At 44.3% G+C, this 69677-nt stretch overlaps 6 protein-coding genes and 1 pseudogene across 23 annotated transcripts in view; 4 read left to right on the top strand and 3 right to left on the bottom strand.

The window, feature by feature from the left end:
- lonrf2 (LON peptidase N-terminal domain and ring finger 2) overlaps positions 1-2826 on the bottom strand; it is a 13594-nt gene extending 10768 nt beyond the window's left edge. Inside the window, exon 1 of the mRNA XM_006793638.3 lies at positions 1125-2826. Coding sequence (XP_006793701.1) covers positions 1125-1869 — 745 coding nt within the window. The 5' untranslated portion in view covers positions 1870-2826. The remainder of the gene's footprint in view (positions 1-1124) is intronic.
- Positions 2827-11971: 9145 nt separating this feature from the next.
- On the bottom strand, positions 11972-14961 carry LOC102778619 (V-set domain-containing T-cell activation inhibitor 1-like). The gene is made up of 4 exons (XM_035909001.2): positions 14620-14961; positions 13741-14037; positions 13083-13157; positions 11972-12208 (listed from the first exon to the last, which is right to left on the bottom strand). The coding sequence occupies exons 1-4, from the start codon at positions 14915-14917 to the stop codon at positions 12180-12182; spliced, it is 699 nt and encodes a 232-aa protein (XP_035764894.2). The 5' UTR covers positions 14918-14961; the 3' UTR covers positions 11972-12179.
- A 6770-nt stretch (positions 14962-21731) lies between these two features.
- On the top strand, positions 21732-25983 carry LOC102779077 (T-lymphocyte activation antigen CD80-like). The gene is made up of 5 exons (XM_006793639.2): positions 21732-22034; positions 22204-22581; positions 23943-24236; positions 25322-25413; positions 25579-25983. The coding sequence occupies exons 1-4, from the start codon at positions 21983-21985 to the stop codon at positions 25405-25407; spliced, it is 810 nt and encodes a 269-aa protein (XP_006793702.1). The 5' UTR covers positions 21732-21982; the 3' UTR covers positions 25408-25413; positions 25579-25983.
- A 7770-nt stretch (positions 25984-33753) lies between these two features.
- On the top strand, positions 33754-35327 carry LOC102778899 (granzyme B(G,H)-like; annotated as a pseudogene). Its single transcript, XR_015716595.1, has 5 exons — positions 33754-33799; positions 33935-34080; positions 34446-34593; positions 34709-34969; positions 35088-35327. The product of XR_015716595.1 is annotated as a granzyme B(G,H)-like (transcript).
- Positions 35007-38598, bottom strand: rabl3 (RAB, member of RAS oncogene family-like 3). Of its 2 annotated transcripts, none has more exons than XM_006793640.3 (8): positions 38522-38598; positions 37798-37889; positions 37243-37372; positions 37042-37156; positions 36797-36947; positions 36343-36414; positions 35578-35616; positions 35007-35485 (listed from the first exon to the last, which is right to left on the bottom strand). In XM_006793640.3, exons 1-8 carry the CDS (start codon positions 38565-38567, stop codon positions 35429-35431), a joined length of 702 nt encoding a protein of 233 aa, XP_006793703.3. In that variant the 5' UTR covers positions 38568-38598; the 3' UTR covers positions 35007-35428. The 2 variants fall into 2 exon arrangements, with proteins under 2 accessions (XP_006793703.3, XP_087685911.1); XM_087829785.1 differs by lacking the exon at positions 38522-38598 and adding an exon at positions 38044-38422 and having other exon boundaries at positions 37798-37911.
- A 76-nt stretch (positions 38599-38674) lies between these two features.
- Positions 38675-49803, top strand: gtf2e1 (general transcription factor IIE, polypeptide 1, alpha). Of its 3 annotated transcripts, none has more exons than XM_087829782.1 (6): positions 38675-38818; positions 39343-39654; positions 39746-39903; positions 43552-43747; positions 43914-44143; positions 48762-49803. In XM_087829782.1, the coding sequence occupies exons 2-6, from the start codon at positions 39365-39367 to the stop codon at positions 49205-49207; spliced, it is 1320 nt and encodes a 439-aa protein (XP_087685908.1). In that variant the 5' UTR covers positions 38675-38818; positions 39343-39364; the 3' UTR covers positions 49208-49803. The 3 variants fall into 3 exon arrangements, with proteins under 3 accessions (XP_087685908.1, XP_087685909.1, XP_087685910.1); XM_087829783.1 differs by having other exon boundaries at positions 38675-38833; XM_087829784.1 differs by having other exon boundaries at positions 38675-38913.
- A 16439-nt stretch (positions 49804-66242) lies between these two features.
- Positions 66243-69677, top strand: part of stxbp5l (syntaxin binding protein 5L) — a 149381-nt gene continuing 145946 nt past the window's right edge. For all 14 annotated transcript variants that reach the window (XM_087829674.1, XM_087829672.1, XM_087829670.1 and 11 more), the window contains exon 1: positions 66243-67214. In XM_087829674.1, the coding sequence (XP_087685800.1) occupies positions 67047-67214 (168 nt within the window). In that variant the 5' untranslated portion in view covers positions 66243-67046. The remainder of the gene's footprint in view (positions 67215-69677) is intronic.

The raw sequence follows: 69677 nt of genomic DNA, 5'->3' as shown, positions 1-69677 counted from the left end.
GGCTGGCAGTGACAAAACTGTGAAAGCACTCTGTCCTCCCATCACCCAGAGTCATTCACAAGACAGAAGGCATGAATCAGTATTGATCTGGGGAGAGAAATGCCCGAAAGGATGCCACAGGGATGGTGCATGGTCCTTTTATCTGAACTATGATTTCGGAATTTTCAGCTAAATCAGGCTGATCAGTTTTACAAAATGACATTAAAGCGAAAACAGCAGAGAAAACCAAAGAGGGGTCTGAAAAAAGAATTACAATTAAAAGCTGCTTTAATAAGTAGGCCAGATGTGGGAGGGGAAGGAGGAGTCAGTTTTAACTTTCTGAAAATTCAAACTGTGCAACATGATCTTGCCATGGCCCATGATTAATGAAACACACTGGCTGCCTTTATGTAATGTGCCAACATAACAGAACACTCCGTTTTATAATGTTTAGGACAATTTGTCCTTAAAGTTACCAGAAAAATAAATAAACATGAAACAAATGAGGGTGTTAAAACAGGTTGTTGTTTTTCTGTTTAAGTACAATTAATGACCAACTACCGTTCACCCAAACGTTACCCAACACTGCTTATCCAACACCATACATAAGGGGAGGAGTTAAGGGTTATGTCAAACCAGAGACAATAGGATGGCCTTCTTCTAGAAGGACACTGACCCAACCCGGCCAGACAAATCTGATGAATGTATTCATACAGTAGCGACTGAGCAAATAAAAATTTCAGTTTACATAACGGAGATCACATAACAGTGGAAAAAACTAAGTGAGGCATCAAGTCCAGAGAACAACATACAGACGTCCCTTCTGCAGCTCTGTAAAAACAGCACAGCCCTGCCAAGTATAAAGAGAAAAGCAGCATTAAACAACCGCTTTGCTGTTTCTTTGCGTGCACGGGTACTGCTTTGGTAAAGAGGGGACGGCACGTCACGTAACACCACACCTCGGTACAATCCAGATAGGAGGGGGTGGCGCCCCTCATCGGTGACACTGAGAAGTTAAGACTTAAAAAGTAGGTCATTGCACAAAAATTGCCATTACACTTTTAATTGCAATCTGTCAAGTTAAACACTGGAATTAGCACAGGGTTATCTCTCGGTGCGCATGTAGTGGCTGTGTGCAGTCTTACCTAGATCCACTGCTCCGTTGTACTTCTCCAGAGCATCTAAAAGATTCTGCTTTTTCCACGAATCCTCTCCTTCGATCCATAATTTCCTAGCTTTACTCTCAGTTGCAAACAGTTTGTCCAAGAGGCCACTGAGTACAACGTTTATTCTCCGGCCGTTCGGCAGTCCTTCTTTCCTGCTCAGATTTTGTTTGCAGTGTACACAGTTTGTGACAGAGTCGTCATCTGTGCAGCGTTTGCAGAAAGTGTGTCCACACTCCACGGTTGTAGGCTCGTGGAGCAAACACTTGCAGAGATGACAGGAAAACAAGTCCAGGGCTTCATCATCCTCACACTCCCCACTATTTTGAAACCCGTCTTCCCCGCTGCTGCTTTTATTGCTCCCGTTTACCGTGGCGTGGATGCCCAGCTCTTTCTCACGCAGAGTTCGGGCGATGGTTTCCACCAGGAGTTGAAGCTCCTCCGGGCGCAGCTTGCCAAGGCTGGCCGCTGTACAGTACGAGTCCAAAGCTTCAGATATCCGCCCGGCACGGGATAGCGAGTCGGCCTTCCTCAAACACAAGCCCCTGTCAGGCTGCTGGAGATCTGCGAGTTGGGAGCTATAGATCTCTACGGCCAAGTTGAAGTCCCCGGCCCGGCTGGCCTCTTCTGCTACCTCCAACATTTCAGGGCAGATCCCCGCAGCTCCTGGATTGGAGAGCGGGTGGACGAATACTTCGCCCTGGTGAGACCTTAGTCCGGTCTCCATCTTCTTCTCCCGACGGGAAAATCAGACGCTTAGAAGACTATGAGAGTCACTGAGAACATAGCACAAGCACACAAACTCCCCACCATAAGAAATCATTTCCCCAGTTATTGCACACTATCTTTAGCGTTTTTAAATGTCAACCCAGACTTCCAGTTGTGTCCAACTCTCAGTGATGGCCATGAGTCCGATCTATAAGACCTCAACCCAGATAAAACAGGACGCCTGTGTAGCATGGCTGGTCCCCGATAAGTCCCAGTATCTGATGTAGATTCACTGCAAACACCTGGAGGTTGAAGGTCGGCGTTATATATTACAAAAACTTTCAGCGTATCGAGAACGTCATCGCTCCCTTTACAACGCGGAGGTAGTTTTATTTATGTCCCGTCTAAAGACAGAAACTTATTTAGAAGAAGAAAAAAAAACGCACACACACACAAAATCAGTCTACGGCATGTTTAGGTACGAACCGGTGGGTAAAATCCAAAGAGCTTAGTAAATAAGCAGCTTAATTTCCATGGATCGTGCCAACTCGTAGTTATGATGGTTAATATCCGCAATAAAGGTCAGGTTTCGAGCCACAGAAGTCCCATATAGAGTGGATAAATGCTAGCCACAGACCCACAAGCTCATCATTTCTCCAAGAAGTCACAGCTGATCGGCCGCGTTTATATAAGAGAGCCCGGGAGCAGTTAAGTCCGGGGAGCCAGCTAACGTTACTACTGGTTAACTGGACAACACACGCTGCCACTTCGCAGTTTGTTAAACTCCGGAACTCTTTCCGAACCGATATCCCCCAAAAATGGGCATTTACACGACCTCGAAAGTCATATCTTCGTCTTTTACGGCGAGGAAACCCAAACAAAAACAAAGCTCTCACCGAAGGAATCCATCTTGGTTGTTAGCCAGCTAGCTTTGAGCTGCTAAAGGTTCTGCTTTGGGATTTCGCATACAATTCGCCTAAGCAGACGCAAGACGACACGTGACACACGTGACAAGCTCCTATTGGCCCTTTATGTGGCTCACTTATATAACTCAATAATATTGTATAACCTTTGCGGATGTCGCTGAATGAGTGTCTGTGTGCTTTACCAAAAAGACACTTCACGTTTTTTAAATTTAAACGAGGTCTCACACATGATATTACAAAAATAGTAAAACAAGAGAAACGCAGCTTTCGGTTCTGGTTGAGTTACTTTATTCGCTTTATAGTTTCATCTGTGGGAGTCGATTCATTGTTTTATGTAATGCTTTATATAAGCAGTGTGTCAAGTCTGGTTTTGGATTTAAAATGCGGACGACATGTTATAGTTAAGAGCTATTGCTTAAGCCAAAGGGGGAAAAAGTCTGGTGTACGACCTTATCTTTTGGATCAAGTAAAGCTTTTGTTGTGCTGTTAAATACTCCATAAAGCTGTGACCCAATTTAGGTAATGGGAATCCACACAAGGGTGAATTCTTTTAAACGAAAGAAAGGTTGCACAGGCCCTGCTGCTAAGTATGCACAAGGACACGGCCGAGAGGGTCCCCAACAGCTCTAGGTGCATTAGGTTTATATAATATATCAAACATATAAAGATAAGCAAAGTTATTTTGTAACCTTTGTTTTGTTTTGTTTTTACCTTCCTCATACACACAGGGAGAAACGAGGTAAACGATTATCAGTGGATGAGACATATACGAAAAATTAGGTCCTAAGCTTGGTTTGCATTCCAAACACAAATCCACCCTGTCTGCTCCACCTACCAAAATTAAACGACCTAGTTGAAAAACGTGTGCCCCAGTTACCTCCTGCATACCAAATGTAGCATCATGTCAACATTTATTTCGTTTTTGGTGTGTTGTTGATGGACAGGACTGAGATACAGGAACAATGAATAAAACTAACACCAAAAAAAATGTACAATTTGTAAGTTATTTAGTGCTAAATCAGCTGTATTCAACATGTGTACACTAACCACCAGAACTCTGCCCATATTATTGTCTATTTACTTTCTAGAGTTAGATATGAAAATGTGTCACAAATAACATGTAAAGTGAAACAGGTGAAAGGGACAAGTTATATACTCTTTAAAAAGATGGACACAGATGGAAATATTTGGAACAAGTTCTACTTCAGCATAGAATGCTGATTTTCAGTTTGGGGACAACATCATATTAACTGGCTAAACATATGAGATTTAAGAGTTTCAGCTCCTTTATTCGTCCTCAGCGTTATGTTATGTAGACAGTGAGTTTATCTAATAAAAATGAAATTAAATGGGATTATGTTTGTTCAGCTCAGAACACTAAAAACATCTTAAAATATTGGTGTCATTTTCTTCCAGAAAACGAGACCCTGGAAAGAGAAAAGAGAAGATGTATTTCTAATGATCACTATTAATGTCTGTGCATTATCCAGAGACAGTGTTGGGGAGTAACGGAATACATGTACTGCTGTTACGTATTTAAAATACAAAATATGAGTAACTGTATTCCGTTACAGTTACCGTTTAAAAAGGTGGTATTTAGAATACAGTTACTTTGTTGAAATAAATGGATTACACGGCGGTACTTCCCTGTTTCATATTGTGGCGGGTCAGGCCTGTTTGGGTTTTGTTTGACAGCTACGTTCTGTTGTTCCAGGCGGCAGCGTTGCGGTTGCCATGGTTACAGGGTGACACTCTCTCTCTGCGTGTTTCCTGGGTGAGAGAGGCCTTTTTGTTGTTATTGTGCTAAGCTAATAGGCAGAATGCTACCGGTATAGCTCTAAAGAATGTAGCGTCATAGGCAGTGTCTGTGAGCGAGGGAGGGAGAAAAAGGAAAACTACCAGCTGTCATGAGCAAAAACGGGAGCTGGAAGCATGTAAATATAATAATAACCACTGCAGCCAAGAAGAGTGCCTGACGAGCCCAGTTGTAAGTAAGCTATTAAGACTCGACTGTACGCTGTGTTCGTGTTTTCCTCCAAAAACAATAAGTTCCGTTGGAGCAGCCTTTCAACGCCTCTCTCTGTCTCTCCCTAGCAAAGTTGACCCAGACAACAAAGTAAAGCTAGTTTTCGGCTACGAGCCCGACACAGAACCAGAGTCAGAGGTCCCTTTACTATGGTTCGGAGCCGCTGACCTTCAGTAACAGTAATAAATCACAGCAATAGTACATTCATGTCGTTGTAAACAGCATGATAATATATTAAGTAATCCAAAGTATTCAGAATACGTTACTCTCATTGAGTAACGTAACAGAATACGTTACAGAATACATTTTGGGGCATGTATTCTGTATTCTGTAATGGAATACATTTTAAAAGTAACCTTCCCAACACTGCTGACGTGGCTGCGCTGGACATGGACGGCGTGGAGGGCGCGGTAGACGTGGAGGTCCCTCTGACTCCCTGACCTCCAGCCTCGGCTGAGCAGGTCCCTCCGGCTTGCTGAGGTCTTCCGCTGGCACCATGGGCTCCTCCCACTGGCCGAGCTCCTCTGCTGGCAACGCCGGTCCCTCCGGGTCGCTGAGAGGTCGCGGGTTTCATCAGATTTGATGGAGCTGCATCTGAGAAGCAGAGGTTCATTGTTTCCACGTCTGTGGCTGACTGATTTCTGTTTTCAGGTGAAAATGTTAAAGAGAAGTAAAGAGCACAAAATTCAAATCATACCTACACACCTGAAAAACATCTTTTTTATAATTATAACACTGCTGATGTGTGTTTAATCCAGAGTTCCCTCTTTCATGTCACACCTGATGAGCCCAAATACAGATGTCACATGATTACCTCAGATACAGCTGATGGTTTGGTTTGTTCTTATAAAAACTCTAATCATGCCTTACTTTCTATAAGTCCTCTCACTTGACCACTAACAGCCGATTGTCTGTTTAATTCAACCTGCTTGGAAATGTTCAATTCCATTGCTCTGCTCACAACCAGGTCTGTAAAACCTAAAACCCAGCCTTGGTTCATACATGATACCAGAGAACTCAGACAGCAGAAAAGCTGAAAATAGAAATAACAGACTTCAGGTATCGTTTGATGTTCTTAGAGAATCTTTGTTAAATTATCAGAAGGTCGTGAGAGCAGCAAAAACAGTATTTCTCTAAGATTGTGTCTAATAACTGTCACAGACTTCATATTTATTATTAACTCAGTTCTTAATCTGCTGCTGCTCTCCATGTAGCATCGAAGGCAACGTGTGAAAACCTACTGATTTTCTTCATTAATAGGATCACAGATATCAGGTCTCATATTATCCTCCCCAGAGATGGGCAGTAACACGTTACTGTAACCCGATTACTTTTTCAAGTAATGAGTAAAGTAAGGAATTACTATTACAAAAAGGTAATTAGATTACTGTTAGTTTCCCGTAAGCACGCTGCGTTACTAAAACCGTGATTTTTTGTGAGAGAGTCTCTTGACAGTGACGTAAGCGAGTACGACGTTCGTGACAACAGCTGTGTGCAGATCAACAATGAATAATATATCGAGTGCGGGAGAGAGTATGAGTGTGCAGCGTTTAAAGCGTGGAAGTACTGACCTTATTTTGAGTTTGCATGAAGACAACCTGAAGTCCCTTAAATTCGTTTTCAGCCACGCAGGAGAAATCAAGGACAAACTCTGCCAAACCATGGTTCCTGTTGCAGGTTGGTATCTGTGTCATTTTACAGCACATCAAACTTGTTATCTTATATATGTCATTAATACATATTTACAATATTTACAACTAATTTTAAGGAGCCAAACATCAAGATCAACCAAAAGAAGATGACAGCAACTTGCACAACACAGGGGGGCTTTCCTGAACCTGAACTGGCACGGATTTCCACCGACCACGAAGGACATGAACGTGCACTGGAACCACCTGATGTTCCGACCCTTCAGATCCACAAGGAGGAAGACGGCACCTACGGCGTCATCAGCACGGCCAACAGCACGGGGTCAAAGACGGTGACCTGCAACGTTTACAACCCAACTTCTAACAAGACTGTGGGAGCAACTGCAGACCTGCCTGCAGGTACACAGAGGATTACATCACCATTAATCAGCATCCAGCCTCCCATCAAAGTGTGTCAGTATCTCAAAACGCTGTGATTTCTGTCGCCTCACAAAAATAAATAAAAACAAATAAACTGAAGCTACTATTTGTGACTTTACATTTATACTACATGGATGATTTCTGTGTTTAATGCAGTTGTTAACATAAACTTCCACTACATTCATGATCCATGCAGTCACAATAACTTTATGTCGCATTTGTGGGTGATGCACAATCTGCTTATTTACAGTTGAAGGTCTGCCTGTGGCTGCAACAGCTGGGATTGGACTATTTATAGTACTCATAGTACTTGTAGTACTCATAGTACTCATAGTACTCGTAGTACTCGTAGTACTCGCAGCCTTTGGCTACAAGAAATGTAAGTAAGCTTCTGAATGTTGTTCTTTTACAGTTTTAGCAGATACAATTATCTGATTTTGTGTCGAACAATAATTATGGACAGCTGATATTAATATGCAAACATCAAAATTTTAATTTATTACAAAAAATGTTGCGCACACGTTAACCAGAGTGCTCTTAGTGTCACAGCAGCATCATTAACACTGAACAAAAGTTGGCGAGCGCCCCCTGCTGTCCTGGTTTGTGACTGACACATTTTTCTTTTGTTCTAGATCACCAACAGAGACAACAGAGGCCAGACAGCCGTCAGCTGCTTATCTTTCCAACGGTGCTGTGCTAGTGCTGTACAGGAAGGTGGCGCTGCACACGGGCTGACCAGTACTGGCAGGACTTTGTCGGGGATACGCGTGTTAAACCAAACACTGCTGCTCTGCTGTATCTCAATGCAGGAACGTTGTCCGTCCATTTCAGGGGCAGACAGCCAAAGAGAAAGCTCAGGAGCTTTCACAGCTCTGAGGTCAGCTCTCCTGCCATCGAGGCAGAATGACCACAAATGAAGCCTGCATTAAGATTCAGAGTGAGACCAAGACTCTAAAGACCAGCTTCCTCTCTGTGGGATTATTTAATTTAGAGCTTCACATGATGGGCTGTACCTTGTTATGCTCAGTATTTGTAATTCTTGCTTGAAACTGAGAGATTTCTGAGCTTTAACATTTCTCCCTCTTTGAAGATAAACTGAAGGATCTTGTTACTGTACTTACGTAGAAGGTATCTGGACTTCAGTATTTATTTTTCTGACAACTTTTTACTGCCTACATGTTAACACTACTTTCTACTCCTTGACTTTTCAAAACAGACTCATTACTTTTGGTTCAACGGTATCATTTATAGTGTTTATACTCTGAGAGATGGAGAAAGATCAGAAAGACGGACAGGAGAGGAAGAGCTTAGACTTAATGTTTATATCCTTAACCATACTATGCAGTTACAACCTATAATTATCTGAGCTTAGTCCACAACAACATCGGCACGTTTAATGTGAAATATTCTTTTACTCTCTTCACCTTAAAAACTATCCTAAAATATGATGACAGCATCCATCTCATTGTAAACGACTAAACAGCCGATTCATGAACAAAATAACTGACAGACATCAAAATGTGAAGATTTGTATTTCCCTTGAAGTCACTTTGTCCTCATGCAAACGCGTTCATGCACATTCAAGTGTTTTCTTCCTACAGGACACCTGACCAACAAACATGTAATAGTATTTGTACAGTAACAGTATCCAGAGTACTTTCAAATCACTGCTGCGGTTGTTTTGGCTCAGCCAAACAGGTGTGGTTCACATTCATGTGTGTCCACTCATGAGAAGGACACACATGTAGTCCTGCATTCACTTCATCAATGAATCCGAGTGAACGTTTGTCCTGCATTAACTCTGTGGGGTCTTCACCTTACAGTAACACGTGTGTTTGTTCACTGATGCTATATGAATAAAAGTGAACTACAGGTGTTCCTGAAACGTGTCTTTGTTAGAACAGAACGGATGGATGAGCACAGCCCTCTCAGCACAGGGCTGACACCACTTTGCCCCGTATAATAAATACATCACAAATATATTAGGACGTGTTACTAAACCAGGCTTAGGACATTTACTGAGCGGATCGTGTCAGCTCTTGCTTTTCAAGGAAAGCGAGCAGCAAAGTACAGTTAGCAGTGTTTGTTCTGATGAAGACTTTAAACTGTAAACAGCAGCGCAGTGAACAAGGATCTGTGTCCACGAATCCTCAGCAACACTTAAACATCATAGTTCAAAATGTACCACTCTTCATGAAGCAGATAAAGTCCTGAATGCAGCCTTCAGTCTGCATCACGTTCCATCTGCGCTTTAAAGACACTCAGCGTTTCCTTGGATTTTCACGGTAGTTCAGTTCATACAGGAAGTCGGGAGTTTTGCTCTTTCATCTCAGCCAATAAGACCAGTCAGAATTTATTCTCGGGAAAAAACAGAGGAACTAAAAGAAATTGTAAGAAGTTTGTTTTTTTTTGTTTGCTGTTTATATTTAAGCTAAAAAAGAAATCGAATTTAAGAAAAAATCATTTATAATTTTCTAATAATACATGTAGAGTTGCATATCCATAACAGCATTCAGTGCAGGTTTAGAGTGTTTCATTTAGTGAAAGCTGTTGATCTTCACTTCTCAAATAATCTCTAAGGATCTGAAGGAAGACATGCAAATATCTCATTATTAGGCTAAAAGCATGATATAGACAATTATATATTTTAGCAGCATCCCCATAAGGCATATCACAGCCCTGCACACCGGCACAGCTCTTATATTATACTTCAATCAAGATATAGTTATGATTTAACCACATTAGCTCAACGAGGTCACAAAAATATCCCACATACCAGAAATGACATGCTCAGCACTATAACCCATATGGAAAAGAAATAGTAAAAACCTATATGATTTACTCATGAAAGTGGCCACTTTCTCATTACTTTCATTTATTGTTTTAGTATCCAAAACATACAAGTTTCATTATATAATTTTTCAAGGGATCTTATATCTGTTTTCACTCTTGTATGCTTTTCATACAAGTTTCACACAAGACAGATACAAACTTTATAAGATTTATATATATCTTTTCCATGTGGGTAAATTTTCAACAAAAGTTGGACTTCAGTCTTTTAACCACCAAATTAGTCTATCCTGGTCAGCAAGCTAAAAGTCTTTACTTTAGCAGCCTAAATCAGAGGCTAACATTAGCATTTGCTAGCACCAGCCAGGATAGTCTGAGGCTAAAACTAGAGTTTGTGTAACTTTGCCTGAAATCCTTTAAAGTGTACAGTAAAGGCAACCGTGGAGCATAAGTATTATTATGGAACTTATTATAGTCCTAAAATTATTTCTTCCTCAGTATACATCAATAGAACCATGAAGTTTTTACTTTTCCCAGTTATCTACATGGCTGACTTTAGCTAGTTAGCTAGCTAGCAGTCAGAGCTGTGCAAAGCCCAGAGAGAAGCAGACAACTAAATATCCGGCAGTGTTGCAGACTCCTCCAAGGGCGAAGATTTGGTTGTGGCATTGGTGGGGACGGATGATTGAACCACCGAACCCTGCCCTGTTTCTTTTGTCCCCCTTTTTGTCTTTGCTTCTTAGTAAAAGGAGAAGTATACTGACCTACATATGCTATTCTACCTGCTTTTAAACCATTTACAATTACAATTCATAGTTTTATATGTAAATTATATAATGTTAAATCACTATTAAACAAATGACTGACTAAGTATGTAAGACTTTAGTTTACTTCAGCCATATTCCATATAAATCAGGTATCATACAAAAATAAAATCAGCTTCAAATAGCGAGCGAGCGCTCTCTGCTTATAATAAAAAAAAAAGCAACAAGAAAACAGCCCGTTCATGTTGGTGCAAAAATGCACCATGTCGACCAATCAAAAAATGATATGGCAACATGACATTTGGTTGTTTAGGAAGAGGGGGAAGTTTTAGGAGTGACAGAGAGAGAGAGAGTTTTGAGATGTGAGAGATTTGTGACGTTTAGCGTGTTTGGAGTGTGTAGTTAATGTGTTATCTTGTGTAGTTAGTGTGTAGTGTTGTGGATAGTTTTGTGTTGTGTGTCAGAACAATGAGGCGACTGCTGTCTCCAGGTAGAAACAGGAGTGACACACCTGCTGCTGTCAGACCTGCAGGTATCAGGCTGTGATGTTCTCCTTTATAGTGGACAGAAATATTTGGAGTGGCACAAATAATCTGTGGCATCTTATTGAAGAACAGCTGATTGTTCTGTAAATAGTTTGAAATGGTTATTAAAAAGGGTTAAAAGGTAAATGGCTGCAAATAACTTTGTTGTTTGCAAAACTTGTGCATATAAATTAAAATTGACAATTTATATTTGCATTTAAAGTTATGAAATATGATTCATTAAACATGTTTGTGGTTGTTACAGTAAAAATATAACTTCTTCTACTCGGATTTTATGTTTTTTTGTCTGATTTTAGATCAATTGTGTTAATACAGTTTGTCAAAATGAAAACATGACTGTAAATTCAGACACGTGAGGTTGTGCTGAAAAGGATGAGACCAAACAAGGCAAAGTAAATAGTTTTTAAAGGTGAAATGTGGAGGAAACATCAAAAGTAGTTAAAAATGGACAATTATACCCTGGACCCCAGAGGGTTAAACTTTTTTTAAAGTAACACAATAGTTACTTTTCAAGTAATTAATTACTTTTAGAATCTGGTAACTCAGTTACTAAGTCTATAATTAACTATAATTAATTACTTTTTCAAAGTAACTTGCCCAACACTGGTAATGACTAATACGAGAAGCAGAGCATTAGACGGGCCGACCTTCTTCTGGCTGTAAGAAGATGTCAGTCATAAACTCTGGGTAAAGGGTGGACTTTAGAAAAGGACGTGTCCTGCAGAAACAGTCATAACATGGATGTTGGTCACTGCGCAGTCCAGTCTTTATTACTCTGCACCATCAGTCAGTCCCAGCAGACCGCTTCCAAAACCCAATCACTTCCTGTTTCAGTCCAAACAAACAGCCGAGCGCACGGTGGACGGTCCTTCCTCCTCCTGATAATGCTTCCTGCTCCACTCTCCCGACGACTCCTGACAGAAAACAAGTCGGCTGCAGTCTGCCACTTTAAAAAATATGTAGCATGAAGTAAAGTGTTGCGTGGCTTCACTTATAATTCCTCTAAAGTTATGGTAAAAAGAGAGTCAGTTGATTCAGAAGGACCCGGCGTCCTGCTCAATGTGGAGCTGGACCTGTCAGTGTTCATTAAGATGTCATACTGTCAATAAGAGACGAGAAATAAAAAAGGCTCCAGCATCCACGTTCACGTTGGTGTTCATGTCCAAAAACGCGAGTTCCTCTAACGTCCACAGTCAAACAGGAAGACCTTCATCCTGTGGAGGTTCTTCTTCCATTTACTTGTTTTTGTTCAAACAGAGAAACAAAAGAAAGTTTTTCATTAACAGGAAAGAAGTGATTTGAACACTGAAGACCAACATTTTCCTAAACATCCAACAAACTGTGTTTATGGGTGAATTTGATTGTGTCTGAAAGCAGAAGGTAGAAAAGTTCTCTCAACCAGTGTCACATTCAGGCTCACAAACACTTCTACTGTTTCCTAACACTTTGTGTGACAGACTGTTGGACCTGAACTTCCACATCTTCTCTCTCCCAGAATCTCTCAGGCACTCCAGCAGGTGCTCTGAGGCAACTGCTTTTGTGATGCAGTACAAATAAAACTGAATTGAACTGATGCACTCTGCCTGTGTCCCTGCTCCCTACTGTCAAATTAGCTTTAGTTGCTGCACTGTGAATAGCTAGTACCAGCTAGTAACCAATCTTAACTGTGCTGACTCAAGCTGTGGACACAGAGCTTTGAAAAAGCGTCTTTTTCTTTTCAGGACCTGCAAACCTGTTGAAATGGCTGCTTGTGTATTAGCATTTAGGTTCTTCATGTATGAACTCTCAGACTCTTTTCTGGACTTGCCCCTCTGCATGTCTAATCCAAACCTGGTGGATGTTAAAGGGTTAAAATACTGCCTCTGATTCCTGGTGCCTTGCTCTTGGGTGACTGTTACACCGTCAGCGCTGCAGACAGGAGCCCAGTGATCTGAGCAGCAGAGCAGTACGTACGGACAGACTGCAAACATTCACCTAAAACACAGAAGCTAAAAGCTTTTTAAAAACGTAGTGAAACCTGCAGATCTGACTCCTGTTTTCTGTCTTTGTACTCGGCTGTAACTCAGACAATACTGACTCAGCACAGAAGCATTTAAATCAATCATCACTCACATTGACAGAACACACAAAGAGCAATGCTGATAATCCCCACGATGACGGTAATGATGATGATGACAGCTATGCCACCTTTAAAAAAACACAATAAAAAGAGTGTGGTGTTAGTTTTACTGATCACATGTCTATCAGTGTGGCAGAGGCTTGTTCTGCTCTGAGGACACAGCAGAAGAAACAAAGATGGCTGAGCCTTCTAGAAACATTTGATCAGATTATCCCGATGCCCCACAGGAGAATATCGGTGTTATTGTTAGTGAGTCTACATCAGAGGTGTCCAACTCCAGGCCTCAAGGGCCGGTGTCCTGCAGGTTTTAGATCTCACCCTGGGTCTGCACACCTGAATCAAATGAGTAGTTCTTCACCAGGCCTCTGGAGAACTTCAGGACATGTTCATTTAGCCATTTGAATAAGGTGTGTTGGACACATCTAAAACCTGCAGGACACCGGCCCTCGAGGCCTGGAGTTGGACACCCCTGGTTTACATCATTACACAAGCTGGTATTAGAACAGATCTAACATGAATGTAAAGTTTATTATATCTAATAAAAATGTACAATAAGAATAAATAAAGTTTGGCAGTTACACTCTGTGATCTGAGCTGGTGTTTCGTGGTCCTTGTGACTTTAACAGTGAGATATTACTGGCTTTTAAGTACCTGTAAACAAAGTCCCGGCAGGTGAGACGTCTTTAGTTGTTGTCTGACATTCGCCCGAGGTGGGATTACAAATTCTGCACGTTACAGTTTTTAATCCGCTGATGTTGGCTTTGCTGAAGACGCTGAATGTTCCATTCCTGGTGTTATTATCAATCTTTACTTCCAGTGGCTCCAGGATGGTTTTGTTCCCCTGGTCGTCTGTGGAGAGCCACGTCACCTCAGGTTCAGGATAGCCCCCCGCCGTGCTGCAGGTTGCTGAGGCCTGGCTTAGCTCGATGTTTGGTTCCTGGAAGACCGCTGGAAACAAGTCACAAGTAGTTTAGCTGGATTTTTTGGACTGTACAAATGTGTTTGAGCATGTGATTAATTTATCAGCCTGTGATGACCCACAGGAGTTAACGGCTTCTGTGGGTCTTCACAGGCTGAGGACCCACAGACGTCTGTAGTTCACAAAAACATCCAAGCATCCAAACCCAGTCTGGTCCTTTCACAGGAAACAGAGTATAAGACACGTCATTCTCTTCATTTCTGGTCAATTTTGTTCCTTTTCGATTATTTGTGGGTCAATTTATGATTTTAACATAATGTAACATGATGCACTGTTCACCCCACCTGCCTCCATCTGGAATTTTACACCTGTGTGAGTCCAAATTGATGGTGAGGAAGAAGGATATCAGTGAGTCTAGAGATCAGATTACACTTTAGTTTTTAGCTCTAAGTTATTATTTTTATGTTGTTATTTTTAGAAACTCACACAGATTTTTCTACAGAGGTCCAAACCTGAACAAGAGTATCTAATATTTTACTTTAGCTGGTTGTGCTGAGGAGGAAAACAGGAATGTTAATCAGCTTTTGTTTTGCAGAGAGAAGTATACAGACCTGCTACATGCAGGGTCTTCTGACAGATATTCTCCTTTGAGTCATCTGAAATAAAAACAACTTCAATGAAGGTCCGATCGTGGTCCAGCATCAGGTTCCTAATCAGGAGAGAGAAATTTCCATCCTCTAATTGAGAAAGGAAGATTGCAGTCCTGTTCTGAAAGGATGAGCTTTGATAAAGAAAGTCTTCTTCTCCCTTCACATAGACGTGGGCCACAGTGGGATTGCTGCTGCCGTCCATCCCCTGCCAGTAGATGTAAGTTTGCTCACGGACAAACCTCTTAGTAAGTTTGTGCATGCACGGCCAAAGGAGCGTCTCTCCAATGCTTCCATTGATGGTTTGGCACCAGGCTGGCAGCAGCAGAGGTGCAAGCAGAACTGTGACGAAAGACAAAAAGATTCATTCATTCCAAACGAGCAAATTCAGCGCATTCATCAAAAACAGGCACAGGTCAAAGTTCACCTGACCCCATGAGGCTAAAGCAGAGTTGAAAAGGCATTTAATGTTCACTGCTAACATGATGGAAACTGACTTTGTACATTTAAGCTTTTCCAATCTTTTCCTGTTTATTGAAATGTCGCCCGGACCACAAGTGACTGAAAGAATGACAGAATAGTCTAAAATGTTCACTGACGTGCAGTCTGCTGCCTTCCTGGCTGAGCAGCAGACTGTCAGTCTGAAGTTTGTTTACTGGTATTGGTTGTTGTTCAATTTTGCACCAACCAGGGAATTGTGGGGCGGGGTGTGAAGTTGACCTCGTAGAGAGCAACTACTCGAGATGTGGAGAGAAACCCAACAGATGTACAGCAAACGAGCAGGGTGAGAACTGTAAGAATACTGAAGAATACGTTCCTGTTGGTGAATTCAGAGTTCGGTTTGAAGGTGATAAATACTTATTATTTAAAATGCATTTGTTTCAAACTGTTTCTGTCAATGTATTATTGTATTACTAATAACAGCATGTTAGAGGCTAGCAGTGTTAGCACAGGTACCACCTGTAGCTGTGTGTTACTATGGTAACGTGTGCTGATGTTGTAAGTCATGAAAAGCTGAAATGAGTTTAAAAGCGTCATTGAGTGAATGGACTGAGTGTGCTCCCTGGAGTTCAGGACCAGGGGAGTTTTTTTCCTGGGTGGAGCACAGACCAGCCCAGATGTTGACTTCCTCTGTGGGAGTTCGGTCGCTGTAGCTTCTCATCCTTTGCTTTGTGGTTGCAGTACAACAGTGTGAGAGTATTCTGCTGTCTGAGATTCTGAGACAGTCTTTCCTTAAGTGATTGTGATTATTCAAAGTGTTTGCAAAGGAACAGACACGGACATTTATTTAATATAGTTATTTTGTTTATTCTGAAACCTCATTTCTCTTTCTTTTAACTAAAGTCCCTTATTTTGGTGTTTGAGTGTTGTTGTGTGTGAGTTTGTATTACACGTCAGGTGTTTGTGAATAGCCTGACTCACTGTTTCAGTGAGGCGTAACCACAAATTCGTATTTCATCAGTACTACAGGTTGGTACAGCAAGCCACCAAATTAAAGGGCCCCGCCCAAAGTACTTCAACACTTTTATGCTATTGTTGCACCTCAATTTTCCTTTTTCTTGCAACTTTATTCTCCTCAGTTCAGGCTTGGAGTTTAGAGGCAGCATAGCGTATCATCAGCAAAACATCGCTTCCTCACGTCTCAGACACTGTTGCTGTGTCCCAATTCAGGGTCTGCACGCTTGAAGTACGCATTTCAAGTGCGATTACGTCACCGCCACGCGACGACGGCTGTCCCAATTCGAAGTGTACTTCAAATGCATACTCCAAATGCGCCGTCGATTTCCCCAAATATCAAGCGTGGTCCGGTGCACGCTTCGTGGTCCCATATATCCCACAATTCATAGCGCGGCGGTGGGTGTGGATAATTTTGCCACAAAATACGGCAGAAGGGAGCGGCCAAGAGTGAACTGTCAAAAGTAAGTACTGAACATGACGTCACTTAATTATGTGCGAATGTTTAATAACGAAGAACATTAAAACATTGCTGTTGGCCACATGTTGGCAAAGTTGTGTGACATTAGTGATGTTTGTACTTACAGCGTTAACTTGGTTTTAAAGCATATATATATATATATATATATATATATATATATATATACACACATACACATATACATATATATATATACATTCTCGCGGTTAGTATCATGGTTGCTAGGCAACCTGAACAGCGCAACGAAGGGCTAGACCGTCCCATTTCACAAGCCTCTCACTTCCGCACTTCTCGTACTTATAGTACGCGCCGTACGTAGTACGCGTAGTGCACGTACTTCAAGCGTGCAGACCTTAAATTGGGACACAGCCTGTTTGTTTTTTCTGCGCTTACTGATGACATCACACATCTGAACTCTGACCTCCTGGAGCCAGTAAACTACAAAAATTAACTAGAAATGTGTCCAAAATCAAAACACAATTAAATAAGAATAGACTTTAAAGATTTTCCCAACAATTCAGAAAAACGTAAGTTTTATAACTACTTTTAGAGCGCAACACTATCTGAATACTAGCTAGCTGGGTCCGGTGCTACAGGAACATGTTGTAGGAATCGCATTGAGCACATACCTGTTACACATCTGCTGTCTGATTTCACTACAGGGTTTCTGATTAAATCTGTTTCTGATTTTTATGCCTGGGTTTACAACCATTACTTAAGCTTATAGTCCGTCAGTTACAGCTACTACACTGAATTACAGATAACAAACTATAACACAAAATGTTAATTTAAAAAAGGCCATTTTAAACAATGATGACTTATATTCTTTCTCTTCCAAGCTCTTTGCAACTGTTATTTGGAAAATAATAATAATAATAATAAATAATAAGGTTTATTAAACTACACTGGCACAAACCAAAATGAGAAAAGCAACGATCACACTTACAGAGAAAGATCAGGAGCAGAAACTCCATCGCGCCCCGCAGGGAGAACAAAAAGCTTTGGTGAGACTCGATCAGTGTCTGCAGGATGTTCAGTCCATCAGTGGATACTCGGGCACCGCATCCTGATAAAGCACCATTTGGCTGTAAGTCACTCCAACTACAAGCTCCAGTAATGTTCTCATAAACAGTGATAGCAGCTCTGATAGTAGATTGCAGACTGTGGTGCCGTTTCCTCTTTCAGACGCCACTCTGACTCTCGCTGTGGCTTCTGGTCACATGTTATCGATGGTTATGTTCACGTTACTGTCCGAGTGCAGTTTACTGCGACTCACAGATTTCTTTTTTCCATCAGGGATCGTCTGCGTGACACTTGGCAGCTACAGGATCCGAATAAATCATTTTATCTTGGATGAAACTCTCTGTGAAACTTTTTTTCCCAGAAAAGTAAAAACCAGAAAGCAGAAGTCTGAGTGCCACATGTTTCGACAGATCGCCGTCAGACCTCCTTCTTTGTTGCCACTATCCGATCAGACAGGAAATGAACCTGAAACTGTGGATATTTCTTCTGCAATGTTTCATGTAACACATAAAAAAGCAAAGAAAACCAGGAATGTGGTTTATGACTGTGTGAAAGGTCAAATGTGAACTGAAACATATCTGACGAATTCTGACGAATTCAAGAAGCCGAACAGCACAAAGACTCGATCTGATGGTACAAATGTGGCAGAGCTGCTTCAACCTCTCAGACTGAATGGTCGGCTTAGTTTCAGTCATAAGTACAAATAATTGTGTTACAAAAATACTCTGGTAAAAATATAGATTTAAAGTAAGGGTACAGGCTATGAAATGTACTCAGAGTAAGAAAGTAACTTGTAGCTCTTTGAAGGATGTTTCTACCAGCTATTTTTTTGCAAAGGTAACTGAACCTTGTGCTATATTAATATAATAAATGTGTGTTATTGTAGGGTCCACCTCAGGGTGAGAGATGGAAGACAGGACAAAGACATGCTGTGGAAGAGAGCCAGTGCAGAGAGGTCTGTTAACACAGAGTGAGTGAAGGTGTGTGGCAGCATCCAGTACCAGTGAGCTTGAATTGTAACAGCAGGTCAGACAAGGAGTTATCACAGCCAGTGCTAATGCTCCCAAGTTTGAAATGAAATAGAAGATGGTGAGAAAGAGAACACCTACAGCTGGCAAAGGAACAACGTCACCTGAGAAAATCATGGAGGAGAGCTGAGTCCAAGGAGAAGGCTGGAGGAGCTGCTGGTGTGATCGATCTGTGCTTCTTGCCAGGGAAAGTTAAGGATTGGTGTTACCAGTTTATCTCATATCATCGCCTCATAGAGCCGCTGAAGCTGTGTGACATCACCATGCCATTAGTCCTGAAGCCACCACGTCAGCAGACCGAGGCATTCGAAATGCCAGCGTACAGGTCCGTACAGGATGGAGGTGGAACGCAGCCCAAGCAATAGACCGCAGAGAGGCTAAGGGTTTCACTCAACCTGGCAGAGCTGGCTAAAGATGGGGGGAAACTATAAATATGGCCCAAAGCCACCAAGAAGGAGATCTCATCATCTTTGAAGTAAATGGAGTTTTTTTCTGCCTGTCCCGTTTGGCTCTTTTGCATCAGAATTATTGTCTAAAGGCGAAGAAAGATGCCCAACGGATTTACGTTACCAAATGGACCATCCCAGCCTTGTCGTAATGGTCTATTTGGTTCACCTTTTATTGTTTATTTTATTTTATTTTCACTTGCTAAATACGGGACAGACATGAGTGGGGGAAAGAAAGAGGGAAAGAAAAACAGCGGAGAAGAGGGACGGGGATAAAGGGCAAAAACCAACAAAACATACAGACACAAAATACATATATCAATCACCCGGATCACCTGTTTGTTTTTTTTTGCCTGTCCCAATTGTTGTCTGAAGACCAACAAGGAGACCCAATGGATTTACTTTATTATCATCATGGCATTGCCGTATCGGTCCATTTGATCGACCTTTGTTTTTATTATTTATTTTATTTTATTTTCAGTTGTTACAGACGGGACAGACATGACTGAGGGACAGGAAAGGGAGAAAGAAAGATGAAGGGAAAAAAAACAGAAGGGAAGAGGGACAGTGAGAAAGGAAACTTAAAAAGAGAGAGAAGAAAAATCTCCTGGATCACCTGTTGAGAGAAAAAGAAGAGAAAACAGAGCAACCTACTAAACAAAACACCATCACGTTAATCTAGCTAAGTGTAAACAGCAGTAAATACTAAATATTGAATGTTGTTGTGTAGCAAGCAGGACAGACAGCGCACAATGTGCTTGGAAATAGCAGCCAATAGAGGTGTAGTTTATGTCTATGAACAGTGAACACCCATGTTGATCAGCGCGCTTGTATTCAAAAGGTTTCCCCATGTAATGATCTGCTAGAGGATGTAGAAAGCCACAGCCCCGCCCCCCAGGGCATGAAGCAGGTATGGAGGAGATCAAAACTCCAGACATCCAGAGGCCCTCAGAACACAAGAGACCATGGAGGACCAACAGAGGGGCAGCCGCGCCACTATCCCAGAAAGAGCTGAGGAGAGTCCCAGATGAGGGGTCACTCAGCAGCCGCGGAGCAGAAGCCAGGGGGGGTTGCAGTGACGTGCCCGTGAGCTCCGCCGGCAGCCAGCTGCGCCAGAGTGACCAAGCCCCAGGCCAAGAGGCCGAGGGCACCCCACCCCCGAAGGGGCCCGAGCGAGCCCCTGGCTCCAGGCCCCGATAAGCAGCCACCAAGGAGTGAGCCGGTGGGTACCTGGACGCCCATCCCCGGCCACAAAGAACCACCAACGCACCGATGTCTGAGGGCATCTGCCATTGGAAGGGGGAGTGGTGGGGGGAGATAGGCCTCCATACCTTGGAGGGCCTGAGATGTCCCCAGAGAGGTGCCGTCTGATACCCAACCTGACATATAGACACAGACATACAGGCACACCCAGATACAAACATCCATTCTCACCCTCATGCTTTGATAGAAGTAACTAGTAATGTAACTAAGTTACTAATTTAAAGTAACTTACCCAACACTGGGTATAAATAACATGAAAGTATGGATCCATCCTGCATCCTTGTATCAGCAGTATTCTGCAGACACTGTAGTGACGTCATCTGGACCAGAATCTTGCAGGAATGTTTCCAGAACCTCGTCGAAGAATGAAGTTCTGAAGAAAAAAAGTGTCTCCAACCTGCTGGCAGCAAGGTGTACCTAATAAATTGGTAGGTGGTAGTCAGTGATAGAAGACAGCACATATACGACTCACAGGACTTTTGATCACTTTGAAGACTAATGAAAAAAAATGAAACCCAAAGGTACAAATCCAACATCTGTATGGGACCAGCGAGGTTACTGAAGACAGAGCAACAAGCCCGATCAGAGGAGCCAAAGGTAAGAGAGAGACAACCCACTTCAGAATTAAACCACAGCAACAGGAAGCTGTAACGAGTCTCCTCCTTTTGGCCATAGTTGGGTTTACACTAACTGCTGGGCAGCAAACAGAGCCTTCTTTATCTTGATGCATGCTAAGTCATCCAGGTAAGTAAATCTCCAAAAGTTGATTCTGTTCATCTGGACATTTCAGTGGGAGAACCGTTTCGTCATCATCAGGTGACTTCTTCAGTCTCAGCTGACTGCAGGTTTCAATCTTATAAACAGTACATTTGCATAATGACTGAAACCAGCCCACTGAAGAAACAATGGGCTGGGAGTCAGTTCCTTAATCTTAATTATGCAAATTCTCATGAACATTGATCAACAACCACTGTTTATAAGGTTGGGGAAACCTGCAGTCAGCTGAGACTGAAGAAGTCACCTGGATGAGTGACGAAACGTTTCTCCCACAAAATGCTACGTCCAGGTGAACAGAATCAGGTATCCTCATTGGACCTGCAAACGTACGTGAGTCATGGTCCTGCTTTCCTATTGTATCAAACTGATTTCACATCTGTAACTAGCAGCAGATGGTTTTTAAAATCAACGAAGTCAGCTAAACGTCCTCAGCAGAGCGGAAGCTGTTTAAAGTGCAGAGCAGAAAGTATCTGAATCTGGTACTCGATGACCCTTTGATGGGTAGGAAGGGCTCAGACAGTGGGAAGTCTCCATGTCCTCCAAACAGACGTCATTTCCTACTCAGCAGCTATTTTGCATGTCCCACTTCCTCTGCAAAACAGCTAAAGCACATGGGCTGCACGCGGTCACAGGGCGCCGATAGTGCAGGTATTAGTTGGTGTCTGTAGCAGGGCTTTAAATCTGTATCATCAGAGCTTTGTTGTGATTTATTTTGAAACGATGAGTCAGCGCTGATGCCACGGGGAAATACCGGAGTCAGAACAGAAAGTATTTCTTGATCTGCACATGACTTTAGCCTCGTTTGTCGTGTTGGTGTTCACTAACATCCATTTTGCTTGCTGGTCTCTGATAAAATGCTCCCCAAAGTGATTTCTGTATTTGGATTATTTTCCAGTTTCGTGGTTGGTAAGTTACTCCAGTTTAAGTGTGTGTGTTTGTGTGTGTGTTGGTGGTAATACACCAAAGCTAACTAGCATCTTTAGCTTTTGGCCTATCTGGAGTGTGGTGTTGGAGTGTCGCAGCATTTGAGGAATTATTCATCTTTAACAGTTTTCTTTCTTCTTTTTAATCTCAGCGGGCGATGCGACTCTCATGCGTGATGTTAACACCACCATCTCTGACTCGGCTGTCCTTGAATGTAGCATACAAGATAGAGCTATCACGGACTGGAAGAGTCTCCGATTTTATTGGCAAGACGATAGAAATGTGGTTTTGTACTCCTATAATAACGGAAGAAAGGTGGCGGAGCATGTAAATGAGCTCTATCAACACAGAGTCACAGACTTCCCTCAGGACATAGTCAGAGGGAATATCACCATTGTACTCAAAAACCTGACTCTTGATGATAATGGAAGAACGTACTCATCATTTGCAGCAGTGCGGGACGACAGCGGGACGACGCGATACCACCTGGAACACACACAAATCTGTGAAATGACTTTACATGTAGCTGGTGAGAAACGTTTCTGTTTTCCTCACAAAAATAGGAAAGGCAAGTTAGACCGGCACACACCGGGCTGGCTAGTAATACGTGACATCATCAGCACAGATTATATTTCACCAGTTTAGCTTTTCAACGATGGCCGTGTTGAGCTCATGCTGCAGCAAACACTGGGCTGCACGAATTGCAGACCTGAGCATGCTGAATAACTTTTAATTCACAGAGCTGCCTAGCAACAGATGACATCATCAGAGGTCAAACATAAGCAGCTACAGTCAGCACAGATTACATTTAGAGAAAATCTGCAGTTATTATGATTTATGCAGAATGTGGAATTTCCTTTTTGAGGTTTTGCTGTCAATGATTCAATTTAATTTTATTTATATAGAACCAAATCACAACAACAAGGCCTTTATATCGTAAGGTAAAGACTCAACAATAATACAGTAACAGGCAGCACGGTGGCACGGTAGTTAGCACTGTTGCCGCACAGCAAGAAGGTCCTGAGTTCAATTCCAACATAACAACATCAGGCTGGGGTCTTTCTGTGTGGAGTTTGCATGTTCTCCCCGTGTTTGTGTGGGTTCCCTCCGGGTACTCCGGCTTCCTCCCACCGTCCAAAGACATGCAGCTTGTGGGGATAAGTTAATTGGATAATCCAAATTGTCACTAGGTGTGAATGTGCGAATGAATGTGAGTGCGAATGGTTGTCTGTCCCTGTGTGTTGGCCCTGCGACAGACTGGCGACCTGTCCAGGGTGTACCCCGCCTCTCGCCCTATGACAGCTGGGATAGGCTCCAGCGCCCCCCGCGACCCTGAAAAGGATAAGCGGAAGCGAATGGATGGATGGGATGGATGGCAACACTAATACATTTATTTAATGTTTATACCCCCTCAGCCATGAAAGGCTGATGAGGTGTTGAGAGTCCACATCGTTGATATTCTGGTTTTACACACTGTCCTATTCTCAGAGGATCAAAAGTTGTTGACATATTTGCATTTAATTTTATTATAATTATTATTTTACCTGATATAACAAAAGCATTTCCCAATATGAGGTTAAAAAATGTCTTAAAATAGGAAAAACACTTTTTGTTTGCTTTGTAATCCAACATATTACAAACAAATTACTGCAAAATACAAAAACAAACAAAAATAACACAAATTAGCTTAGCTCAGCTTAGCTAACATGCTGTCATGGCTAGCACGATCATGTTGTTAGTAAACCCAGGACAGCTGTTTCCAGCATGTATGCTAACTGGATGTAGCTTCATATTTAGTGCACAGATACTGGAACGCTTTTCCTCTTCCTGTTTAACGCCCACTACAAAAATCAAAATACAAAGGTGACCTTTGTTCTCCTCTCTCCTCAGTGCCTTACCAGGAGCCCAGGCTGGACGTTAATACAGAGGCTATGTCTGCAGTGTGCAGTCTGCAAGGAGGATTTCCTGCTCCTGACATACAGTGGGTCCTCCTCCATAACAGCTCCCATCAGTCAGTGGAGTCCAGGAACGTCAACACTGAAACGAAGCAGAACGTCCACAATCACCTGTACAGCTCCCGCAGCATCCTGCACATCCCTGCAGGTCGTCACGAGGCTGTGAGCTGTCTCAGCCACAACCCCACCCTGAACAGGACTGTCAAGGTCACCCACAACTTCAACACAGGTACGCTCCACATCGTCCAGTCAGCCGAGAGAAGGTAAACTACAACAGCGCGAAGGGGAGCGCTCTAATAATGATGAAAGTGACACCGACTGAAAGTCAAAGAATATACGTCACTTATAATGGAGTGTTTTTAAAATATATGTGAGACATATTTTTAAGATGTGTTACTTTGACCTTAAAATTTCAGGTGATGGAACCAAAAATGCCTGAAGATAAAAAGTTTCTCTGAGCGTATCATCATGTTATTACTGTTATTACTACTACTGATTTATATTTATAATAATTTATGGTTATTATTCTAGCGCTGATGAGTGTATGAATTATGAGCGCTGACAGGAAATATGCTGAGTAACCTCAGACCATCACTATTTTAGTTTGTGGAAGCAGGACATGAGGGGCTCATTCACAGCAAACTGACAATCACAGGGTGCAAAGACTACAGCGATGTGCAGCTGTCAGACCTGAACACGCTGAGTAATCGTGGAAGGTTCAGAGCTCTCGAGCTGCTGTTCACCTGAGAGGAATGAAATAAATCCTCAGACGTCTGCAGAGAAACATCTGTGCTGGTTTATCATGCATGCAGGTCATCCTGTGTCCCTGCAGTCCTCCCTACATAACCTGCTCTGTGTTCCATTCTTACAAAACCAAAAACAGCTAAAACACTCAAATTTTAATTACAAAACCATAAACGAGTCCCTCAGTAGTCAGTCAAGCTTTGCAGGACCAGTGTCACTTTTGCCATTTGATTATATTCTTTTTGTATCTGTATTGATCATTCATGTCTTATTTCAGACTGACGTAGGCCAGCGGTCCCCAACCTATTTTGACCCACGGACCGGTACCGGTCCGAGGCCTGGGGGTTGGGGACCGCTGACGTAGGCGACACAACCATGAAACATGTTTCTGCAGAAGAAGTTTCAAAGTCAAAATTCAACCTGAGTCAGAGTTCACCTTACACTGAGCATCCCTCTGACTCAGAGAAGCATTTACTCAGCCCTGTAACTCTGGCTGATCGTCGGGGGAACTCAGAAACTTGCCCTAGGATGCTCTGGTATGAGGCTGACTGTTGGTGTCTCGGTCTTCAGCAGGTGCAGCAGCGAGGAGCTCACCTGCAGCCCTAACTGTATATCTGATAGCAGCTGCTGTGGTTCTTCTAACAGCCGTGCAGTGAGCAAAGGTGAGCATGAACTATTTACTTTTTAGTATCTAACATGTGAAAGAGGTCGAGCATGTAAAATGCAGACACGCACACAGATGTGTGGTTTTCCCATGATGCATGTGTAACATGAACATGAAGGAAACAGCTGATGTGCTTACAGCTGCAATCATCTGTGTGTTTCAGCCACCTGAGGTAGAGCGATGCAGCGTTTCGGTGGAGGAGGGGTGAAACAGTGTGCCATGGAGACACTTCAGCGTGTTGTATGTTGCACCTTATCTGTGCGTGATATTGATGGTGCACACACTCTGAATCTGGGTTTCATGGGTCCTGCTGGGTGGCACTAAGCTGGTGCTTAAAACAAAACGTGAAGCTATATCTGCTCAGACTGGAGCATTAAACCCACCACAGTGTGAAATACAACAGTTACTGGACCATCAAACATGGCGTCATGCTGGGCGCCTGTTTAACTGAATGTCTATGTTATGTCCACGTGCTGTTGTGTCTTTAGAAGTGTTATTTAGATGAAAATGAGGCTGTGTGTGTGAATCTGGCACATCTACATGTTGTGGTGAAGTGTTCGTCTTAATGTGTCTTTCTAAATAAAACACATAAAAGAAAAGACGGGTTCTACTGAAAAATGCTAAAAAAAAATATTCCTGCTGCAGCTGCTGAGCTCATTTCAAACAGTCTGAACTTTTAATTTTTTATATCTCAAATATAACCTGATATAATCACACACACACACACATCTGTGTGCATTATTAACCTAAATCAGATGAAATGTGTGCACTATGAGGGATTAATATTCTGGAAACATGACTTTCTGTGTCCACCTCCAGGCCCGTGTTAAACACAGTTCACAGCGTTACATGAAAAAACTGTATACAGGGAGTGCAGAATTATTAGGCAAGTTGTATTTTTGAGGAATAATTTATTATTGAACAACAACCATGTTCTCAATGAACCCAAAAAACTCATTAATATCAAAGCTGAATGTTTTTGGAAGTAGTTTTTAGTTTGTTTTTAGTTTTAGCTATTTTAGGGGGATATCTGTGTGTGCAGGTGACTATTACTGTGCATAAATATTAGGCAACTTAACAAAAAACAAATATATACCCATTTCAATTATTTATTTTTACCAGTGAAACCAATATAACATCTCCACATTCACAAATATACATTTCTGACATTCAAAAACAAAACAAAAACAAATCAGCGACCAATATAGCCACCTTTCTTTGCAAGGACCCTCAAAAGCCTGCCATCCATGGATTCTGTCAGTGTTGTGATCTGTTCACCATCAACATTGCGTGCAGCAGCAACCACAGCCTCCCAGACACTGTTCAGAGAGGTGTACTGTTTTCCCTCCTTGTAAATCTCACATTTGATGATGGACCACAGGTTCTCAATGGGGTTCAGATCAGGTGAACAAGGAGGCCATGTCATTAGTTTTTCTTCTTTTATACCCTTTCTTGCCAGCCACGCTGTGGAGTACTTGGACGCGTGTGATGGAGCATTGTCCTGCATGAAAATCATGTGTTTCTTGAAGGATGCAGACTTCTTCCTGTACCACTGCTGGAAGAAGGTGTCTTCCAGAAACTGGCAGTAGGACTGGGAGTTAAGCTTGACTCCATCCTCAACCCGAAAAGGCCCCACAAGCTCATCTTTGATGATACCAGCCCAAACCAGTACTCCACCTCCACCTTGCTGGCGTCTGAGTCGGACTGGAGCTCTCTGCCCTTTACCAATCCAGCCACGGGCCCATCCATCTGGCCCATCAAGACTCACTCTCATTTCATCAGTCCATAAAACCTTAGAAAAATCAGTCTTGAGATATTTCTTGGCCCAGCCTTGACGTTTCAGCTTGTGTGTCTTGTTCAGTGGTGGTCGTCTTTCAGCCTTTCTTACCTTGGCCATGTCTCTGAGTATTGCACACCTTGTGCTTTTGGGCACTCCAGTGATGTTGCAGCTCTGAAATATGGCCAAACTAGTGGCAAGTGGCATCTTGGCAGCTGCACGCTTGACTTTTCTCAGTTCATGGGCAGTTATTTTGCGCCTTGGTTTTTCTACACGCTTCTTGCGACCCTGTTGACTATTTTGAATGAAACGCTTGATTGTTCGATGATCACGCTTCAGAAGCTTTGCAATTTTGAGACTGCTGCATCCCTCTGCAAGATATCTCACTATTTTTGACTTTTCTGAGCCTGTCAAGTCCTTCTTTTGACCCATTTTGCCAAAGGAAAGGAAGTTGCCTAATAATTATGCACACCTGATATAGGGTGTTGATGTCATTAGACCACACCCCTTCTCATTACAGAGATGCACATCACCTAATATGCTTAATTGGTAGTAGGCTTTCGAGCCTATACAGCTTGGAGTAAGACAACATGCATGAAGAGGATGATGTGGACAAAATACTCATTTGCCTAATAATTCTGCACTCCCTGTAGTACAGCGAGAGACACGAGCAAGCACAGCGAACCATCCATCCATCCATCTTCCTCCGCTTTATCCGAGGCCGGCAGCAGCCTAAGCAAAGAGGCCCAGACCTCCCTCTCCCCAGCCACCTCCTCCAGCTTATCCGGGGGAACACCAAGGCGTTCCCAGGCCAGCCGAGAGATATAATCTCTCCAGGGTGTCCTGGGTCTGCCGCGGGGCCTCCTCCCGGTGGGACATGCCTGGAACACCTCACCCAGGAGGCACCCAGGGGGCATCCTTGTCAGATGCCCGAACCACCTCAGCTGGCTCCTTTCGATGTGGAGCAGCAGCGACTCTACTCTGAGTCCCTCCCGGATGGCCGAACTTCTCACCCTATCTCTAAGGGAGAGGCCAGCCACCCTTCAGAGGAAGCTCATTTCTGCCGCTTGTATCCGCAATCTCGTTCTTTCGGTCACTACCCACAGCTCGTGGCCATAGGTGAGGGTAGGGACGTAGATCGACTGGTAAATTGAGAGCTTCGCTTTTACACTCAGCTCCCTCTTCACCACGACGGACCGGTGCAGCGTCTGCATTACTGCAGCTGCAGCCCCAATCCGTCTGTCGATCTCCGGCTCCCTTCTCCCATCACTCGCAAACAAGACCCCGAGATACTTGAACTCCTCCACTTGGGGCAGGAACTCATCCCCGACCCGGAGTGGGCACTCCACCCTTTTCCGGCTGAGAACCATGGCCTCAGATTTGGGGGTGCTGATCCTCATTCCCGCTGCTTCACACTCGGCTGCGAACCGCTCCAGTGCGAGCTGGAGGCCCTCACCTGATGAAGCCAACAGAACCACATCATCCGCAAAAATCAGAGATGAGATTCTGAGGCCACCAAAGCGAAAGCCCTCCGCCACTTGGCTGCGCCTAGAAATCCTGTCCATAAAAATTATGAACAGAACCGGTGACAAAGGGCAGCCCTGGCGGAGCCCATCACCCACCGGGAACGAGTCCGACTTATTGCCGGCAATGCGAACCAAGCTCTTGCAACAGTTGTATAGGGATCGAATGGCCCGTAACAATGGGCCAGACACCCCATACTCCCGCAACACCTCCCACAACCCGAGGGACACGGTCTGCCTTCTCCAAGTCCACAAAACACATGTAGACTGGTTGGGCAAACTCCCATGCACCCGCAAGAATCCTCGAGAGGATAAAGAGCTGGTCCAGTGTTCCGCGACCAGGACGAAAACCACATTGTTCCTCCTTTATCCGAGGTTCAACTAGCGGACGAATTCTCCTTTCCAGCACCCTGGCATAGACTTTCCCAGGGAGGCTGAGGAGTGTGATCCCCCTGTAGTTGGAACACACCCTCTGGTCCCCCTTCTTAAAGATGGGGACCACCACCCCGGTCTGCCAGTCTACGGGTACTGCCCCTGATCTCCACGCAACATTGCAGAGGTGTGTCAACCAGGACAGCCCTACAACGTCCAGAGCCTTCAGGAACTCGGGGCGGACCTCATCAACACCAGGGGCTCTGCCACCAAGGAGTTGTTTAACTGCCTCAGTGACCTCGCCCCCAGAAATTGGCAGGTCATTCCCCTCATCCCCAGACTCTGCTTCCTCCTCGGAAGACGTGTCAGTGGGGTTAAGGAGGTCCTCGAAGTATTCCTTCCACTGCCTGACAATTTTCTCAGTCGACGTCAGCAGCGCTCCGCCAGCACTATACACAGTGCAGGTAGAGCACCGCTTTCCCCTCCTGAGACGCCTGACGGTTTGCCAGAATCTCTTCGAGGCAGTCCGAAAGTCTTTTTCCATGGCCTCTCCGAACTCCTCCCACACCCGAGTTTTTGCTTCAGCCACTGCCTGGGCCGCATTCCGCTTGGCCTGTCGATACCTGTCGGCTGCCTCCGGAGTCCCACAGGCTAACCAAGCCCGATAGGACTCCTTCTTCAGCCTGGTGGCTCCCTTCACCTCTGGTGTCCACCATTTGGTTCGGGGATTACCACCACGGCAGGCACCAACCATCTTGCGGCCGCAGCTCAATGCAGCAGCTTCGGCAACGGAGATGCTGAACATGGTCCATTCGGACTCAATGTCCCCAGTCTCCCTCGGAATGCCGGAGGTGTGCGTTGAAGAGCTCGTGGACTGGGGCCTCTGCTAGACTTTCCCAGCACACCCTCACTACGCGTTTAGGTCCCCCGCCACCTGACCCAACTCATCACCAGGTGGTGATCAGTTGACAGCTCAGCCGAGTGTAAATGGTAAATGGCCTGCATTTGTATAGCGCTTTTCTAGTTCTTAACCCTTTAAAACCGGTCAGAGCAGCACGCTCTGTTTTGCGTAACTATTTTTAAATCCCGGTAGCTCTGCAACCACGTGAGCTAGCGCAATAATTTTTTTTGCATATGAAACCGGAGGAGTTGTACTTACATCTTATGCCATCAGCTTGTCCTCGGTCACAGTTTCCTTCCACATATAACTTTACAAAAACTGCATAAAAAGCACTTGCAGCAACAAAAACATAATATTCCAGAAACACGCTTTGCCGATCCGATCAGCTGTTTGTAACACTTCCTACATTGGATTAGACGTCAGCGCGAACTATCCATGTCCGCCATGACCTGCCCGAAACCGGAAGTGACGTCATTTTCGCAGAAATGTAGTTTTTTACCGTCCGGGCCTCAATGAGCCTATACTTGTGTTTTTAAAAGTTATGTTTGACTTCATGACTTTCTGTGTCGTTTCTGGGATGCTTAGGACTCATATTGAGGGTGGCTGTAGCTCAGGTGGTAGCTCAGGTGGTAGAGCAGGTCATCTACTGATCGGAAGGTTGGTGGTTCGATTCCTGGCTTCCCCTAGTCTGCATGCCAAATATCCTTGGGCAAGATACTAACCCCAAATTGCTCTCCGATGCATCCATCGGAGTATGAATGTGTGTGAATGTTATCTAGAAAGCACTTAGAAAGATGTGCTTGTGCGAATGGGTCTGAATGGGTGAATGCACAAGTTGTGTAAAGCGCTTTGAGTGCTCAGATGAGTAGAAAAGCGCTATATAAGAACCAGTCCATTTACCATATTGCACTGCTGGAAATAGTTTATTTTGATGCATATGCTGCTTTTTTGCAAATTTGCACTATAATATTTATTTTCGTTTTTCCTGCAGTGTATAAAAATTGGTGTATTTCAAAAATAAAACTATGAAGACACTCAAAATAAATTTCCTGTGGTGGGAAACTATTTTGTGCAACTTTTTTGTATTTACAGTTTTGAGGGATAAGCCTCTTAAATTTCTCTAACTAGAAATATATGTTAAAAAAACAAAAACGATTTTCAATTTTTTTGTAGTTTATTGCACTTTTTTGCAATTTATGTAATCACTATGCACTTAATGCAGACATATTATTAAAATCAAGGCTGTAATGGTTGTATTGATGTATAGCAACTTGAAATGCTCCCAAAAATGGCTCCACAGCATGTAAAAATATAATATAAGCTCTGGCGGACTTGGTTCTATGGTAGGTCTTAAAGGGTTAAGGACCCCAAAGCGCTTTACACTACATTCAGTCATTCACTCACCCATTCACACTCACATTCACACACTGGCGATGGCAAGCTACATTGTAGCCACAGCTGCCCTGGGGCGCACTGACAGAGGCGAGGCTGCCGAACAGAGGCTCTCTGACCACCACCAGTAGGCAAACATGGGGTTAGTATCTTGCCCAAGGATATTTGGCATATTTGGCATGCAGCCAGGAGGCAGCCTGGGATCGAACCACCGACCTTCTGATTAGTGGCTGACCTGCTCTGCCACCTGAACATATGGTCGCAGGTCTGGTGATACGATTACAAAATCGATCATCGACCTACGGCCTAGAGCGTCCTGGTGCCACGTGCACTTATGGACACTCTTATGTTCGAACAAGGTGTTCGTTATGGCCAAACTGTGATTAGCACAGAAGTCCAATAACAAAGCACCGCTCGGGTTCAGATCAGGGAGGCCATTCCTCCCAATCACGCCCCTCCAGGTCTCGCTGTCGTTACCCACGTGAGCATTGAAGTCTCCCAGCAGGACAACAGAGTCTCCAGGTGGAGCACCTTCCAGCACCCCCCCCCCCCCCCCCCCCCAGGTTATAAGCATGCAGGTTCCATTATATAAACACTCCAGTGCAGGTGTATATACAAGTACACATCCCCATATGTATATATAGTATGTATGTGCGTATAGGTCCGGTGTAAATAAAAACCAGTTCATCTGAGTTCTGCTCACAGCTCTAACATGTACATAACAAATACACAGTACATATAGTTACAGTTCTAGAAGTTACAGCATATTATATACAAACCTGTTTATGTCATAATCCCATGAAAGCAGGGACCTCACAGCACAAGCATTACTCACAGCCTGCTGTAAGATCGTGTTGTACATTGTTATATATAGTATGTTTTTTATTTTTATTAATAAAAAACATCAAAAAGTCACAAGCAAAAGGAGACCAGACCACGGGACATGTTTAAACGAGGAAGGCTTATTCATCTAGATTATTTATATCAAAACAGGCAGAACGTCATGTTTTCACCCAAAACAACAGAGCAAAGCGTCACGTCAGCCAGAAGCTCTGCAGAGCAGCCAATCATGACGAAGCAGCTCATTATAAGCTGTAGATTCAAACTGCTCTTCATATTTTTGTCCAGCAGAGGTCAGCAGAGAGGACTGTGGCTTTGAGTAATGAACCATTTTTCAATAAAAGCTTCACAAAACATCATAAAACTAACACACAGAACACAGGGAAGCCCAAACACGATGCCTGAGTGAGGACAGAGCAAAACTGAGACAATATAAGGACACAAAGGTGAGTAGGGAGGGTGGAAGGGATCATATATGACAGCACAATACACGAGGAGGGGCAGTGTAAACAGGAAAGAGAGACGAGACGCAAGGATGCGACACAGGACAGGAAACCTGGGGTGGGAGTAACTTAGAAGGAAAAAACACAACTAAACTAAAAACTACGTACAAAAAACCTAAACCATTACAACACAAAGACATCAGAAACACCATAAACTCCACATGCAGACACATCTCACCTCACACCTCTACCAGCAACCGCCCAGTCTCACTCACTAACGTCAAGCAAACATTAGAAAAAAAACACTCCAGTTTGAATATATCCTGACCAATCAGGTTTGCTGATCACTATTACTTTTCCTTTGGAGCTCACCTGGTTTGTAGCTCTGACAGCGCTCATCTTGGTCCTCGTTGCACCGAGGAGCAAAAAGTTAAAATGCTGCCAAAGCTACACAAACACGAGGTCAAATTATTGATCACTTACATGTTAAACAAGCCTGGAAAGAAAATAGGAAATAGACCTGCAAAGACATCAAGCAATCACCTCTTAGGTCACCAAGCTCAGTAAAATTCTTCAGTAAGTTTTTTCATTTAAAAACTTTAAAGTATACATTATCTTCTCATAACTGTAACATTTTATTTGAGCAACCTTTGGAGTGTGTAAGGCTCATGGTGAGAGGTGTGATCACCTTTGTGTGCGCTGTGGTTAATATGGCCTACATACACATTTTCCATCCAGTTATTTAGCGCCACCCCTGTAGCCGTGGATACAAGTAGCACAAGTGTAAAAATGTCTGTCAGGGGGCATCAGGTAGAATTTCATTCAGTTCACTCATGTTTACATAGTAACAAATCACAACAGCAGTTTCTTCCAGGCTCTTTGTATCATCCTGAAAACAGAAATAATGTTCTGCTGGTAAATTATTGGAGGTGTGTGATGCACCACCACCTGTTACATGCAGCAGTGCAGACAAAGGTGTAATATCCGTGCAGAAACTTCTGACCACAAAGTTTCTGTTGTGGGAAGCTGGTTATAAAAAGAGACGTGTGGAGTGGGGGGGTCACTGCAAGCCAGGAGCGTCTGTCCCACCATGATCTGCTGCATCCTTTACGTCTTTCTGCAAATCTCCCTCACAGGTAAGAAGACTGGCAGAGTTTCAATGACAGGATATTTTAGACCTGCGCTGAAATACAGTTTCCCACTTCTTTAAAGGCCAAAATGAAGAATTTTCTGTGATTGCTGTTTTGATTTGACCTTTGTTCTCCTGTAAGGGGCTGCTGAGAGCGGCATAGTCGGTGGCAGGGAGGCAAAGCCCCACTCCAGACCGTACATACGTGTCAGTCCAGTATCGGGGAGTACATTCATGTGGAGGGATCCTTATTCAGAGGGACTTTGTTCTGACTGCAGCTCACTGCAAGTACGCTTTTTATATGGTCATGAAAATCAAGACAGGACAAGCACGTAACTGTTTTTAAAAACGTCAAAGGATGTTATTTTAGCTGCTGCTGTTCTCTCAGCAGTCACTATGATAAAACTGTATCACAGCTGAACTGTGATACTGAGAACACACCATCCAGTTACATATAAATAAGTGGAAGGTGTTTGTGTAGGGTGATGGGCCACCACAGTTTTCCTGGGAGTCATTTTTCTAATGGTGTTGGAGCGCTGTAACAGACTGAGAAGACTGCATGGAGCTTCATTTGTGCGGATATTATGATTCCCACCATCCGTAGTATCAGTGTGACTGCAGACGCTTCTTTGAACATTGTGTTTCTCGTTCAGACATGAGACCTCAGGTTCTTGCACCGTGGTGCTCGGAGCACACGACATCACCAAGAAAGAGAGAACTCAGCAACGCATCGAAGTGGGCGAGTAGTTCGCTCATCCAGGGTTCACTGGACAATACGAATATGACATCATGCTACTGAAGGTAAAACTGTCCAACTTCACATCAAAGGAAAAGTTTAAAGTGACCTGATTCCCTGTGCAGTGGGTTCATGTGTTGAACTGATGCAGGAGCAACTTTCACTGATTCTCTTTGACAGTTGAAGAAGAACGCCACGCTGAATAAGTACGTGAGGACCATGGGACTGCCCAAGAAGAACGGGGAAACACCCGCCAACATTAAATGTGCTGTGGCCGGCTGGGGACTAACCAAAGCTAATGGATCTCGTTCAAATGTCCTAAAAGAAGCCACAGAGAAGATGCAGTTCAGCACTGAGTGCAAACACATTTGGCAAAAACACTTTAACTCTGGTCACATGATATGCACCAAGTTTTCCAGACGGGACGGAGGCGTTTGCCAGGTGATGAAATAACAAAAGCAGCCCAGCAGCTAATAACTCAAATACAGGTTTAGTTTTTTATTCATGACAAAAATGTGCAACCTTTACACAGATCGCTCAATCAAGTCTTTCTTTGTAGGGAGACTCTGGTGGGCCACTTATCTGCAACACAAAGCCTCAGGGTATAACAGCCTTCACCTGGGCAGAGGACTGTAATAATCCACAGTACCCGCATGTCTATACTAAAGTCAGCTCCTTCATCCCGTGGATCAAGCAAACAATGGAGGAGCAGGAATGATGCACGAGTCAGAGGAGCAGTAAAGCATATGTTCTAAAAACGTGTGGTCTCATTTATGATGGTGTAATAAAAAGCTCAAAGCATGCCTCTTCATTCTGTCCTCAGCACCTTCTTCAAATGTCATTTCCAGCTTTTATAAACTTCCAGCGCGTGTCTGAGTGGGCGGGGTCTGATCACAGGTCTCAGTCATAGTGCAAACTTTTGAAGTTGAACCGTTTTCTGTCTGTGAAGCCAGTCATCTGCAGAGAAAGTGGGAAACAGTTCACCTTCAACCTTTTACCAAAACTGTTACGACTCTGACTGGACAGAAACAAAGAGAAAGCAAACTGACCTGACTGGGATCTCTGGTGAAATATCTTTTCTCTATTACCTGTTGAAAGGTTTAATATGAGTCAGAACACACGTACACGTCAAGAGAAAGGACTCCCATTAACGTGAGACGTTTATCCTCCAGGTCTATGATTCAAAATAAACGTGAAACCCAAATGATGTTTGTCCCTGTTTGACAGCTTCTGTGCTCTCGATAAATCCACACGTGTAACTACAGCACAAAGACGGAGGTGCACACACGCGTGTGATGCTACGTCCACACTAATGCATTTTTGTTTGAAAACGCAACCTCGTCTCTCAGTTTTGGCCTCCCGTCCACACTGAGATGGCGTTTTGAAAACGCTCTCAAAAACGCACACATTTGAAAACAGAGACTTTCTAAAACGATGACGCGTGTTAGTCATGTGACCAATTAAACTAAGATAGCGGAGGGCATTATACAGCAGTTGTTTTGTTTGACAGCCCTATTAAAGATTAATCAGTCTGCACGTGCTCCAGAGAGCTTTTCTTCAAATTTTTAATTCTCACTCGCTTTTGCAACTTTGTACTTTTGTATTACTCGCAGCAACAACTCCACCTCTTTGTGAGTCCATTTAACAAACTCGCTGCTTTTCCTCCACATTTTGCCGCGACGTTTCAAAGAGCCGGAATGGCGTTTTCAGATGAAAACGTTCCCCCCTAACCCCAATCTATCTGGGCTAGTGTGGACGTAGCCTGACTCACGACCTGCCTGACAGACCACAGTGACACAGCTCACAGCTCTCACCTTGTCAAAGAACCTGCTGAGTTTCACAGCGTTTGAGGTGCCTGCAGCCAGGTATCTGGGGTTGGTGCAGTCCTGGGAAAACAACACAACACCAAAAGCGTTCAGCTCCCCCAGTGAAACTGACCACAGCAGCTTCTACATGTTTTATTTTAGGCTGGAGGACCAGACACAGGACAGAGAAGAGCTTACTGATGCTGTGATGTTTATGATACATGTGTGTTGTTTTTATTGTTGTGAACTAGAATTTGTTTTTGTATATTACTGACTGAAAAACATAGGTGGTGTGTAAGTGTGTGAATCGCCGCTTTATTTTCATCATTAGTCTAGTTTCCTTTTTTATGAGTGTTAAACATGAGTTGTGCTTTATGTGAGAGATAAATCAATGAATGAACCCGATTCCTTGGTTTAAAGCAGCTGAAGCTGAGAACTCGTAGAGCAGAAAAAGGCGACTTACAAGATTGATTTCTTCTGCATTGAAGTCTTCAGACAAGAAACCCGTCCGAGTGAGAACTTCACTGCGCTTGTTTTCTGGAATTTGGTCAAACTTGGTCCCGATCAACAGCAAAGGCACCGGATTCTCTGCAAACTGCTCTCTGTCATAGTCACTGCAGTCAAATATCGAAGCTTCCACATTAGCCATGTTTTCTGTTTATCATTCTGAATGAAGACGGGCGATGTCAAACACACAGATCTGCTCACCCGTTTGAAACGATGACTCCAGTTGGAGAGGAATCCTTATTCAAAGCTTCCAGTGACCAACGGTACAGATTCTGAGAGGACTTCTTATTGGTCAGATCGTGGACCAATATAATTCCTAAAAGAACCCAAACATGAAGAGCATGTCTCAATAACATGTCACTGATGAAATCAATGCTTTCAGATCTGTCTATAAGTGTTTACCGTTAACCGAGTTGTAGAAGACTGCTCTCGTGCTTTTGACGCTGCTGGCGCTGCCAACGGATCCTCCAACATCCCAGAGTTCAATGTAGAAGGTTTTCTCCTCTGGGGTTCCCTCCTTATAGTCTTGAACCTGGAGTAGAATAATTATTTCGACATCAATAGCTCATCTGGCTCCATCTCACTCCTACCTCTCTGCACATGCCTAAACCATCCCAGCCTCGTCCCTCTGATGGACTCATTTCTAAACCTGTCCATCCCGGTCACTCGCACCGACCACCTGAACACCTTCAGCTCTACCTCCTATATTTTTGTCAGTCACCAAACTATACACCATAGCAGGCCTCATTACCTGCCCTCTCACTCTTGCTGCTATCCTTCTGTCACAGATCACCCCTGACACCCCAGATCCCCTGGTATTTAAACCCGTCCACCTGTTCCTTTCAGGTTCACCGTTACACCTGTCTCCCTCTCGTTAGTGTGTTCTGTCGTGTTTTATAAGAGTTTAAAACAAAAGGCCAGCAGGACTGTAAAGTAGAAGATGCTGGACCTGCTTACCCGCACATCTACAGAGCAGCCAACAGTCCACGATGGATTTCCCAAAACTTGATTCTGACACAGCAGATGGACCAAGGAAGACTTGCCAACCCCTGCAAAGAGCACAAAATGATACTGGATAAAAGGAGCTGATGCAAAGCACAGCAGTGGCTGCAGGGTTAAACATTTTTGTGTAGCTGATCGATATTAATGGATTTAAATTATGAATAGACTCTACAGCTGCTGCTGACTGGAAGACAACTGAACTCCACCGAAACATCGAGTCAGTTTACAACAGACTCGGCTTCCAGCAGAGAACATCTCCGGAACAACATCAGTGAGTATCCGTAATGATCTGTAGGGTGTCGCTCTCTGATTCGGCAAAACGTGTTTCTGTGAAATATAAACTCTTGATGTGGAATCGTTTCATACCCAAACACTCTTCTTACGTCCACCTGCCGCAAAGTGACCGATGTAAAAATGACGGGTATTAAAATTCAGCGTCGCTCGCCGATGTACCTTTATTGTGAAAATTACCTGTGAGGTTAGACATGACAGGTGCGTTACGTGATGTTTATCCGTAGCTTTAACTGCCACAGCAGCAAACTGACCACAGCGTCGGTCTCCTACTTAAAGATTAAGAGTTTTATAAGTGAGCGAGTTCCGTTCAGAATAAGCAAATGTCCTTATAAATAAGAGCAGACAGTAGTAAAGGTTTTGCTTGTGAAAATAGTTCATAACTCACCGGAATCTCCCAAAACCAACACTTTTACCCTGTCAAGAGAGGCCATTTTTTGATAGACACGATCAGGAAGTAAACAGTGTTCTTAAAACCACGCCCCATGAAAACGAAGCCATGCTATTCGCCAATATGCCCGTCACTCAAGCTTCTTCGCTTCTATGGGCTAGTGAGTGCAGTTTAGTGCAGCCGGGCCAGGGCCAACTGAAATGTTGGTCCGGGTTTATTTTTCATTTCCGGGGTCGTCGTCTCAAAATAAGAAGTGAAGTATGTTGGCTAACCCAGCAGCTAAAGGACCGTGAGGTGCGTTTGTGTTCAGTGAGTTTTAGCGGTGTTTTTGTGAGTTAACGTCAGTGTGTGTGACTCTGAGATGACTGTTGGCACATAAACAATAACCGGTAAGGGTCGTGTTAACGCCTGCCGGGTTTCTGCAGGCCAACTCAGTGTTAGCGCTTAATTTAAATAAAAGTAACTTCATCGAGCTTTTATTAAAGATAAAGTGTGAAATAATAAGATGACCGGTAAAACGATTAACACGCCGTCTTTCTATTGTAGTATATTACATTAAAATGTACAATAACACCGGCCAACCGGATGCATTATGTTTTAGTCTTTGTTTGGATCTAAGCTAAGCTACGCTAAGCTGTGATTGACGATTTGACATCGATAACGGGGCCGGGATTTTTCTCCTACTGGGTTAATGTGGTCTAGTATACCTTACACTTTCCTCTTAAATTTAAAGTTTTATACTTGAATAACTCTTCTGGCCCTGCTCCTCACCCCTGCCTTCCTGATGTTCTCCCCCGCTGTCGCACTCTGCCCTGCAGCTCTTTCTCTCCAGACCCAAAGATGATTGAACCAGAGGTACTGACCGAGGTCCCCGCAGCTCTGAAGCGGCTGGCCAAGCAGGTCGTGAGGGGTTTTTATGGTCTGGAGCATGCTTTGGCGCTGGATGTGCTGATCCGTAACCCATGTGTGCGTGAGGAGGACATGCTGGAGCTGCTCAAGTATGACCGCAAACAGCTGCGCTCAGTACTCAATACCCTAAAAGCAGACAAGTTTGTGAAGTGCCGCATGCGAGTGGAGACGGCGCCCGATGGCAAGACAACGAGACACAACTACTACTTCATTAATTACAGGTTTAAATCTCTGCTTTGTGTGTGTGTGTGTGTGTGTGGATGATGGACACTTTAGACTCAGTAGTCTTATTTCTGTCTTACATCTTTTTAGGGTACTGGTCAATGTGGTCAAGTATAAACTGGATCACATGCGACGACGCATTGAGACAGATGAGCGAGACTCCACCAACCGCGCTTCCTTCCGGTGTCCCTGCTGCTTCTCCACCTTCACCGACCTCGAGGCCAACCAACTCTTTGACCCTATGACAGGTAAACGTGCAGACCAGCGCTGCTATACTGTAATATTCAACACGCTTGGATTTTTGAAAGCATTCTGGCAGTTTTACAGGACTTTAGTCCAGCTTTTATGGGATGAATAATTAATTAGAAGCTTCTTTACCGAGGGTGGGGAGAGTTCATATATATTTAAATAGCACGCTGCGTGCACATGTAACCGGTGTGATTCTGCGTTGTGTCTGATCAAAAAAGGTAAAAGAAAGAAAGGCCTCCAAGTAAATAATTTGCCCACTCCAGCTCCTCTCCCACAGGGGAATTGTAGAAAAGGCTGGCATTTATTTTTACATTGAACATAAAGTATGGATTTACACGTAACATATTTGACATAAGATAAAACAAAAACAACAACATGAAATCCGACATACCTGATCAAAAAAGGTAAAAGAAAGAAAGGCCTCCAAGTAAATAATTTGCTCACTCCAGCTCCTACGACCAAATACAAACAGTGGGGAAGAGGGTTAGCTCAACCCACCACAACTTCCAAGCTAGCAAGAAGTATATATTCATGCTAGCATTTATGGCGCCTAAAACCCATTTATGATACATACATACGACACACTTGTAACATCTAACAAAAACAGGCTTAATAATGACAATAATTGAACTAAAATCACAATCAGAAACATCCAGGTGGCTAAATATGTATTATATGAGCGTTTTACAGTGTTGGGAAAGAAATTATACCAACCTCTCCCACAGGGGAATTGTAAAAAAGGGGTACACTGTATTTATAGGGTTGCACCGAAGAAGAAGAAAAGAATGAGGAGGGGCTCTAACTGATAATGAACATAACTACAGGCTTGGAGGTCCTAAAAGTCAGGTATAAAAGGAACGGTTTGGGAGTTTAGAACACATTTTGTGTAATTATAACAATGTGATTTATGACCCTGTTACACACAGAGAAACTTGTCGTTTTTTTGGTGCAGGTGGACGGCTCAAAACGGTGAGCGTGGTGCCTCAGCTTTGGCTCTTTCCCGTAGATCTTCACTGAGTCTTAAACCCTTTGGTTTGGAGCAAGGCCCCACATATTTCTGCTCCTCAGTAGTTCGATTTTAAAACCAAGCATAAAGTAACTGAACTCGACGTGCAGTGTCAGTGGGAGGGAGGAGGACACTCTTCATCTTTTTTTTTTTTAAAAAATCAATAGACGCAGAACTTTCTCCCTCTGTGGACGTGTTTGCCCACTCAGCCCCTCTGTGATTATCCTAACTTGGTATATCTGGCTCTCAGTTTATCTTGTTTGGAGATATAATATGTGGGGAAAGCGAGGCAGGCGCTCACATCTGGCAGTGATTCACATTGGATGTATAGAAATGAGTGTGTCAAAGGTAAATGAAGACTTCAGTATTTCATTGATGAAAGGATCACTTTTTGTGATCTGATGTGTTGCTTTTTGTTTGCACTTCCATTATGTTGTGTGCTCCTCAGCTCACCTCTAGATGGCAGTAACAGCTCATACCAGGATACATTTAATGACAATTCCTCCTAATGAAACTTACATATGCTGCATAATGATGAGCTCTGAATGACACAGACCAAACGTAGGTGACCATGAAACAGTTTGTGCACTTAAAAAACCCAGAATTTTCAGTTTTACATCAAATTTAAATAGTTGGTAATCAATGACTTACAGTGGCCATGATGATGTCAATACGCGCCCTTACCCGAACATTTGCTGTCTCCCTGCAGTCACAGTGGAGCCACTCTCACTTTGCTGTTCGAGCTCCAGCAGGATTTTATTTCTGAGATCTGATGATTTAAAGCGCTCCTTCCTTTCTGAGCAGTGCACATTACTGTATTACACAGGATGCAATGCATTTTGGGAAAATGGCATCTCTTTGAATTTGGTTTTAGAGAAATTGAAGCAACATCCCCAGAACTGATGATCACTGAAATGGGTTGTATGTGTGTTTGCTAAAATCCATCCATTCTCGTTCACTTATCCTTGTCAGGGTCACGGGGGGGTGGAGCCTATCCCAGCTGTCATAGGGCGAGAGGCGGGGTACACCCCAGACAGGTCGGCAGTCTGTCGCAGGGCCAACATGTGCATTAAAAATCCTGATTTGCATTAGAAACTTTGTCCAGAAAACTGCTGTGCTCTGTGCGCTCTCTTTGCAAAGGTTTGTATTTGTTTGTGAGCTGTTTTCATTCATAAACGGCGTCAGCTTTAAATTGTGACACCACGCTGACTGCCTGCCAGCGTCAGGGCTGATTGCCAACCGTCCGGCTCTGCTTCTAGGAGTCAACAAATCATTAAAGATGGTTTCTCATTTGTTTTCAGTGAATAATTCTGTCCAGTACTTACATGTGGTTTACTGGGATAAATGCATGTTGTAAATAGTTGATGTTGTTGGCTGTCAGGTTGATTCACTGTAGAATCACTATGTTAAATGTGGGTGTGTTTAAATGATCGAGCTCTAAGAAAAGACACAAATGGGAGAGAATAGATGTGCAGTCTCGTCACTCTGGATAAATGAGCCATCAGTATGTTTGTGATGACACGGCTCACGGTTCCTCTGCACTGCTTCCTGTCTCTGCTGCTTTGCCTCGGTCAGGGTTCAGCCTTCATGTACCTGCAGCTCTGCCGGTAGTTTGATGGGCTGCTTTTGTCGGGCCAGCAACACTCAGCGTAACCTCACGAGGATCGGACACGACACTGCTGGTCTTCCAGCTCATTCTGACCCACAAAGGAGAGCCGAAGCCCTGCAGCTCTGAGTTTTCACAGCGCGTGGCGTGAATGTTGTAACACGTGATCTTTTTTTCACTCACTCCACCTGACGTGCTCATTCCTCACCTTCGGCCAACATGTTCTCCACCTTTGTACAGAAAAAGCAGAATATTTCAGGTTGAGCTAAACCCAGTTGTTTCAGTGCTGAGCCAGAGACCAGTGCCAGACCATTATGAATGAACGGATTAATCATATTCACGTGATTTACTTTGTAATGATTTTTTTAAAGTAATCTCAGCTTGGTGCCGTTTAGCACACATCGAGGATAAATAAGATCTTAATGAGGTATTTACCACTTTAATCTTAAATGCACAAATAACAGTTTGTACATTAATGAAACGCTGTTGCCTTTCAGTTGTTGAGCAGCCTCAGCTGTAACTGTTCACTTCATTTGCATTAATCTGGAGGTGCTTTAGTTGTAATAGTAGTCTGTGGGGTTTTGTCCTCTCATACACATAAACATAAAGTAGGCGTGAGCTCTGTGCTGCTGCTGGAACGGCTCCCGTTACTGAAACTGAAATCAGCCAGAGAAGCAGATGGTCGAAGCTTGCCCTTCTCTTAATGGTAGGAAGCAAGTGTGGTGTGCACAGCATACAGTTTCCCCGAGACCTCGCAGACGTTTCCTGTTTAATATAAGAGCCTCTGTCAGCGCTCTTATTCCTGTTGTGTCGACACAACCACGCCCAGCCTCCGTGAAGACCAAGCCTGACCCCGATTGGTTATAAATCACCAAAATCATAGCACAAATGGCAACCAGCAGGTTCACTTCCTGTGATATATCAGCTGGTATGTAAAGTAGTTGGAGCCTAAACTTCTCTGCTGGCTTGTGTTACAGACTTCGGTCCATGCAGCGCCCTGTAGGCAGGTCTGTAATGATTGTTTTTCACCTGCAGGTACATTTCGCTGTACCTTCTGCCAGACGGAGGTAGAAGAGGATGAGTCCGTCTGTCCTGACGCCAGGACGCTCGTGGCGCGCTTCAACGAGCAGATCGAGCCCATCTACGTGCTGCTCCGTGAAACCGAGGATGTGAACTTGTCCCATGAACTGCTGGAGCCTGAGCCTGCTGAGATTCCTGCTCTCAAACAGAGGTCAGTCTGCCGAGCCTCGCAGCATCGCACTCGTCCTAACAGCTCACCACAGTTGTCTGTTGTCTGTAGCCACAGGAGGAACCCGAAACGAGTGAACTGGACACATTTTTCAGACTTGATCACATTAACTTAGCTGTAAATATTATTCGCTGACTCTTTCCTCCAGCCGAGAACGCGCTGCAGCATCAGGAGCAGCGAGCGGCCCGCACCGCGAAGCCTGGTCAAACAAAGGATCGACTTACGCTGATCTGTACACCCAGAACGTGGTCATCAACATGGACCAGGAGGAGCAGCAGAAACAGGCCGGCGATAGCAAGGCGCCAAAGGAGAGGCCGGTGTGGCTGACTCAGAGCACCGTACAGGGCGCTTACAACGAGCCGGACGTCCTCAAGAACCGTAAGTACAGTGCTGTCACTGCAGCAACAACGAGTCTATAACATCTCTGTGATGGTTGTGTTTGATTTGTAGCTCAGTCATTATATTCAGACACACTAAACATAAACAGATACTGTTTAGACCGTGTGTCCAGCTCCAGGCCTGGAGGGCCGGTGTCCTGCAGGTTTATATGTGTCCTTGATCCATCACAGCTGATTCAAATGGCTGAATGACCTCCTCAACATGGCTGTATCCCAATTCAGGGTCTGCAGCCTTAAAGTAAGCAGCCTCAATGGTCCTCAAGGGCCGCGTACTCAAAGACCGCTAAGGCTGGAAGTGTGAGGCTTGTGAAATGGGACGGTCTAGCCTCCGTCGTGCTGCCCAGGTTGCCTAGCAACCATGATAGCTGGAAACGTGTGGTTGACAGAAAAGAAGTTTTTTTTGACTGTAAAACATGATTGTTGGGCTTCATATCTGTACTGAACAGTCATATAAGATTAGCTAGTAAATAACAAATAGTTAATGTTGTTCATGAGACTAAAGTCAGTGTAAATATGATATGGCCAATATTATAGTTATTATATTAATCATTATTAGTTATTACAGCAGTGAGTTTGAACTCTCAAATCAAATCACTTCTATTGTCACATCACATGTGCAGGTACACTGGTACAGCACATGTGAGTGAACTCTGTGTCAAATACTGAGCTTCAGTAAAGATACAAGTTGCAGCTATTCATATGTCCTATCACCTTAAATCTTCACTCAAAGACACTCAAGTATCTTTGACAGTGTATATATAGATGCATTATATATAAGAGACAAATGTTGTTCCTTCAGTATGTTGGCATTATTACATTTGGCTCAATGCTTACATATATGTGTAAAAGGAACATGTACGAGCTGTGATAACTGTGTCTGATAGAATGAAGAGTAGACTGATATATTAAATATTCCTTTATTGGGTGAGAAAATCAGACCATGTCATAACTGCTTTAAGTCATACAGAATAGATATCAGAGCCTTAAACAGGCTGACTTCTGCTAAATGGGTCAAACTGGGCAGAAAGTATACAAACACATAACATCCTTATAGAATATGATGTAACACTATAGATCAACTTACCTCAGAATATATAAAGCATATAAACAATTACAGCAATATGATGCAACAAACACAGCAGTGCTACTAATCCAAAATACTCAAAGCTTCATAGAACTGAAACAAACATTTATTTTTAGCTCCATTCTGCTGCTGATACATACTTTAGGTTTCTGAATATTAAACTTGTTGCTGCCTTTCATAGTGTGTAACTTGAAGGCCCTGAGTACTTTCTCCCACACTGAAAACACTGGAATGATAAAATTATTTGAACATTACCTAATAAGACTGATTCAAGACAGACAATTAGTGATTTTAAACTTTCCTAGCAGTCCTTCACAAACAGGGAACAGTCTGTCTATTCTCTCCATCTGTCAGCTGCTGCTGGCTCTTCCTCCTCCTCTTCCTCACACACTGCTGAGTTTGTCCTGGTGGATCATCAGGGGTGCAAAGCCTCACAGATGATGTGCAGCAGTGGGTCCCTCAGTCTGTCCTCACTCTGGACACTTGCAGTCGTCACACATGGAAATCAAATGTGTGATAAGCTGCAGGATTCAAACACAAGTGTAACTTATAAATACATGTTCATACTTTTATTACACAATCAGAGAGAAAGAAAAAGAGAGAGAGTGCAGGACAGACACACAGGTGACAGTCTCAGGTGTACACACTGCTACAAACAGGAGGATTTAGTGTTTGTGTTATTACGAGTGCTAAACAAGAAGAGTTCCCAGATAGTACAGTGGACACATGTGTGACTGCTGTGATTAAAGCATCTTTCTTTCAGCTTAACGAGTGAACCGTCAGCTCGTTCAAACACACGTTAAAGTCCGTTTGGCTCGACACCACCGAACAGAGGCAGCAATATAACATAGCTAACATTAACAGTGCAGTGAATCCTGCTTGTGCCGTGATATTCAGGACTGCAAACCGAGCAGCATCACTGACTTTCAGCCTGTTGTGTTTGTGGATATATGACTGACTTTAATTATCCATAAAATCATCACATTCTCTGTAAGATTAAGGTCGACTATCTAACGGCGTATAAAGTAAAGTAAACGCTGAACGTACAAACAATGCTAATGTCACATAACTTTGCCGACATGTGGCCAACAGTAATGTTTTAATGTTCCTCATTATTAAACATTTGCACATAAATAAGTGACATAATATTCAGTACTTACTTTTCACAGTTTACTCTTCGGCCGCTCCGCTTCTGCCGTCTGCGGCAAAATTATCCACACCGACTGCCGCGCTATGAATTGTGGGATATATGGGACCACGAAGTCTACACTGCCATAGACTTAAAATTCAGGGAAATGAGGGACGCATTTCGAGCAGCCTTTGAATTGGGACAGCCTTCGGCGCGCCACTGTGACGTAATCGGCCTTAAAATGCGGCCTTTAAGGCTGCAGACCCTGAATTGGGATACAGCCAACATGTCCTGAAGTTCTCCAGAGGCTGGTAATGAACTAATCATGTGATTCAGGTGTGTTGACCCAGAGTGAGATCTAAAACCTGCAGGACGTCGTTCTCATCTTTGTCTCTCGTGTAGAGTTTGTTAAAAAGATCAAATTTAAACGTCTTCACTAAATACAATAACATTTGAAAATGGACTCACAGAGTGGGATGAAAAACGTCTCCAGAATGTGCAGCTTGTTATTGAAGATGAATGAATGTAATAGTACTCTAAAGCACTGCAATCTCCGACTCCGTGAATTAGTTTAAGTTTAATTCAGCGTGAATTTCCTCCCAGACTCGGCGGCTGTTTATGCGATCGTTAATCATGAATGATGTTTCTCGTCCTCGGAGGGTTTGGTTTTTCAGGAGCGGGTAGCTTGGATACTGCATGGACTGCAGAGAGCGCCGTTTTTGTGCTTTTCATCTCAGTCGGTGCTCAGTCTGTAGCTGAAACAGGTTATTACAGGTCAGCCAGGTTACCTCCATCTGTCAGAGCCCTTCAACAAGTTTTCTTCTAATGACATTGGATCTTTACCCAAGGGCACGCAGCAATCAGACCTGGCCAGAGTACCACTGAGCCATAATTGCTTAATTGGAATAATCAGGGCTTGATTAGTGAGTGGCTGAGGCAGGATCCCTCATAATAGAATCCATTCTTATGGAAATTACAAATTAGACATGTGGGTTGTGTTTTTGTCACAGGTGTGTCTCTGCATCCGTCTGTGCTTCATGGTTCATCTGCCTGCAGATTTTACCCTGTGCTTAAATCCTGAGCGTGCATCAAGCTGTAAACGTGTTTCATTAACTGGTTTACTGAAAGAATAAAGGGCCTCACTCCAGCTCATAAATACAACTTATTAATTTGAACGTGTAAAGAAAAACCCAAATTCTGATACGATGCATCAGAAAACGGAAGATGTGGAGCTTCTTTGTCCTAAGCTGCTGAGAGGGAACGAGCGCGTCCGTAGTTCCCGAGTCTTCTGTGCTTGCTGGTGGGGATGTGCAGTAGATGTGGACCACCTTGGCTGTACTGATGATTTCAGTCAAGCGTGCGGAGCTTCAGCTGGTGAAAACTGAACGCTGGTGTCGGAGGCTGTGGCTCTAAAGATGGAGAGCTCTTTCAGCCCACACTCACTGGCTGACGTCACCCGCTCTGCCTGCTTTGACATCAGCGGGGATGTGGCACCCGCTACATCTACATAAAGTCAGGCTGGGCTCGAGCTCGCACGCCGAGACTGAAACGGTACGCTACCGTTCGTTAGAGAGCTCTGAGGGCTTCCCTGGGGGCAACTGCCCACTGTGGAACTGCCAGGCTTTTAGCATTGTGCCGGTTGAAACTCTAAGATGACGTTAAGCCAGGTGGTGGTTGGCATAGCAACTGCAGTTTAATGTCCGCTCACTTTGAAGTTATCACGCTGGATGTGTGGCAGAGACGGGAGCTGACTGCACACGCTGGAAGTGCGCACTGCTAATTTCAGAGGCTCATCTGAGCTTATTTCAGCAAGTTGGGAGGAAGTAGAAGAAGAAATTACCACTCATGGTTTCCCGCCTCTCTTATAGGCTCCGCTGATCCTCAGCCAATGTTTCTGTTCATCTAGTTTCCCATCTGTCTAGACCAATCACAGAGCACATACCTACCCTGGAACAGGTATCGATAAAGACCTATGAAACATGTTTCTAAGAACTTACTCACTCACTCTGAAGCCAACACATTTCTTTTAAAACAGATTAATGTCGTTATCGGTCGTTCTTGGAGATCTCACGTTTATGTGTTGCAGCTGTTTGTCCCAGGCCACGCCTTCTTTTTGCTTTGCTGTGATGAAACATGGCAGCACTGAATGTCTGCCAAGAAACTGTGCAGGTGCTGTCTCATCCAGCCTACGCTCCAGTGAGATGTCCTGATTGGTTAGAAGTTGCATCATGTGATCAGATGATAAATCTCCAGTCGATCCGATGGTTACCTTACCACATGACAAGGATGCAGAATAAGTAACAGGGTTGAAGAGCGGAGCTGTGTTGAAGTTGTGAGTTAAGCTAAAAATGAGAATGTGATCTAATCTTAATGTGGTTTTCACAGGTGGTGACGTACCTGGAGCCCAGGATGGAGCACCTGGTCCTGGCACCGGTCAGGTAGATGAAAACGAGGAAGTGATGCGCGCGCTGCTAATCCACGAGAAGAGGAGTGGTGCATGCGCCGGTGCAGGTGGAGCAAGCGCCGCTGCGAGGGCTCTCACCTCTGCCAACGCCAGTGACTCAGACAGCGACACCAGCGAGTCGGACGATGACTCGCCCCCGGGTCCTCCTCCTGCCGCGGCCGCGCAGCATCGGGGCGAAGAGGAGGATGATGAGGACGACGATGAATTTGAGGAAGTGGGCGACGAGCCCACAGTGATGGTGGGAGGCCGGCCCTTCTCGTACAGAGAGGTGAGCCAGAGGCCAGAGCTGGTGGAGCAGATGTCTGCACAGGAGAAGGAGGCCTACATCGAGATGGGCCAGAACCTGTACCAGGACATGTTCTTCTGAACCACAGTCGGTCACAGCGTGGGTGCACGCTGCATCAGTGGGCATATCTGTGCACACAGCTCGTTTTAATCATGCTGCTCAACAAGTATTCAGCCTGCTTCAGCGTTCTTCGTTCCATTAATGAGGACGTACTCTGACAGTGTTGCCCCCCCCCCCCCGAGTAGTATTCTGTCCCAAGTATTTTTAAAGCACCGCCCTACGACCCTACAAGGAGCTGCCTAGCTGCACAGTGCCAACTGTTTTGTCTTTAGTTTAAATCTTGTTGCCCGTTTAAATGTATCAGGTGTTTTACTCAGTAAATTTCAGCGCTCAGTTTCATGACGAGAAAAATAGATTTCTACAAACAAGCGTATGCAGCAGTGAGCTTGTAAAGCTGGTAGAGGTGTGAGTGCTGGAGCTGCACACTGATGGAGAACTGAAGAACCTGCGAGGACGAAGCAGCTGGCTTTACATTCTGCGATTTATTTCTTTTTTTTGTCTGAAACAAGTTAACAGACGGGACGTTTAAAAACTGATCTCAGCCAGACGGAGCATGTGGCTAACAGTGAAACATTGGTTCTTTGGAGCAGTCTGTAATAAAAAGATATTGTGGTGAAGGAGGAGAGTCTTTTTGACCATCTCTGACATGTTGTTCCTGTGTACTGTCACCAGGGGCAGTGTCATCACTGTGGTGTTTGTTTAGGCTCAGTGCTTCCAGCTCTGAGCATTTCACGTCATACACAAAATGATCCCTGTGAGTGTCACCTACTCAGCCAGTGACCGTATCAGATGACAAAACTTTTTTAAAAATCTGTAAAGGTCATAAAACTTGAACGGCAAACTGCAAAAAGGCCACAAAGAAAAGCGACTAACAATCTTCTGCAGTATTGATCTCGGGTTTTACATGTTCCAGGTTGTTACTGTTGCAGAGGCTAAAAACGAGAAGTGGGAGTTGCTTTGTCGACAGGGGAGAGGAAACGTTTTATTTGATTTATTCTGTGTTGCCGTAGCTGCAGTTTCAGCAGAGGCTCAGCAGCAGGTAATAAAGCTTCTTCATCACCAAGTGGAAACGTGCACTTTGCACACCTGTCACTCTACCTGGGCTTCAGTGGTTTTAATAAGGTTTGACTTCGTAAGTTTACCCATGTAAAACCTGTTCCTGTGTCATGTGATCTGGTTTCATCTAAAACTTAATGTAAATTAGAAGAACGTGGCACTTCCAGCTGATTTTAAACCAACACTCTGATAAGCTGCTCCTGTTCGGGCTGCGTTCAGCATCAGTTACCACGGTGACAGCCGCTTTCATGAAAATTAAAACATCTGACCCGGCAATCGTGCTCTGTGTGTCAGGTTAGAAATGTAAATTTAGCCTGAAATCAGAGTTTTCAGAGTTTCGCAGTGGTGGTGGGTTTTGATCGCCATGGTAACATGTTAAAGACATAATGTGGAAGTGAACCATTCGCATAGAATCCTGTACGTACAGGGTCCTGAGTGTTGTACACGTGTAACCTGTGCAGCCGGCACAGGCCAAGCACAAAGACATCACTGAGTTTCCCGTTTTTAAATGTAGCTCTCTATCACCAGTCTCTGTCTGGTTGGAGCAGGCGGTGCTCACTTGATCCATTTTGTGGGGAAGAAGACTCGAATGACCCATAAAATTATTTTTAAGTGCACTGAGAAGCCCGTTATCTCTGAATGGGCTTTTAGGTTTTGTTAAACCAGCTAATGCAAAGAAAGCCTGCCTGTGCTGAACTTCACAGAGGACAGAAGTCATGGACAGAAACAGTGAAGTGAGTGTTTAAAAAGATGTCTGCATACCCATAATCCTTCATCAACGCAAACGCAGCACCATTGATTTCACACAAGAGTTTGTAGGTTTTACATTTTAGTCCAGATTTCTGTGCAAACGTTTCAACAACGAGCTGTTCAGAAAATAAACCCCTTTGTCTTCATCACAGGGGGCAGCACTGAGTCCCAGTAGCCCAGAATGATTTGCAGAGATCACATGTGTGTATATGGCAGGGGTGTCCAACTCCAGGCCTCGAGTGCCGGTGTCCTGCAGGTTTTAGATGTGTCCTTGAACCAGCACAGCTGATTTAAATGGCTGAATAACCTCCTCAACATGTCCTGACGTTCCCCAGAGGCCTGGTAATGAACTAATCATGTGATTCAGGTGTGTTGACCCAGGGTGAGATCTAAAACCTGCAGGACACCGGCCCTTGAGGCCTGGAGTTGGACACCCCTGATATATGGGAACAAACTGTATGCCCACACTCTTTCTTTCTGATATAATTTCTTACGTAATGACTTTGATATTTTACAAACAAAGCACGGCTGTTTGACAAATCTGCCTGTTTACTGAGGCACATTCCTTCAGGACATTGTCTTGTCACAGCAATCGAGTCGAGCAAGTAAATAAAACTAAGCTTCAGGAGACGCCGCTGTGGTCAAATCTTTCCTGCTGTCGGCTCATATCCAGGTCACGTTATTTATTGATGTGTTACCTGCTGAATAAACACAGCGAGTACAGCAGGGTGTAGGCTGCATCCTGAATAAAGGCAGCATTGTGGTTAGCACTGTTGCCTGCGTTCACCTCCACCGTTTGCATCTTTGCGCAGGTTCAAACACGTGTGCTTAATAGGGATAGGCTCCACCCCCCACTAAGGATCACCTGCAGAATCCCCTCACAGTGAACTCTGACACTGATGCTGGCCTGATGGGCATGTGGAGCATGTGCAGAGAAGATGTCTTTGTGTGAAAATGATGACAGTGTCACTGCTCTCGAGTCCTTTTTACAGTCTCAGGAAGCGCAAACACAAGTAATAGATTACTTTGATCATTTTACTGTATATGGCTTGTTTGTTTACCTCTGGTCTGATGTGTCTGTGTGTGTTCAGTGTGCTGGCTCTGTGGGCTGACTGGCTGCTGAAACAGCCTGGCTGCACTTAGCACTGATGATGTCATCATGGTTTTTGTGGGACGAGCTGACTTAAAGAGAGTTTTCTTATGATGGTGATGACTTTTACTTCACTTGTTTGCAGCAGTGGTTTGTAATGACACTTGTACCTGATGGACAAGTTATTTGGTTAAATCTGCTTTAATTTCACATTAAAGAAACTTTAGACCTGCTAACATCTGAGCCTTGTTTTCCCGTTGGGTCTTTTAGCCCATATGTGGCACAGATGTTCCTGTACACTGTCCCAGCTGTGTACCCAGTCTCATCCTGCTGCTGAATGCTGCATAGTCCCCAGCACACCTTTGCACAGCCAGTGTCCTGTGCTGGACTCCTGTCTCTGTGGAGCTGATGCTTACAGACTGTTTGTGTTGTTCTTTAAGCTGGTGGTGACAGAAATATGATTACATGAACAAAGCAGCCGTGTTTTTGTGTCATTTATTAATATTGTGCACAGTCGTATTTTTGCTTTGGGTTGTGTGTGAGTACAAACCATCCTCCTTGCTAAATGATAACACAGGTATCAGAAACACTGTATACAGTGTAACAGGTTAAAAACCTGGCTGAGACTTTAATTCAGGTGAAAATGTCAAGCTGCAGACACACTTGTGAGGTCTGACACCTCTGGGGTAACCCTACAAGCCCATACATTCCTTTTAAGTTAGAGGATGGACACCTGTAGAGCACAGCCTCAAAGGTCAGGATGAAAACAGGCCCTGGCCTCATTAAAACCACCCCCACCCTTCAGGACAGCTCAATTAAAAATCTAACCTCATGCTGCTCCATTGATCTGCCGAGGCAAGTCTGAGTGTGGGTTACAGGGAGAGCGAAGAGAACTCGGTGGGGAATCCACAGAGCTGCAAAAAATCAGGAGACCCTGAAGATCAGGTAGACTATGGCGTACTGAGAGGTGCTGTGAGATTATTGTGCTTTAATGGGGTTTAACAGGGTTTAAGAAGATTTCTCCCCTGATGGCATCTTTGGTGTTATTTTCCTGCAGGAAAATGCACACGTTCATATTCATGCATGGATCTGACCTCATTTGGCTGCTTAAAAAAAAGTGTGACATCCTGACAGAAAGCAGCGTTTCACTGGGACAGGATTTGGGAGAGGGTGGTGTAAAGCAATGCATCCCCACCCCCCCACGGTGTCTGTGAGTGGGTGTGAGTGGAGACGTACAACGGCACTTTATAATGAGTGACGCTTCAGAGGTTTGATTACATAAGGATTGATTGATTGCAGGTGTCTTCATCACTCTTATCCAATAAGAGCCGAGGATTAACGACCGAATGATCGACCCTCGTTCTGTCTTCGGTTTCCTTTGATCGCACAATCTGAGCTTTTCAAAAGCTGAGAATATTTAATCTCCAGGAGAGAAATCTAATGATCGCCGGAATGATGAGTTTCTGCAAGCTCAAATTTCTCCATGCCATCAGTCTCTGGATGCCACCAGCAGCTGTGGTAGCAGCTAAAGAGCTGGAGTCTATCCCAGCTAATGTGGAGCAAGAGGTGGAGGTGGGGCACGGCCGGGCAGCAAAGACAAGAACCGATTCATGGCCGTGTCACACCCACGGACGAGCTGTGGATGATTTCGTGTCTTTTGGAGGGCCGCAGGGAAAAAAACACCACACAGGGTCTCCGCACAGTCTGGAAATGCTGTGCTACGCCTGCACCACCTGGCTGTGATTACTGAGATTAAATAGGTAAAGCTTCCAAATAACTTCTCCAATTAATGTCCAAATGCACTGCAGGAGGTCAAGTGAAGCGTTGAGGTCAGTAGGAGTGCGGACCAACAGAAGGACCAGCGTTTGCAGCTCAGCGTGTTCATACAGACGAATGAGGCAACATAAGGATGTGAAGTGCTGCACTCAGGAGAAGCAGCCGCTGTGTGGAGGTATGTGCCAGGGTCCGAGTGGCTGACCACAGCTGGCCAAGCTGAGCTCTGGTCACATAAAGAATTCGTGCTCCTCCTCAGCGGTGGTTCACCTTTTACTCAAGTATTTCACGTCCAGGCTCAAAGAACCATTTTCCCCCTTATTAACTGATGAAAGTCTCTCCACTCGTCCGTACCAGCCGAGGACAGTGACGCGTCTGAGGACAGTGACGCGTCTGTGGACAGTGACGCGTCTGAGGAGGCGTGTTCACCTCGGCCTGACACTCAGCACGAGCCTTTCTACACCTGCTGTTAACATCGTGAAATATTCGTCTTACACTTCAGTTCAAACTGAAGGATGAATTTGTTTGCGAACGTGTGGGCCGACCTCATAGCAAGGATGTCAAACGTACGGTCTGAGGGCCGCCGAATGTTCCACTCAGGCCGACTGCACGACCATGCGAGGCGTAAACTTGCAGAGCAGCAGGGTTGGAATTCAGCCTTTTCCCAGGATTGCGTTGTAGTTTTCTTTGAGTTTTCTCAGCACATATCCTCTGCTTTTTAAATGAATGAGGTCAGAGTGTGCGTGTTTACAGTGAAGAAAGGTCTCGCTGCACACGACTTCAACGCTACGCAGACTCCAGCCTGGGCTGAACTGATTTCACCTGTAATCATTAGACGGCTCTATTGTAAATAATCACAAAATGCTTTAGAGTGATTTTCACTACTCCATTGATTTGGCGTTCATTAAAAGGCCTTCAGCGGCCTTGTTGTAACTGCACCTTCAGACATGTTACAGTAAACTCTGCACTCATGTTTTGGTGACACGTGACACACCTTTGCTCAGCCTCAGCAGGGCTGCAGCGTAATACCAGTAGAACTTTGCAGACCACGCCATCCTCCACGAGCTGTCCACACTCCATGTGATCCATCACCTGCCTCGGCCTCATCAACCTTCCAGTATGCAGAATATTAAGTAGAGGTTTGAGTATCTGTTTGAAACATTATTGCTGGAGCCACATGCTGTTAGCCGACGCCTGCCCGTCGCTGCCTCCCAACCAGCCTGTGTGCCCGGCTCGATCACCTGCTCTTACATTCAGCCGCTCTGCCTTTGTTCACCTTTGGCTGTTCTGGCACCTCTGTGGTTACTGCGCTTGAAAAAAGCCAAACTGTGACATTCCTGCAGGTCCACAAACTCATCATTGTTCATCTTTGTGTTTCTCGTGGCATGTCATTTTTCTAACACTGCACAGTGGTTCGTGTACACTGTTGACAAAGACAGTCATCTTTACCGGAGCTAAATACTCACCATCTTTCTAACCTCTGATACTTGGACGTGTCTGTGCTGCAAAATGTGATCAGCTGCTTTGAAGACAGCTGTTTCCAGCTGAAACATCATCTTTGAGCAGAAGAACTAAGTTCAGCTCCCCGTTCAACCTCAACCATGAAATAATTGCCAGGAAATTTGCCAGTTTTTAAAAGATTTCCAGTACTTATTGAACCTTCAGACAAAACAAAGTGGTCTAAAAAGCTCATGTGTTAAATATATTTAGTGTCACAGGGTTAAAAAGAATAGATAAAGTATGCATCTGAGGATAGACGGTGAAAACCTCAGAGGGTGAAACAGTGAAAGGACCTGAAGTCTTCCTGGAAAGTCAGAAAAAGTTGCGTCTCCCAGGAATATTGTCTGTGTGTTGTTGTTTCTCTTCATGGTGCCGCTCTCGCGTCACACTTTTTCCCTCCCACCTCTCAGCCCAGTGGGAGAAGTCCCACGAGTGTACATCTCTATACTGAGTCAACAGTTGACTAACACTGGGACTTGTTTCTATGCCACCAAACAAAAGCCTCGTTTGTGTCTCCTGGCAAAATTCAACTTTAAAGCCTCTCAGGAAACAATTATTCATTAATGTGTGACTCAGGCTGTGTGTGCGCACATGAACCCACAGATCTATTCTATTTGTTTCAGCCTGTGAGGAAAGGTGTGATTGTTAATGTCCTTCACAATCAAGTCAAAGCATAAAGTCTGTGCTCGGGAGACGAATCATACCTGTAAAAATGAGAGATTAAATATCTGTTTCCTGCTGTTCTCGGACTCGGGCCGTTTCTGTCATCACACTGTTTTATATAAATCGCGGCCCTTCGGTCAGTCGTGCCGTCGTCATCTCCATACCTGATTCCATCATCATGTTTCCACTGCCACAGGTCGCCCGTCTGTCACAGACGAGCATGCACACCCACAGTCACACCACTCACACTCTCCAGGTAACCTGACACCACGTTTATGATGAAAGAATGATGATGATGACTCGCAGCCACAGTTTCCACTTCCTGTGAAGTTTTTCTGAGCTCACGTCCTTCCTGCTCCTCTGTGGGCTGCTGTGTCCTCCCACTCTCCAGACTCCTGGCTGGCTCCTGTACTGATTCTGGATCAGCCACAGGTGTGGACTCTGAGTGGATGTCGGTCACCTGGGACATCTGTGCCAAAGTCATTAACGGGTTTTCTAATGAGTGGAAATGAGAAATAAACTCAAATGATTTCAGATCTAATCTGGAAAGTTTGACTTTACGTGTGTAAAACATTTACCTGATTTCTTTGTTTCTTTTTTTGACAAATACTTTTTAATATTAGTCAAAATTAACTTGAGTAAATAGAAAATACAGTTTTTAAATCATGATTTCAGTTATTTAGGATCAAAGTTATCTTTATGACCTCCTGGACGAGTCATTGACGCACTCTTGGAGTAATGTTGGTCGGCTGGCCACGCCCTGGTTTGTGCATGTGTGGATGACGGCGCTCGCCATGATCGTGGCGTGATGTTTGGGTCCTGTCAGCCTGCTTCACTCAGTCACATAGATCCTATTAATGGTTCAGCAGGTATAACAGTCGTAATAACCGTGTTAATCACAGTAAATTCATGATTTAACCATATTAAGTCAGGATAGTTAGTTATCATTTAGATCAAACTTTAATTCTCACTCACTTTCACATACTTCTCTCAGTCATCCACAGCTCGTCTCCCATTGGTGCAGATCAGAACTAGCCGGCGCTCACTAACATACAACGCTCTGCTTTTATTGTGTGTTGGGATGAATGTGCAACCGTATGTTGGAAGAAGTGCACTTCTCATCAGAGTGTGGCTTTTATTCAAACTGGGAAACACTTTAACTCTGTTTCAAAAAATTCTAAGAATAAAGTTACTGTTACCTAAAACAAACACTCAGCGGTCACAATCCTTCTCTTTACCTTTTAATGAATATCTCTGTTGACTGACTGACTGAGAATCATACGCAGCTCAGATATGGGCCAGGCCTGGCATAGATGGCACTGTCTATGTGATGGCATGCCATATCTGGCTTGATTGTGGTTTGGTGCATGTGGCCCAGGCTCAGAAAACAGGTCTGGCCCGGATCCGGCATCAAGCTGGCAGTTCTGACTGACTGGTGTCATGGCAGAGTGTATGTCAACTAGATGTGGGCCAGTTCTGGCAATGATGGCACTGGTGGCTGTAGCTCAGGTGGTAGAGCAGGTCATCTACTGATCGGAAGGTTGGTGGTTCGATCCCTGGCTTCCCCAGTCTGCATGCCAAATATCCTTGGGCAAGATACTAACCCCAAATTGCTCTCCGATGCATCCATCGGAGTATGAATGTGTGTGTGAATGTTACTTAGAAAGCACTTAGAAAAATGTGCTTGTGCGAATGGGTGTGAATGGGTGAATGTACAAGTTGTGTACAGCGCTTTGAGTGCTCAGAAAGAGTAGAAAAGCGCTATATAAGAACCAGTCCATTTACCATGTTTATTTTCCTATTTTAGTTAGAAGACCCAAATGCCATGTTGCAATACAATACTGCTATGGAGGCTAATGTTTCAAACGCAGGTTTGACAGGTTTGTGAGTGTACACTTTATCCAAAACCTAATGAGGGTTCACTCATCTTTGCCAGTGGATGGCTGTAGCTCAGGAGGTAGAGCAGGTAGTTAGGAAGCACTCAGTTTAGAGGAAAGTGTGGGAATGTTGTGTGGAGCACTTAGAGTAATCCAGGAGAGTAGAAACATGCTATAAAAGAATCAGTCCATTCACTGTCTGAACAGAGTTTTGTCATGTTACTTTTGCACTATTATGTTGCAGCACATGTTGTTATTACATGGCTTGATTAATGTACACATTAGGCTGACACATGGGCCAGCACAGGACCAGCAGTGTGTCTGCAACTGGCCTTGTGCTGGCCCATCTGTGGGCCACCTCTGGCAAACCAGATCTGGGCCACCAAAGGGCCGTCATTCTCTATGTGGGCCATGTGTAAGCGCATTGTGTGGGCCATACCAGTTTTGCTATGTGGGGGTTATGGCAGTCATGCCTCTCCTCATGGACTGACAGAACCTCCGGATGTCATCCTGTGGGACTAAGCTGTCACACTCTGTCACTCAAACGACTCTCCGTGGGGTTGAGATCAGGATTAGGCTCATTGGAGCATTCCAACGCCACCACCCGGTCAGGCTGACCTGGTCGTGGCGTTCTTACAGACATGATTTTCTCCAAACCTGTGGAGCCTTTACATAGTTGGGTGTGTTTGCCAGAGGAGCGGTCGTTTGTGATTAGTTGGATAGAGGCATCGTGACTTTTTCCCAGATTGTGTTTTGTTAATTCACAGGATGAAGCAGTCCTACGTGCTCTTATATAACTAGAGAAAACTAGAGTGCTGCATTAATAAATCTGAGTTACATACAGACAAAAGAGAGTTGTGATCAAACCCTCGGACCATGAATGGACCTTGTAGAAACCACAGGGGCGTGTCTTTGTTAGGCTGGAGTCGTGCCGGAGAGGCTGATCTGCCATATGGCTGCACAGCAGACCCCGAGCACGCCTTACCTCACTGCTGCAGACAACGATGACACAGCCATCATCGTGCAACAGGCAGGAGCATACGCACGCACGCACGCGCGCACACACACACACACACACACACACACACACACACACACACACAAGGACGTTGATAAAACATAAAAGTAGGACGAGGGAGTTTTTCTGTACCTCAGTTTCTCTCTGATCAGCGATGTCTCGTTTAGAGTTGTCTGTGGTTAGTGCACGCAGCAGTGTTGCTGTTAATAGTAGTACGAGTGGTGTACATGACACTAACAGATTTATCCTACAAAGCTTATTTGTGTGGAGTTAGTGACACACCGTGAGACAATGGCCCCTCTGTAGTCTTCCTTAATTATTAAATATATTTTAAATCTGCGAATTCTGAACATTCACCTCTTTTCTGCGTTTGGGCTGTTTGTGCACAGATTCAAACCTCACCGTCTGTTAAACACAAATCAGAGAGTCACGTATCAGTGAGCAAACAGCTGTGTCTCTAACTTTTCTAAATGATTACAGTGTTGTGCTCCATATTTGTTTGATCCGTCCTTCTTATAAAGGATTGCCTGTCCTTTTATGGGAACAGCAGCGTCTTCTCTTGGAAAGTTTTATTGGTTTCTCTCAGCATGAAACGAAAATCTGTTCAAGGCATCATTCCCACTTCATAGCATTCATTCCCTTTCACATGTAGCTTCCATAGTTTGTCTGTGACTTTCCTAAAAACAGCGATGTCATTTCAGCTGGAGCCAGAGTGCAGCGGCTGCCCACCTTTCCCTAAGGTAAGGTTAGAATGAAAGGTGTTTACTGTGACAATGATTTCTGTGTGTTATTAAAGGAAAATGAAATATTGTTGGATATCAGCATTTTTAAAACATCAGGTGATGTAGTTGTTATATATGTACAGTATATATATATGTATATATGTGTGGCATATAGGCATCCAGAGCTGGCACTTCACCTCAGCCTGTTTGTGTCAGCGCAAAGATCAGATTTGTCTTACTTCTGTATTTACAACTGAAATAGAGAAAATAAAGCTGAGGTGTTTTAGACTGCCCTCTCCTGCCCTCACAGAGACTGTTTCCCGGCTCTGTGGATCCAAATATACAAAGACCAGTTCAGGTTTTCTTTAAGTCTTTAAGCACTTAAACAAAATACTGAGAAACCAACTTTCTCTTTTTGACAAATCTACCAAAGATAACATAACTCAGAATTAGTGCACTGTGCAATAGTCTTGAGCCCTTTTTTCCTTATGATGTTTTTCTTGTTTTAAGTTTCTTGGGCAGTAGTTCTCCAGCTTTCTGAAGTTTGATCCATGATGCGGTAACATGGCCAGACATAGTAAATATTCACTCTGAAGCTCATTAAAACTGTACAAACCCTGTTCTGATGCACTGATTGACCATTTTGAATAAAACAGGTGTTTTGCTTACATAAAGTATGAGCTGTTTCATAACTAAGACAAGTTCCTGTTTCTCTGTGTTGTGTTACTTTAGCAGCCGTGTTGGGGTCTTTGAAACAACCGTACTTTATCAGTCTGAGCAAACAAAGTAAAAATATCAGCGTCCTGCATGACTCTTTATGGGTGTTTGATTATTAAATATTAAATAGATGGAGATTTGAAATAATAATCTTGCTATTTCTGGTTCAGGAAATAACCACCAGCGTCCTGTTTGTTTGTGGAATGAGACACAGAACGAGAGAGTATCTTGACACTCATGTAAGTGGATAGCTAGCACAAGAAAATGCCACTGGGTCCTTGGACTCGCGGTGACTCTCGTTATCTCTGCCACTAAAGGTTTGTGTTTGCTTGGGGGTAATGAATAACTGCTCGACTCCAGCTTGTTACAAGAAAGCAGCATCTGCACTCTGCATGCCCTCTCTGAGAGAAGAATCAAACAGTTTTATCAACATCACAATCAGCTGTAAAGAAAACAAAATTTTAAAAAAGTGAACGTCGCCTCTCCTCGTGTTCATCTCGTGGTCAGTAATGAATCCTGAGAAACAGCCATGATTTTACCAGCTCATTTATATGGAAATGAATCCTGCAGGATCAGCCCCACCTCCCAAGCCCCCACTTCCTCCACTCTGACTCTATTACCAGTGGTCATACAGATAGGGATGACTTCTTAATTGGAAATTGATTAAAAACAACTTTTTGTGACTTCACTTTGCCTTTAAACTCTGCTCCTGTGCACTTTTATCAAATGTGCCCAGCAGGTATTAATTGAGCTAAAGTAACTCCACAGATTGGTGGGTGGCAGCGGTGACGGGGGCACCGAGGACTGTCGGTGGGTGCTGGACAGCAATTATCAAAATATGAACGTGCGTCCCTCGGTTCTGCCTCCTGTGTGATTTTCAGGGTGTGTTTGCAGCGTCTGTTAAACAGGAAGCCGCGTACGACTCATGTTCCTGCACCAAATGGGCTCGCTCCGTGAATGAGGTTCATAAATTTGCAGTGTATGAAATTTGCATGTAGCCTTCGGAGTGATGCACTGCTGCCAGGACTCAGGTCTGCTGCATCTCTAATCACACACAGAATACAAATGCACTTCCTGGAACAAGGTGAGGAGCTAAGCCGGCAGGATTTTCAGTGTTTCGGCTGTAAGTGCTGCTACTTTGCAATTCATCGTGTAAATCATGATCCCCGAGCAGTGAGTCAGTCTTTAACAACTCCATATGAGTAGTGACAGCTGGATTAACAGGAAAAACGTGTCCGGTTCAGTCAACACTCAGAAAGGATTCTTCACCCTCAATAAACTAATGTGAGTGAAATGTAACAGAAATCATTAATTATTTGACCGGATTCAATCAAATGCAACATTTTACACTTATGTAACCAAATTACATGTAATTAAATGATAAAGTCGCATTCAGGACAGATTTATTAGTGAATATGAAGCAGCCCTGCTCTGGTGGAGTGTGGTTCATCCTGTTTGGCACTGAAATGATGTTTCTGAACCGAACATTTGATGTTGAACTCGAGTCTCAATCCAGCTTCTCAAATTAAATATCGTTGTAATTTCTATTTAATTTAATGCTAATATTTTACTACACCATAGCTGGTAGGTTTGTGCATTTTACTCTAATTACTTTGTTTTTACATGTGTTATAAAAGACATCATCATTTTGCTTCCACACTATATGAGGCTTTTTGACCTTAGCACCACCCAGCAACATTAAAATGCTACATACAGGTTAAGACGTGAATAATTTAAAAGCCCAATCTTTGATCCAAATGTAAACCAAAGGTCATCCCTGCCTACCATCAAAAATTTAAAACAGAGAAGTGGAACATGCGCTCACTGCTGCAGTGACTCTGAGGCGATGAAGCTCCACAGCCCTCGGCAACAGCTCAGGTGTTTGCGTATTACGATGCTCTTGTTTCTCCTCGTAGAAGTAAAGTTCCCAATCGCAGCAGGACAACAACGCCCCGTCTCTTAACCCGAAGCTGCTGGGACGGCTGCAGTGCTTCCAGTTAATCCTGTGCATATTTTATGATATTAATGCTACATCCCATCCATTCATTTACTTATTTCAACATTCACGGTGCTGATGGATCCTTGGATCGACTTTTAGTGACATTTGCTGTTCAAAACGAGTGTGCACAGATCGTCTGTGAGAGGAAGCTGATGGAGCAGAGGGGAAGTACTCCTGTGATGCAGAGATCAGACATTCACACTTGCTGCGTTTCCTCAGACAGTCATGTCAGCGAAGCTTCTGCAGGATTCTGACACGAGTCTTTACACAGTAGCATCCTGCTCATCTCATTTCATGAAGACAGAGCTGTATGTGAGGCCCTTTGTAACTGATAAATAATAATTCATCCAGCACGGTGGAAGGTTTTATACCACCATCATCATATCAGCAGTCTTCAGCAAATGTTCTCTAAATGATAAATATTTTTTCCTCTGTTTCTAATCTTCAGTGAAGGATGATAATTATCTCTGGCCCTAAATTAGCCAGCAGGCTAATTACCATGTGCCATCCAAAACAAAGCTCCCCGTGGATGCACATTTGCAAACAGTGTTGTCTCTGAATCTGAGAAAACATCACTTTCTGTATTTGTATGTATTGGCTGTCACTCGAGGTGCAGTAAACAGGACACAGACACTCTGCCTGCCTCCATCTCTTTGTATTTCCCTCACACGCCACATTAAAGGGGAATGATGGCGCTTTGAGGGCAGCTTACAGCAGCGTTACGTGGACAGACAGGGGACACATCATGAAAAGAGCCCAAAGGCAGCGTCCTCGTGTATCGAGGAACACAAGAGTTACACGGACTGCTGTTTTTGAGTCACCGCGACCAGCAAAGAAAATCATGCCAAATATCTATGAACCATTGATTTACACCAGCCTCTTTAAATTAGCTTGACCTTTGACCTTTTGATATTAATGAGTTAGTTATTCCAGTATTTGGGGTGTTTGAGCCTGAGTTACAGTTAGCAGTCGTTTTAATGAGCTACACAGAGCTTTACTGCTCTGGTATAAAATGACCCTCAGCTCACCGTTGACCTCAGGAAGCAGTTTTCTCATGACGTTTAGAACCGCCGCTCCCAGGCCGGACTGAGTTTTACACCATGTTCACTTTGTAAACGACGAGGACTATTAGACGAAGAAAAGTGACAGGAGATGCTTTAAAAAGGTATTTTGTGATTGACAGGTCGCTGCCGTATGAGGGCGCTGTTCCTTGGTTTCTCAGTCAGGTCCACTGGTTTCAAACAGCAAACTGGCAACAGTCAAAGCTCCTAACCAGTGAGTGACCATCTTCTGCATACAGTCTGTGGTTCCAGGAAGACTTTTTTGATAATAAGCTGGGAAAATGCAAACATGAGTCAGGCTAGCATGGTGATTCAATTCAATTCAATTCAATTTTATTTATATAGCGCCAAATCACAACAAAAGTCGCCTCAAGGCGCTTCATAGATACAGAGAAAAACCCAACAATCATATGACCCCCTATGAGCAAGCACTTTGGCGACAGTGGGAAGGAAAAACTCCCTTTTAACAGGAAGAAACCTCCAGCAGAACCAGGCTCAGGGAGGGGCGGGGCCATCTGCTGCGACCGGTTGGGGTGAGAGAAGGAAGACAGGATAAAGACATGCTGTGGAAGAGAGACAGAGGTTAATAACAGATATGATTCAATACAGAGAAGTCTGTTAATACATTGTGAGCGAGAAAGGTGACTGGAAAGGAAAAACTCAATGCATCATGGGAATCCCCCGGCAGCCTACATCTATTGCAACATAACTAAGGGAGGATTCAGGGTCACCTGGTCCAGCCCTAACTATATGCTTTAGCAAAAAGGAAAGTTTGAAGCCTAATCTTAAAAGTAGCCTAATCTTAGAAGAGTAGAGGGGCCTGAAAACTGAAGGCTCTCCCTCCCATTCTACTTTTAAATACTCTAGGAACAACAAGTAGGCCTGCAGAGCGGGAGCGAAGTGCTCTAATAGGGTGATATGGTACTACAAGGTCATTAAGATAAGATGGGGCCTGATTATATAAGACCTTGTATGTGAGGAGCAGGATTTTGATGGAGCAGGCCTGTTAGCATGCATTTGGAAGATCGACTAGAACTTCTGAGGAGTCATTCCAGTTTACCCAGTATGTCATTGTTCTGGAGACACACTGCAGTCATTGCAGTTTTATGCTCCACGCTGACAGGATGTGTTTGTTATCACACTTATTCTTTGGCTTTTTCACAGATCTGTTCAGCCGGACGCTGAAATGACCCCAGCTCAGTGCTGAGTAAAGGTGCTTAAGAGCTGAATAATTGGGTTTGAAAATGAACGATTTAGCCTCCGTGGAGCTCGTGTGCACTTCACGTGTGAAAGTAATTCAATTTGCTGTTTGAGCAGAAAGATTAAAGTCACTTCCAATTATGCCACATCTTTGCCATTTAGCTTCCACGGCCTCTCACGCGCCAACCTGTGTCAGAGCATAACAGTTTATATATTTTCAGTCGGGTTGATGAAAGAAAAACGTAAACGAATAAAAGATTCCCGTACAGAGGAATCTTGAGGCCATTACAGCTCGTGGGCTGTGTTGTAATATCTGAGTGACACAGCTCACAAAGCGCTGCTTTTTGGAGAGCAGAACAGAGGCGAGCGTGTGCGCCGTGCTGACTCAATAACATCAAGTATCGCCCGGGGGAACCGCTGCTGATGGAAGTGCTTACGCAACATCAGCGTTCAACACTGACGGTAGGTAAGTAAGAACGAAGATTTGTTGTCACTGTTAATAGTTAACATGCCCCTCCCCCCACTGTACTACAGCTCTGTGTGCTTAATATTGTACGAAATGATAAGAAATTGCTTTCCTTTGATTCTCTGACAACAAAATGTTTTGGTAGCTAAATAACTGGCAGATGTTCCTGTTAGCAGCTGGGTGAGGCACGGCTCAGTCAGTGACATCATAGCTCTGACCTGTTGGACTAATTAAAGTAAGAATTTGGAAAGAAACCTGACATGATGAGGGAGTATCTCCTGGACCAGCCTTTTTACTGCACTTCTCCATCAGCATCATCACATCGTCAGTCTGTGCTTCATGTTTCAGTAACATTTATGGAAGTGAAATTATGGAATAATTTGCAGATTAGAGAGGCCCCTTCACTGTCCACTTTTAAATCACGTCATAAAACCCACTTCATTCTTTGGCTTTTAACCACAGTGACACTTAGTTTCTCTTGTAATTAAATTAGTGATTTAATTAATTATTTTACTTACATATTATGTAATTTTATTCTATAGTTCCAATGTACAGCACTTTGTGTCAGCTGTGGTTGTTTTAAAATGCTCTATAAATAAAGGTGATGATGATGATTTTCATAACACTAAATATTTTACCACATGTATGCGCATATGTAATGTAGTGTACACATTAATGTGGTGGAAACAAACCAGTCGGTGGTTTAATAACTGTGCAGCATCCTTTAAAACATCAAGCACGTTACAGAAGACAAAATCCATTTCTATAAAGGACATAAACCAGCATGAACACACAGGGAAAGATGAAAAATGAAAATAAATAATAATAAATGTTCCACCTCAGCTCTCCAACATTTTTAAGCAGCAGCTTTAAAAACCTCACTGACATCCAGCAGCTGTGACCTGAATGTTGAGGTAATTTACACCTTAAAGGTTAAAATAAATATTGAAATGCAGAAATCTTGATTTTTAAACATTAGTAGTTCAAACTTGCTCCTGTTGAGACGGTTTAACCGGATCTGGGGCTGCCTGTCCTGCTGGGATTAGTGAACTGCTCCTTTATCGTTCTGCTCCTCGCTGCTTCAGAGCCGGGCAACCAATCACTGACGAGAAGGCGGGGAGAGAGAGGGGGAGAGAGAGAGCGGTGGGTGGGTGGGGGCGGGGCTGGTGGTGGTGGTGGTGTTTCAGCACCGCGGACAGCTCCTACCTCTGGTCTCTGGGCTGCAGGGAGAAACAGCTGGACGAGACTACACACCGCTTCACTTCGATCCACAGACCGCCCCGAGCCCGCCCCACGCGATCCACGCGAGAACAGGCTGTCCGTGTTTCTCCTCCTTCTCCTCCGTGCTGACTGCTGTGTTCTGTGGCCTCGCTGAGGACTCCAGCCTCGGTTAACTGCATCGCCTCTGCGCCTTCCGTCCGCTGGCTCCTCTTCCTGTTGTTGGCGGCCACGGTGTTGTGGGGTTTTCGGGGAGGGCGGGGCGGAGGAGCAAAGTTCACTTCTTCTTTGCTCTGATTATTTTTGGTGTCGTGCACCTGTGTGTGACATGTGCGTGTGCACGCCGCCGCTCGCTGCCCGGGTTTGTCTGCAGGCTCGGGAGCGCATGTTCCTCCGGGATGCAGAAGAAGTTGTGTAGTTCCTCTCGCGCTCTGCTGTGAGACAGGTGAGCTGCATCTGCATCGTTGGCTGGGATCCTCGCAGCAGAGTGCCACGGACTCGCTCGTTTCACGTGGACAAACGTCAGAGAGCACGATGAGGAGCCTCTGTGACTTTTTAAATTGCACCTAAGAGAGAGAGAGAGACGGGGGTGGGGTGGGGGTCCCTGTTAGTGCCCCGGCACTGCTGCAGGAACACACGCTTTGCTTCTTTAGCTGCTTAAACCGCTGGGATCGCGCGTGACAGTGGACACTGTGCCGCTCACCTCTTTACCCCTAACCTGAAAACAGAGCCCGACACGCGGGGAACGAAATGAAGAAGTTCCGGAAGGTGCTGGACGGCCTGACCACCTCCTCCCCGGGAGCCACTGTGGGCTCTCCGTCGTGCGGCAGCGCGGCCGGGACTCCCACGGCGGCTCCAACTCCGAAGGAGATCGACGTCCAGGAGACGCTGGTGTCGGAAAACTTCCAGCTGTGTAAGGTGGGTTGATGGAGGCGCTTATTTAGGCTACACCCGAGTGAACACGTGACCTGCGAGGTGCTACATTCGGGCAGGTGCAGGCGGCTCTGGGCTTTGGGGTGAGGGTGAAAGTTGAATCTGCTGCTGGCTGTCAGAGGTTCAGCACCGCGGACAGCTCCCGCTCTCAGCGGCCTCCGAGTCTATCCGAGAACCGTTCATGTGTGTGCGCGTGCTTGTTCTCGTGTGTGCAGCACTGTGTCGGGCCGCAGTAAGTTGTGCACATGTGCAGCAGGGAGCTGAGAGAAAGTGGGTGAGCAGCAGCGTCCACGCTGCGTGGAGTGGGAGCGATGACATAACCGGTGAGCATCGCTCTCATAAAGGAGTTCGAGCCAGAGGAAGGAGGCTGCAGTGCTGCTCAGTGAGGAGGGGGGAGAATGAGGGAGGGGTGCTGAATGGGGGTATTTATAGCTTCCTCTGCCGCCCGTCGCAGCTCTGGTCCTGGATCCAGTCTGCTGATGCAGTGAGGACTCTCAGGTTTACAGGGACAGCTCTGAATGGCTGTGAATAATTCATTGAGAATCTGAGAGAAAAGGCTTGTTTAGAGGAGTGTGTTATTATTAGGCAGAGTAACACTGGTGTGTGTGTGTTGGGCAGGTGGGGGGGGGGCTTGATTCAGGTTGGAAGGATGCGGCAGAGCAGCCTATAGCAGGCAGCAGAATATGCTGGAAAAGAGCAGCAGGATGGCCGGGCCCTGTGCAGGAAGCTGCTCCTCCCCTGTGAGCGGCTGTGATGCTTCTATTGACTGAACTTCTCAGGAGGAAGCACTGAATGCACAAACATGCCTTCAAGCACACGTTTGTCCTGAGTTTGTGTCAGAGGAGGTTGCATGTCATGGTTAGTGTGTCAGGTAGTTGTCGTGCTGCAGACAGGGCTCGGGTGTGATTAATTACAACATGCACCGATGACAGAGCTTTATGTTGTTTGAAGGCTGGACTTTGATGGGTAGAAGAATGAGTTTTCAAAGCGTGTCATCCTGCGCCAGATGTGCACATTAGGAGTGGGAGAACCATGAAGTGAGTCAAATCCATCTCACTGACTGTTAGCAAACCTGTGTACGCTGAACACAGCAGAAGCTGCTTGTTCGCTTTAGCTTCAGCATCAAATTCACAGAATTCTGAGGAAAACGAACACGTTTCATCTGTCGTATTATTACTTCCTGAATTCAATAACTCGTCCTCATCATCAAACAAATCGTCTTCTCCTGGCAGGAACCAAATTTGTTTTTGATTAGTTAATGAACGTCACTGGGGGTCGACCACAAGTTGAGAGCTGATGGTGGTCCTGATGAGGTTACACCCACCAATGTTTCAGAGACGCTGCTGCTGTGAGACTCAGATCACTTCACTGCAAATGCAGTAATTTCACTCAGCAATAAAACTGGTAACACACACATGTTCATTATCACTTATTGAACTGTAGACATCAGAGAGAGAGAGCTGACAGGAAAAGCCTGGTACTGGGTCCATGTCTGTGGGTCTGCTGGAGTGATGGAAATCCATTCTTCCAGTAAATATTCCCTCTTCTGGTGATTTTATATTCATCCTGCTGATCTTCCACAAGTTTTCGGTTTGGCTAAAAAACCTGCAAATCCCAGAGAAGAGCATTCATATCGTTTCATACTTAATGTGGGCTTCCTACCAGGACAGAGATGTTCCATGAAAGGGTCACGGTGAAGACTCACAACACCTCACAGCCACGGTAGCAAGGTGCCGTCCAAACCATAGCAGGGCCACCTGTAGTGTGGAGCAAGGTTTGTGTTTTCCTTTTATTCGTCACCCGTCAATCTATGACAGTTACCTAAATTTTCATTCATTACTCTAAATACTGTAGATAGGATCAACATTCTCTGACGTAATTCTGTGGGCTGGTGCAGCGTGTGGGAGTGTTTGGCTAACTTCTCAAAGTTAGTCATGACTTCTGTCCTCGCTCTGCAGTGTGGGAAGAAGCAACAGTGCAGATTTTATTAGACAGCGTTTTGGTGTGTTTGTAGTTTGTACAGGAATGCACTCCAGACCAATTAGAGCGCTGCTGAAAGAAGTCTTCAGTGAAATCTTATTCAGACTGAAGGAGAAAACGAGGAAAACGCGAGGCGCAGGTGGCTCTGAGGCTCATCGAGTCCACAGATTGATTTTGGTTAAAAGCAAAATGAGTTCATTTTGTGTTCGAGGAGGAACGAGGAGACAGAGAGCGCGAGAGGGCAAGGCTCTGGGCAGATTCACAGGCTGAGCAACACCATAATAATGCATTCAGATATACATCATATCATTTAAAAACGTTTCCCACCTGACAACTGAAATCTCTTTACATTTCATTTGTATTGAGAATGCCGGGGTCGTGGTTAAAGCAGTTTTTTTTCTCAGAGCACGCTGACAGAAGTCTGCTTGGACTCGACCAACATGGTCGACAAACTGGCTGTGAGATTTG

Source organism: Neolamprologus brichardi, chromosome 16 (genome assembly GCF_056152115.1).
Source record: "Neolamprologus brichardi isolate AB-2024 chromosome 16, ASM5615211v1, whole genome shotgun sequence".
Classification (NCBI taxonomy): Eukaryota; Metazoa; Chordata; class Actinopteri; order Cichliformes; family Cichlidae; genus Neolamprologus; species Neolamprologus brichardi.
The sequence above is the reverse complement of the archived record's forward strand: the minus strand, read 5'-3'. Positions and strand labels throughout refer to the sequence as shown.

Excerpts from the sequence above, each read along its gene's own strand:
- gtf2e1 (XM_087829782.1), top strand. The coding sequence starts at position 39,365 with ATGATTGAACCAGAGGTACTGACCGAGGTCCCCGCAGCTCTGAAGCGG. Across the intron at positions 39,904-43,551 it reads ACTCTTTGACCCTATGACAG|GTACATTTCGCTGTACCTTC; the intron begins GTAAACGTGCAG and ends TTTCACCTGCAG. Across the intron at positions 43,748-43,913 it reads ATTCCTGCTCTCAAACAGAG|CCGAGAACGCGCTGCAGCAT; the intron begins GTCAGTCTGCCG and ends TCTTTCCTCCAG.
- rabl3 (XM_087829785.1), bottom strand. The coding sequence starts at position 38,097 with ATGTTCTCTGCTGGAAGCCGAGTCTGTTGTAAACTGACTCGATGTTTC. Across the intron at positions 37,912-38,043 it reads TGACTCGATGTTTCGGTGGA|TATCATTTTGTGCTCTTTGC; the intron begins GTTCAGTTGTCT and ends CCTTTTATCCAG. Across the intron at positions 36,948-37,041 it reads GGAGTCATCGTTTCAAACGG|TGACTATGACAGAGAGCAGT; the intron begins GTGAGCAGATCT and ends ATTTGACTGCAG.
- LOC102778619 (XM_035909001.2), bottom strand. The coding sequence starts at position 14,917 with ATGCACAAACTTACTAAGAGGTTTGTCCGTGAGCAAACTTACATCTAC. Across the intron at positions 14,038-14,619 it reads GAAGACCCTGCATGTAGCAG|CGGTCTTCCAGGAACCAAAC; the intron begins GTCTGTATACTT and ends ACTTGTTTCCAG. Across the intron at positions 12,209-13,082 it reads TCTTTGTGTGTTCTGTCAAT|TAAATGGAAGAAGAACCTCC; the intron begins GTGAGTGATGAT and ends AACAAAAACAAG.
- LOC102779077 (XM_006793639.2), top strand. The coding sequence starts at position 21,983 with ATGCTCCCCAAAGTGATTTCTGTATTTGGATTATTTTCCAGTTTCGTG. Across the intron at positions 22,035-22,203 it reads ATTTTCCAGTTTCGTGGTTG|CGGGCGATGCGACTCTCATG; the intron begins GTAAGTTACTCC and ends TTTTAATCTCAG. Across the intron at positions 22,582-23,942 it reads AATGACTTTACATGTAGCTG|TGCCTTACCAGGAGCCCAGG; the intron begins GTGAGAAACGTT and ends CTCTCTCCTCAG.